At 37.5% G+C, this 72,089-nt stretch overlaps 1 long non-coding RNA gene across 1 annotated transcript; it reads left to right on the forward strand.

Annotated features, from left to right (window-relative positions):
• Positions 1-1,454: 1,454 nt before the first annotated feature.
• On the forward strand, positions 1,455-55,781 carry LOC118354299 (uncharacterized). Its single transcript, XR_004814568.1, has 3 exons — positions 1,455-1,639; positions 52,371-52,516; positions 55,355-55,781. It is a non-coding gene; the product is annotated as an uncharacterized LOC118354299 (long non-coding RNA).
• Positions 55,782-72,089: the final 16,308 nt, after the last annotated feature.

The raw sequence follows: 72,089 nt of genomic DNA on the forward strand, positions 1-72,089 counted from the left end.
GCAGTAACCATAAAAGGAAACTTTACTAAATTCAACCAAAGTGTAATTGAAAACTCTGTATATCAAGATTCCATAAACAGAAAAACAAGCCACAAGCAGGCAGAAGTCGTTGCCAATGCATAAAACCAGAAAGTCTATTCTCTAGAATATGTATTTTGAAAACCTTACAAATCAATAAGTAAGTGGCAGTCAGTCCAAGAAAAAGACTTCAATGGGTACATTCCAAAATAGGAGACGTAAATGGCCAATGAACATAGAAAAAATATATTCAATCTCATTAGCATTCAGGGAAATTAAAAGAAAACTTCAATTGGCGATATTTGAAAACCAACTGAGGCAGTGTGGCCAAGGGTAAGGACTTTATTGTAGGCAAAGAGCAAAAGAAAAGTACTTAATCAAGAATGAAAGCTGAGATAAGACCATAAATGAGATGATAAATAGTGATGCTAGGAGCTCTTATTTATTTGGTTAGACTCGATGCCCAGGGTGGGGTTTGAACTCAGCACCCTGAGATCAAGAGTCCCATGCCTACTGACTGAGCCAGCCAGGTGCCATAAGGAACACTTTAGAATGTAGCTCCCAAAGTCGTTTGGGTCCTGCTGTTAAGGACTAAGCCCTGAATGGTGAGAGTATTTTAGAAACCAGTTAGCGTGCCATAGCTTTGAGAATGAGCCAACCAGGCAAGATAGGCAAGGCATAGATTCCGAATATCAATATGGTAAGTAACATGTGAAGATTTGAGTTCTGTTTCTATACCAATGAGTTTCTTTAAATAATAGGAGAATGATCTCTATCCAACCGACCTATGTGGCTACTTGTACAGTGGTACTTCCAAGTAGTCAATAGACCTCTGGAATAATTCCATGTCAGAGGTCTTCTATCTTGCCCAGTGCTCATAATTATTATCTGGGAAAGCAAAAGAAGTCTAATAAGATAGCTTCCCACTGTGCTAGAGAACTGGGCTGAGTAAGAAACTCCCATCAAAAGGGACAGGTGGAAATTGTGCCTGCAGACTTAATCAACAAGAAGTCAGAGTTTGCTATGGTGAAATAATGTTCATTAGAAAGTTAGTAATAACTGACTTATTTAACCAAGATTTTAAGGCCATCAAAAATTAGTAGTATAAATCTGAGTGACCCTAAATCCTGTTACCTGATTTTGGCTTTGTATATATTTTCCAATTCTTAGGCCATTAAGGAAGTATGTTGATGGATTGAGAGATGTGATTACAATCCCTTTGTATATGTCTTTATATTATTCATATTACATTATTTTATGTTCCCAAAAAAGTTGTAACATTGGCAAGACAGGTGTCACGTTCCTCACTTTACAAATAAGAAAACTGGGACCCAGAGTTTCTAAATTATTTATCTAAGATCTCAAGAGCAAGGGAGGAGCCATGATTGTGAAATTCAGACTTTCTGGTGGTGCTAAGTCCAGCTCTTTCAGCGATACCATACTGCTCCTGAGAAATTTTGCTGGAGCAACCGTGAAAGTATGGACGCTACCTAAAAGGAAACTTTTGTTTAGCATGTTCACCTGGAGTCTCTTACTGTGCATAGTCCTTGGTCAAGACAGCAGTCATGGAATGACAAAGTAGGAGAGTGGTGACTTGGAGGTGCTTTTCCATAAAAGACAGGTATGGAGGGTTATGGCTGAGGTGGATGGTGGTACTGACAGAAGAAATTGATAAAAAGGGACTGGGAAGAATAAGTTTGGGCTGGGGTGAGGCTGTCAAAGATAAACCTTATCTCCTTATATTACCTGAGGCCAAGTTCTATCATGGGTCTTTATATCTCTTTTCAAAAATGCATATTCATTAATTTATTTTCACAAAGAAAAGTTAACCTATGCATCCAGGGATGCAATTGTTGAGACTAAGATTCTAATTGAAAGGGTCCCTGTATATAGAGACCCTTTATTGCCATGTTAGATAGTTTTAGATTACTTCTATCTGTGTTCTTAATGTTTTTAGTTGAGAAAAATAACAAGCTGGGAAAATATTTTCTACATATTAAAGATATGTTTAATCTATAAGTGGCTCTTCTAAATCAGAAAAAAAGGGAGAATACACATGAGAAGTATAAAGAATGTGTACACTCAATTCTCAATAAGATGCAAATGATCACAATAAATATATAAAATAATATTCTCCTTCACTAGTGACCAAAGAAATTTATTTATTTTTTTTAATTTATTTTTTATTGGTGTTCAATTTACCAACATACAGAATAACCCCCAGTGCCCGTCACCCATTCACTCCCACCCCCCGCCCTCCTCCCCTTCCACCACCCCTAGTTCGTTTCCCAGAGTTAGCAGTCTTTACATTCTGTCTCCCTTTCTGATATTTCCCACACATTTCTTCTCCCTTCCCTTATATTCCCTTTCACTATTATTTATATTCCCCAAATGAATGAGAGCATATAATGTTTGTCCTTCTCCGATTGACTTACTTCACTCAGCAGAAATTTAAATTAATATGAGATCATTTTCATCTTTCATTTAAAAAATTAATGATATTTCATGGTGTTATGGAAGATATAGGAAAAGAGATGTTATATATTGCTGTGGGAAGGTAATTGGTATGTTTTTCTGGAGGGCAATTTGGTATAATATATATCAAAAACCTTAAAAATGTCCACACTTTTGATTCCTTAATTTCCACTTCGAAGAGGAAAAAGTAAAATCTCAGTGATTACCTCCTTGTATGAAGCCAGAACTATCCTGATTTTGCAACAAGACAATGACATTACCAGACAAAACAATTAGAGATCAATATACCTCATCAATACGTGTTTAAAATCTTTAAGAAAATATTTGCAAATCCAATCCAGCAATATATAAAAAGTACCATCCATATCAATTACAGTTTATTCCAGGGCCATAAGGTTGTCTTATCTTCTGGAATAAATCAGTGTAATTCTCCATTTTATTTATTTATTTATTATTATTTTTTAGAGAGAATGTTCAGAGTGGGGAGGGGAGGGACAAAAGGAGAGGGAGAGAGTATCTTAATAATCTTAAGCAGGCTCCACAGTGGGTGTGGACCCTGATTCAGGGTTCCATCTCACAACCCTGAGATCATGATCTGAGCTGAAATCAAGAGTTGAACACTTAACCAGCTGAACCACCCAGGTGCCCCTAGCTCTCCATTTTATTTCATTTTTTTAAAGATCTCATTTATTTATTCATGAAAGACACACACACAGAGAGAGAGAGAGAGATAGGCAGAAACACAGGCAAGGGGAGAAGCAGGCTCCATGCAGGGAGCCCGACATGGGACTCGATCCCCCATCTCCAGGATCCACCCCTGGGCCAAAGGCTGCTGAGCCACCAGGGCAGCCCTAGCTCTCCATTTTAATAAAATAAATAAAAACATATATTATTTCAGTAGGCATAGGAAAAGACACCTAACCAATTTTGATGCTCATTCATTCATGATAAAGAGCTTCTACATACTAGGGATAGTAAGAAACTTCCTCAACCTAATAAAGCATATACATAATAAATCTATAGGCGTCATCATAACTTATGCTAAAACAGAGAACATTTTCCTTTAAATTGAAAACAAAGCAAGGATGTCGATTCTTATCATTTATGATCAGCAGTTTACTGGAGGTTCTAACCAATGCCATAAGGTAATAAAGAGAAATAAAATACATCTATATTAAAATTAAACTATCTTTTTAAATGGTGACATTATTCCATACTTTTAAATTCTAAATAATTTAAAAGAATGAGAGAAAGGAAAAAAGAGGCAAAGAGTGAGGAAAGAAATCTTCTGTTCTTCAAAAGGCACCAATAAGAACATGTAAAGTCAAGCCTTAGGTCGAGAGAAAATATTTGCATTCTGCATCAAGAATGTTTAAGGTGCTCTTGAAACTCAATGATAAACAATCCAATAAAATGCAGGGCATACAGTTGAACAGATATCAGAAACAAACAAACAAAAAAGAAGAATGGTCAAAAAGCAAAAGGAAAATTCTCAACATCATTAGTCACAAGGAAATTCAAATTTGAAATCACAATGAAGTACCATTATTCATCTTCTAGAATGGTGAAAATTAAAAATATGGTTAGTACCAGGTTTTGATGAGGATGTGAAACAACTGAAATTCTCATTTGCTGGTAGGAGTGTAAATCATACATCCATTCTGGAACACATGTTGATAGTTTCTTACAAAGCTAAATATATGTTTAACATGTTACCCCCTAAATGAAAATATATGCTTACAAAAATCTGGATGAAAATTTTTGCAACAGTTTTATTTATATTATCAATACTAGAAACACTCAAATTATCCATCAACGTTGCAAGGAATGTATAAACTGTTGTTACATTATTATAGAATGGTACACCACCCAGCATTTAAAAAAAAAAAAATGAACTACTGATATACACGATAACATGGAAGAATTTAAAAAACACTCATCTGAGCTAAACCTCACATACACATAAAAGATTATGTGTCCTATATGATTGTATATATATATGTTATATGTATACACACACATATATATATGTATACATATATAATGAGAAAAAAACTAATCAATAGTGATAGAAAGGAGATCGGTAGTGCCTGATACTGAAGAAAGGGGTAAATTGACTACAATGGGTTAAAAGGAGATGGAATGATGGAAATGTTTTATTATCTTAACTAGGGACATAATTACCTGGGTGCACATGTTCATCAAAACTAATTAAGCCATACATTTAAAATGGGTGTGAATTTTTGCATATAAAGTATATTTCAAAAAACCTTGACTTTAGGGGTGGGTAGGTGGCACAGTCAATTAGGCTTCTAACTCTTGCTTTTGGCTGGGGTCATGGTCACAGGGTCATGGGATCAAGCCCTACCTTAGGTTTTGCACTCCACTTGGAATTTGCTTGAGATGCTCTCTCCCTCTCCTTCCCCCAGCCTCCCCCCACACACAAATAAATAAAACCCACAAACTTGTCTTTAAAAATAAGATTTAACTTTATGGAATGATAAGACAAATAACCCAATAAAATGGTTGGGTGACTCAGTTGACTGGGTCACTCATTGGCTAAGCATCTGCCTTTGGCTCAGGTCATTATCTCAGGGTTCTGGGATCCAGCCTTGAATCAGGCTCCCTGCTCAATGGGGAGTTTGCTTCTCCTTCTCCCTCTGACATTCTTCCCTGCTTGAAATCTCTCTCTCTCTCTCTCTCTCAAATAAATAAAGATTCTTAAAAAAATAAGATTCAATGAGTGATTGGATGTGGAGGGTGAGGGAGAAGAGATTTCCTATTTCGGCAACTGATGTTATCATCCATTGAAACAAGAATCCAGAAGAAGCAAATTGGAGAATAAAGGCAAGAGGATGAATATAGTTTGAGAACTGGAGAGTTCAAAGTGCCAGAATATCCAAAAAGAGATGTAGAGTACACAGGAGAATATACGTCTCTGCTGTTCAAAATGTGAGAAAGATATATAAATGTAGGAATCATCTGCATATCATTGATACTGGAACTTGCCATAAAAGGTATGTAGAATACCAAGAGGTTGTTAGGAAGTTTATAATTTTAAGAAGAGTCAGCAAAAAGAGAAAAACAACACTTGAGTTGAATGTCATGTTTCATTTCAGAATCTCCAGTTTCTTGGAGATTGGGTACTATTAGCTATAAATAAATAATAAACAGATGGAGTTGAGTCCTGTGACATTTCACATGAGGAGAAATGGTTATTCTGAAAAAGACAGTTAAAGTTGACCTATTCAATGGCAACATGTTATGATTTTGTGAATGATCCATGCATGGTTAACTGGTTTGCAGTGATTATTCCTGCTTGCTGTAAAAAATAATCAAAGATGCCTGTTTATATTTTACAGTTAACTATGGTTTACAAAGGACCTTTGCACAAAGTACTTTATTTTTCTATGTAAGGAAAATAAGGCAGGTATTATTATGCACATTGCAAAGATTAAAAAAATCAAGTTCACAGATTGGAATAAATTGGATTAACAACAGGCCTACCAAAGCTACAAGGTAGGTCTCTTGGCATAGTCTCTCCAGGCCCTGGAAAGAGCAAAGAACCATATCCAAAACGGCAATACACTCGACAGACAGGATTGTGATGGGATAGACCTCTAGAGCCATAGTCCAAAGGATCCTGAAGACAGAGAAAGGCAAACATCATCTTTCAAAAAGTCAAGGTCTTTTTGTTTAAAATGTTGTTCTGGAATTAGAGGTCAAGAAGATAAAAGGGCAGCCAGGTGTATAACAAAGGATAGTTTGTCTTTTATGCTACAGTGATGGGAGAGATGAAGAAAACAAAGGGAAAGCACACTCAGAATTCATTGTCTGGAGCCCAGAAGTATGTGAGGGTCTGGAGAAGTTGAAGTCCTTGATTGAACTCCACAGCCCTGTGGCATTTGACTGCTATGGTGGAATTAAAGCTGAATGCTTGTTACTTTTCATTTTTCACTTCAGACCCACCTTCCACCTCTTGTAAATCTTTTGGGATTGAGACGCTGGCTCCTGTGTAATAAATCAATGAGGCTCCCTGGTTTTCTGGTTTCCAGCTGGGTTCAGATGATAGGAGGCAGTACTGAACGATTGGAGGAAAGGAGGAGTATGGTTTATGTCTACAATGGAATATTACTCAGCCATTAGAAATGACAAATACCCGCCATTTGCTTCAACGTGGATGGAACTGGAGGGTATTATGCTGAGTGAAATAAGTCAATCAGAGAAGGACAAACATTATATGGTCTCATTCATTTGGGGAATATAAATAATAGTGAAAGGGAATAGAAGGGAAGGGAGAAGAAATGTGTGGGAAATATAAGAAAGGGAGACAGAACATAAAGACTCCTAACTCTGGGAAACAAACTAGCGGTAGTGGAAGGGGAAGAGGGCAGGGGTTGGGGGTGACTGGGTGGCAGGCACTGAGGGGGGCACTTGATGGGATGAGCACTGGGTGTTATTCTGTATGTTGGCAAATTGAACACCAATAAAAATAAATTTATTATTAATAAAATAAAATAAAATGATATTCAATCGCAAAAAGAAAAAGAAAAAGAAATCAGAGTATTTATGTTCCTGTCCCCATGACACCACTGCTCCCTGAACAAAAAGCCCTCTTCACACAGCTTCCTTGCCTTTACTCAAGTTCCCTCCTTTCACCCTTCAGACCTATGGATGGCAAAGGCTAAATGTTACTAGTTCCAGAACAATTTATTATTCGTTGTAGGTTCACTAAGTTCTATTCATACCTCAGTAAATACCACCTGTGTAAACTCTCCACAAGTTATCCTATCTGAATCTCTGCTGTCCTTTACTGTGACAGTGGTTACCTCTAAATTGGGGAGATTTTGCCCCACTATCAGAGTTAAATTGCTTAAGTAAATGATAACCCCATCTTTTTTATTTTAATTTCAGGAAACAATTTTATTTATATCAATTTTTTTAAACATGTGCACCTAGAATATCTTGTTTGAGACTAAATTTCATTTTGTCAATCATACTCAGTACTAATCAACTTCATTTTACTTCGGTTAATAAAGGACATCTTATTTAAATGCTATACCTATGATAAAGATTAGCTTGCTCCTCTTACTTAAGCAGAGCCTCTGCTCCCATTCACTTGGGACAAATATAATAGGAAAATTATTTTCCCCATCCCATTAAAATGTCAAAGTCTCCCTGGCCAACCAAACAACAAAATGTTGTTCCTGGAAGGAAGAAATAACCCCTTTAGCTGCTAGATTCTTAGTGTCCCATAGTCCCTCTTTCATTGGGTATCAGTTGCCTCTGATGTTTAATTCCCTAAGAATATAGACCCAGGAGGTAACTGTAGTTCAGTTCCCATTATAAGGGGGCTCTGTAATCTATGATCCTCATGTATATCTTTGGAAAGACTAATTACTTATGAGTGACGTAGTTTACCAGAATATGTATTATTTCTGGAAGAGGTTCAACGTTCCTTCCCATTCTTTCCTATAGCAATGATTAGTTCAGGACTCCTGCATGTAATTTCCCCTGTCTGATCATCAACATGGATTAGATAAATAGGAACTCACACCCACCAATGTATGAGTCAAGATTTTAAAGTATCTGCCTTTGAGGAGAGGCAGAGGGCCTCTTCAAAACCCCAAGTCATGTAATAAACACGTATTTTATTTTAGAAGTTCAATGTCCATTTTATATCACTGAGTAATAGTAAAAAATAGTAAAAGGTTATAAAGGGGAAAGGAGAGAAAATGAGTGAAAATATCAGTGAGGATGACTGAACATGAGAGAATGACTCCTAACTCTGAGAAACGAACAAGGGGTAGTGGAAAGGGAAGTGGGCAGGTGGTTGGGGTGACTGGGTGACGGGCACTGAGGGGGAGCACTTGACAGGATGAACACTGGGTGATATGCTATATGTTGGCAAATTGAACTCCAATTAAAAAATTTTTCATTCTTTAAAAAAAAATCTTCTTTTTTTCCTTAATGTATTATCATTTGTTAGTTTGTTATCTATCCTTTTCACTCAGGTAATTGAGAAACAAACTATTTTTTGATTTTCCAAGCATTGTAATTATAAATATTTTATAATTATAAGTTTTCTAGTTTAGGGTGAAAATGTCATGACACCTTACAGCATCTTGAATAAGCACATGGAAGGTGTCAGGTAAATATTTTCTGTCGTATCAATAATTGAAAAAATAAAAACCACTTCAGAATGGTAGTAGTACATATGTAAGATGAAGTTGTGCAAAATACCCCAGAAGGTTGACATTAAGGCCCATTCTTGTTAGACTATTTACACTTTGAAGTCATGCTTTCTATTAACATACATTGGTTCTATCTGCGGGATCATATTTGCATATGATATTCTGCTTTTTTTCCTCCCTCCTCAAAGCCTGTTGCCCAAAGAGGATGGCCAAATCAGTGAATAAAAGAAGGATATCAAGAACAAAATCTGTCATGCAACAGCACCTCTTTATTTGTAAACACCATGCTTTACACATCATTATCAGTGATTTATGTGCTCACCAAGCATATAGCTTTATTACTATAATGTGAGCAAATTGCCTGTAATTCATGGTCCTGGGAACACATATCTATAATTTGGGTCAAAATATGTCTGCTCACTCTAATTTACAATAAACCCTTAATGTAGTTCCATTCACAGTGGAAATTTCTGAGTTTTCATCTTCACTGTTACTCCTAGAACTACAAAATGAAAATTAACCAGAGAGTAGTTCCCAGTTTTGAGTGAGATGAATACAACTAGGATTGGGCTCCCCTGGGACATATTAAAAAAAAAAAAAAGAATCTTTGCCTTTATCTACTATTAGGAGAATATTGTACTCACTGTAGGAAAGGTGTGGAATTTGAAGTCAGTAAGACCTAGGTGTAAATCCTTGCTCAGTTTAGTATTTCCTGAAGGGCTACACTGAGGGCTAGCTTCAGTATTCTCATTGTAGTATTAATAATGCCAACTTTATGATAATCACTTGAATGCATGTCATTTAGTACCTAGCAAAGTACATTTCACATTGTGTTTATAAATTGTGATTTTTTTCCTCCTTTTTTGTTTGGACTATCTTTTCAAGAAAAAAAGTAGAAAGCAATTGTCAATTATAGATTACAAAAATGGGTCCAAATGCTTACCTTCTTATGATCTATACCATTGAGATGTGATGCTGTGAATCTCCTCATCAAGAGGTGGAATCTGTTTTCCTACCCCTTGATTTTGCATTGGTTGGTTGACTTTCTTTGGCCAATGGGTATTAGAAAACATGACACAAGTTTAAAAAGAGCTTGCACTTCAGGACTTGTGTTCTTGTACTTAGAACTGTGAGACCACTATGTGAATGACTCCACGCTAGCCTGTTGGAGGATGGGAGGGCATGTGGAAGAGGTGGAGGCACTCCATCCTCCAGTCAATTCAACAACTGATAAGCACCCATCTGCCAGAGCACCATAGCCCTGACCCAGACCAGAGGAAACATCCAACTGACCTACAGAATTATGAGCTAAAGAAAATGATTATTGTAAAAGCTACAAAGTTTTGTGGTGCACAGCAAAATCTAACTAATATACAAATCAGATTTCTTATACTTAAAGTTCTGATATGCAAGAATAGTTTTTCAAATGTATACTGTGTGTGTGTGTGTGTGTGTGTGTGTGTGTGTGCTGTAAATTTGGAAGAACCAAAATTATGGTGGTCCTTTTAGGTCTGTCCAACAAAGTTATAAATGTGGTGTTCCCTTAAGACCAAAGGGAAGGAAACTCTGGCTGGTCCTATGAAAAGAAATAGTCATTGAAGAGAAGAGAGAAGTAAAAAGCAAGGAAAGAAAGAGAAGAGAGAAGTAATGTCTAGCAGTTTTAATTTACAGGAGGAACCAAGCCAAACATTCATGATGTTCAAACAATGTGTAATGCCACCAGCAATGGGCTCTACAATCAGAACAATGGATGTGTGCTACCAACATAATAGGATGCTAACTGATTAAGGCAAAGGCAGTAGACTGTCTCAGTATAAATGTTATACAAATATCCCTACAAACACAGCACCTATGAAAGGGTGCAGAAATAAAGAGATATATGGATAATATGAGGTTTTCAGCGACCTACCTGTGCCCAAAGACCTCACTCTCCAGGAATCAAACCTTGAACCTGGTGCTTATGAGGAAGATGTTGAGAAATATGACTGAAGCTGTGACTTTAAAAATCTAGTCATGTTGGCTGTAAAACTTTCTATACATTTCCTGCTTATAGAATGATGAACACAGGACTGATGGGGATTGAGTGAATTTGCTGTTGGAAGACATTAGTGGATTCAACTCTGAGAAGGTGGCACAGAATTAGACTGTGGGATCAAGGAAGAGGGCTATTAGTGAAAATTTTGTAATAGAAAAATTAATATAAAAGGGACATAAAAGGTGTCTATGTGTAGTAGATTATCTCTCAAGGACACAAGGACCTAGGCTGATTTATTAACAACCATGTCACCCTCTACTACATGCAACATGCAGAGATGGGGAGAAAATATCCTGATCACTTTCGTCTCTTCTTTAAACTGTCCTAAGTTTAAAGTTTAAGTGTCCTAACTTAATCCTCAGTACTTACAGTCCTTAATGAAGGGAAGGAGCCCCCATTCAAGCAGTGTGTAGTGGCCACCTGAATGCATTTGAATGAACTAGTCTAGCGCTCATTCATCTTTTTAAACCACAGAATATTTTTTGTTATAATGCATTGGTGGAGCATCATATATATTTATGAGATTTAATTTTTATTTTTCATTTATGTTTCCTTATTGTACCATTCAACATTACTTTGAAGTTTTTGAACATTGCAATAAGAAAAAAATGAGGTATATATTGGACAGGAACAAAGTGATTAGAAATTAATGATATTATATTCACATACCTAAAATTTCCAAGAGGATTAATTGAAAAATTACTAAAACTATTACTCTCAAAAGAGTATTATAGGTAGCCAGATATAAGTTAGCTTTGCTTTTTTATACAACAAATAACCAGTTTTATCATCTTAAAAGCGTATTTAGAATAGCACTCAAAGTTATGAAATACATAGAAAAAACTTAAAAAAGGAATATATAAGGCTCATAAAAAATAACATTTTCCTGAAAGACATAAAATAGGACCTGAATTGTTGACAAGATATTGCCTTCCTGGATGGGATAACTAAAAATTGTAAAGATGTCAATTTTCCCCAAATCATCTTATAAACATAGTGCTACTCACTTCAAAAACCTAGTGTATTTTTTTAAACCTTGACAACTTGATAATAACTTTTAACTGAAAGAATAAATACACTAAGGTAGGCAAGAAAATTGTGAATAAGAATAATGAGAGAGGACTTGCTCTGTCAGGTATCAAAATTTACTGTAAAGCTACAGTAATTAAAGTAGCATGTTGCAGATAAAAAATCAGCAGATAGATCATTAGAAGATTAGAAATTCCCAAGATTTATCCATGCTTGTGTGCATTGTATATTTCATAAAGGTTGAATTTCCATCCCGAGAGGGAAAGATGGATTATTCAACAATTGGCTTGGCATTTGGAAATAAAATTAGGAATAACTCACAATCTCTTAAGTAACATCAAACACAAAAATATACCTACTAGATTCGTGTGTAAATTGGAGGAGAAGACCAATAACAAAAGCCTTTGGAGAAGATCTTTTATAATTTAGATACAGAAAAGACTTGTTAAAGCATGATAAGAAGGTAGGAAGCAACAGCAAAAAGTACAGTAGACTTGGGCCAAATAAAAAATGTTTAACTTCTATTTTAAGATCAACGATAAACTAGGAAAACATTTGCAAAGAAAATTACAAACAAGAAGTTGATGCATGATATAGAAAGAATCCCTACCAATCAACTTTTAAAGATCTGTCCAAAAAAAAAAAAGAAAGAAAGAAAAAGAAAAAGCGGCACAGAGCACGAACAAGCACTCCATAGAGAAAGTAATGCAATTATAAATATAAAATATCCTATTGTTAGCAAAGAAATGAAATTTTTTGAAATCTCATATAAGATTTTCCATCATATTACGAAGCAACTTTCAAAGCATGAGTCTGTAAAAGGCTAAAATAAAACAAAACAAAAACAAACGAAAACCCCAGGTACATCACTCAATCTGTATACCTAACATTACATGATTTTCCTCTGCTATAATTACTCAATAGCTATTTGCTTTTGAGTAACTCACACACCCACTCAAAAAATGAGTTAATGTACATGTAATGTAACCATGATAAAAGTCTATTTGTACTTAGACACATACAAGTTATTTTGAAGTTTATAACTTTCAATGAGCCAGTCCCTGAACTGTTTGCAACGAGATAAATACTGAAATTGAGAGAAAGCAGCTAGAAGTATTTATAGCAATTTAGCAGGTTAATTTTATGTCTGTTAAACCTAGTAATAAAAAAAAATCACAGATTTTATATTTTATTCACTTTTTTAGTAATACATTTTTACAATATTTTATAAAGGTATTGGACCCCTTTCTTTCTGTTTTCTCTTCCTTCTTCCTTTGCCGTACATCTTCCCTTCACATTTTCTCTTTCATGAACTTCCAATCTTTCCATCCCTCCTCTTGCCTTTTGTGAATGCAGGAAATAGCAGGGTGGATGCATATAAGGAAAAGTGAGGGGGGATACAGGTATGCAGGGGCAATAAAAAAGTGGGAGGGCGTAGGGATGCTGCTTGTGAGTGGAGAAAATGGCCAGAATATTTGTGAGCATGGTTTCATTAAACAAGTAAGTACAATGATTAAGCAAAGAAGTAGATATATTAAAGATCATGGAGGCATGTTTTTCATTGACAGAAGATATTTACAACCATAGCAAAGAGGGATAGATAAAGAAACAGTGATACATACATAGAGAGATCATTGTGTGTGTGTGTGTGTGTATGCCTATCCTATGTTTACATATATGTGTGGGGATACATAAAAAATATTTCCTAATACTGTCCACTGTACCGATAACAGTGAACTGACCAGCTCCATCTTTTCAGTCTGAAAAATAACACTAAAAGATCTTCTTAACTGAAGGAGATTCTCATACTGATCGGCTGAGAACAAGATACCGCTATAGGGTCTCTGGAGCCCTGTGGATACTCATTCACTTTCTGCTTGGAGGCCTTGTATGATTAGGAAATTTGTGGAAGGGAAGGGTAGGGAAATTTACCAAGAAGAGTCTGGAAAGATTCAGAACTAGAGAACCAGAACCTACAGGCAGAAGCAAGAAGAGCAGGAGACAATGACAACACTCAGTAGGCCAAAATTCACTGTATCTGACTTTCTTAAAATAAAGCCACTATCAGTAAGAAGGTTGAGGTATGCTCTGGATGACAGATCCATTCCTCACTCATCAGGGCCCACCATTGGGCTGTAGAGAAGAACCTCCTGCATTTGGAGATTTAAGATTTTTGGTTTTAAACTTTTGCTGTGTATCTTACATCCCTCATTTAATGTGTATCTAATCCTTCTCAACTCTCATGCTGGCTGCCAGTACTGTTTCTGCTTGCTCTGTACTAAATGGGTCAACCTTGCATCAACATGGCCTCCGAAGAGAAACAAGATATTGTGTCAGATAGACTCAAGGAAGCAATTTCACAACAGAAGAAAATCATCAGATAGCATTAGGTTAGGATGCTTCAAAGCAGATGAGACAAAAATGAACTGTGGCAGAGAGCAAAGAGCTTCAGAAAGCTTGATTCGATGAGAAGAGTTGAAAATCTTTAAAGATACTTATTCTTCTTACTAGAGTTTACTGTTAGGTTCTATTCCTGGGAAAGGTCTTCTGAAAGTATTCAAGAGTCTTATTTTTCCAGACCTTGCTCAACACCAAAGGTTAGATATCTCTGATATATCCGCAAGATTTTGCCTCTGAACAGGCTTTTGACCAATCTGTGGGTTCTGCTAGCATGGGATTTCTGGATGAGAAATACAATATTCTGCATCCTGAAAAACTTTTTTTTCCTTCTGGACCTCTCACTTCTAGAGAAAGAGAAACAGCCCAGCCAAAACACAGGCCACCAATTGACAAATACTAGATAAAAAATGGTCTATTTTAATGAGTGGCCAAATATGCCACTCCAAAATATGCCAATTTGGCATATGGATTATTTTGAGCCAAAGGCAATTGAGAAAAAGCAGTTACAAGAAAAGATTTGGCTTTTTCCTTCTTTTCCCCAAAAGAGAACATACATTTATAATGGTGTCCCTCCTCTTTGCAACCAGGAAGGATAAAATTTAACCTAGAGACAACTTTAGGCTCTTATCAATGGAGAACATGCTCACTTAAACACCCATAAAATACTCTTGTTTACCTTGGTTTTCGAGGTATCCTCCCCAGTACTGGTCTCCCCATACCTTTTTCTTTTGTCTTTAGTGAGATGATATTCAAGTTGGAGTTCTAAGCTATCTCTGAGAGTTATTAATTTTTCTCTAATTATGTCTCCTGTATACACAAGGCCTATTAATAAACTACTTAATTTTTCTCTTGTTAATCTGCCTTTAATTACGGGGGTCTCAGCTAAGAACTCAGAAGGGTAGAGGGAAAATTATTTTTCCTCTTCTATTCTAATGAACTGTATTTTTGTCTTTAAGTTGGATTTTAAGAAGCCTATTATATTAGGAAATCGTATTTGCAAATTTTCTCTTCACAGAATATTTTAGAACTTATATTTCTGCAAAAAGGAAGTATCCAGTATTCTGTGATTTGTCAAATTTTTGGATGAGACCTCAAGTCACACAAAAGACTACTCCCTAAAATGTCATTGGTATCTTCATGACATAGGTATGTCTGATGCATTGTTGGGTTTGGTTTGATAGCGATGGATACTTTTTTTTAGTATAGCTTATTTTTATTTTTTTAAGATTTTATTTATTTATTAATGCCAGACATAGAGAGAGAAAGAGAGGGGCAGAGGAAGAAGCAGGCTCCATGCCAGGAGCCCGACACGGGACTCGATCCTGGGACTCCAGGATCACGCCCTGGGCCAAAGGCAGGCGCTAAACCGCTGAGCCACCCAGGGATCCCTAGCTTATTTTTCTTGAATGGATCTTCAACTAACAGAAGTTGAATAAAATTTTCATAGTTAATTGCTATTGTAAAATATAAATTTGGAATAATCTAGTGTACACATTAAATCTACTTTCCAAGTTTGGCATATAGGTTCAAGGTTCAAAGAAAAGAGAGGTCTGAGGAACCTTGACTTTTATCTAACACATGCATATATAATTGTGGAAAAATGCCAAGCCTTTTCAAAGCACTTTATAAACTCTTCTCTATTTGAAGATTCACAATGTTTCACCCAAATTGATTTTCTCATTTTTTTTTCTTGAAAACTTACATAACATTTAATGAAGAAAGGCAATGAGTTGAAAAGACGGCCACAGGTAGAAAAACATGGTTCTTGTTGATATTGCTTTTCTTTGAACTCTGGATAGAAACTTAGCTTGATAAATTAGCTGCTTCACATTTTTTGACCACTAAAGTGTACTGTAATTTCTTTGCATCATATTATATTTGTGTTTTTAGACCCACAACAGATTTGCCTGTATTTTGAATTCAGGCATTCTGACTACTGTCTTCTGAATAAATTATCAATTTAAACCAAAAAAAAAGGGGGGGGAACAAATGTCCATTTTTGAATAACTGCAGAACAATTAGTTCTCCCATGAGATAATGAAATTTGAAACATGTTGATGTAAACTGTAAACAATGTCACCCTTGCCCATAATCCTTTCACAACAGCCTTAGAGGAAGAGAATACAGCATGAAATATCTATGCTCAACAGCTTGGTAGCTAATTTCATCTTTTTTTTGTGTGTCTGTGTGTGTGTGTATGTGTGTGTGTGTGTGAAAAGAGAGTGGAAGAAAACAGAAGCATTCACTCATGTCAAATATCCGTGGAAATCTTGACAGGTGGTTGAAGAAGAAAAGTCCCTTCTTTACAATTAACCAAAAATCAGAGATTATGGGAAGATTTACAAAACAGCACATAAAGACAGGCTCTTGAAGATAATCATAACCAATAAATGGCATTTAAAAATCTCTCTAAAGTGTCTGAATAATCTGAAATTGGTAGGCTGGTGAACATGGTATGTTAAAGGAGTCACAGGAGAACTTCCTTCTTTGATGTAGAAGAGATCATCTTGTTGTGTTACTGAATCACACAGGGCAGATATCACAGATTCATACCATTGCACCCAATAAAGTTTTTAATTAAAATTAGTAAACTGAGGATCCCTGGGTGTCTCAGCTGTTTAGCACCTGCCTTTGGCTCAGATCATGATCCTCGAGTCCCGGGATTGAGTCCCGCATCCGGCTCCCTGAATGGAGCTTGCTTCTCCCTCTGCCTTTGTCTCTGCCTCTCTCTCTCTCTCTCTCTCTCTCTCTGTATCTCTCACTAATAGATAAATAAAATCTTTTAAAAATTGGTAAACTGGAAGCCCTCTGAAACATTATTTTCTATTCCATATAACCTACGAAGATCTAGAAATAAGAAATAAGAGAAGATAGAAGGCCAAGTTTGCCTACCTTCACCCAATGGTCACATTTAATGGTTTCATTCACTTGTTTGCTCAGTACATGATGATTAAGGATCAACTATGTGCAGGTCCTTGTTTTTTGGTAGATGTGAACCTTGGAAAAATAGAATATAAGATAAAAATGATTAAATAGGTCATCATGCAAGCTTCTTAATTACTTGTTGGGTCTCCCTAAAGGAAAGAAAACACGTTGGATTTGGTTATTTTCAGTAACATTGCTTAATGAGAGTAAATGTTCTATTATTTGTCCTCTTGGGGGGAAAAAAGAAAATATCCTTTTCACTAATCAAATCATCTAGTTCATAGAGAGATTCCTTTTAAAGAAAATATTTGGACAATATTTTTATTCAAAAATAGTTCTCATTCAGCACTTCTATCTTAATGAATACTGTAGGTCATTATATATTTTGTAAATATATATATATATATATATATATATATATATATATATGTGTGAAAAAATATATATATACAGAAAATTGGCCTGGAATCCAAAGCAGTCTGTTGTAGATCTGGCTCTGCTTAACTTGCTCAATGAGCATGACCTTTCTCACAAAGTACATAATTTTTCCTGGGCTTGTCTTTTTTTTTTTTCTAAAATAACTGCAAAAATTGTAATATCTGTATCTTTAGAATTTTACTACAAGCATGGAAAAGAACTAATACTCTTAGATTATTTGAAATCCTATGTCTTTAAACTGAAATACCCACAGAATATAAATCTTGCCTTCTGTGATGGACTGAATATTTGTGTCCTCCCCAAATCCATATGTTGAAACTCTAATCCTCAATGTGATGGTATTAGGATATGGGGCCTTTGAGAGATAATTATGTCATGAGAGTGGAGCCGTCAAGAATGAGATTAGTTCCCTTATAAAAGAGACCTCATAGAGCTTGCTCTCCAGTTCTACTATGTGAGGACACAGCAAGAGGGCAAGTCTATGAACCAGGGAGTGGTTCTCACCAGACACTGAATCTTCTAGAGCATTAATCTTGGGACTTCTCAGCCTCTGGAACTGTAAGAAATAAATGTTGATTACATAAGCCACCTAGTCTTTGATATTTGTTCTAGCAACCAAACAAACTAAGACAGTCTCTAAATTCATTCATGAGTTTGAGTTTCATCTTTACAGACTTACTTCACATTGCTACACCTTGGACTGCTCCCTCTTGAGCTTATTTTTAAGCTCTGGGGACCCTTCCATATACATTCAAAAACAACATCAATTTAAGAGAGAGAAAAAAAAAAAACTAACTTGAAATTAAACCAAGAAGAACCTCATTTTTTTCTATTCTAGAAATAAAATGGACCTGAGATCTGAATGTACATGTACTTTTAAGTGTTCTCTGACAGAGAAATAAAAAAGATAGTCAGAAACAGAAAACAAAATCTCACAGATCACTGGGGTCATGTCAAACAAACCCTACACTGAAATGCCACCTGCTATCATTGATCTGGAGATGTTTTGTGCCTTGTGAAGAAGAGAAGAAGGCTGCCCTAAATGAGGGCTCTTACCTTCAGCATCTTGAAATCTTTTACCCTTTCATGTATTCAAATATTTAATCAAAATCAAATGCTGCTGCCCCTATTTATACACGTGCTTTATTATACTGTACATTATACCACAACCTGTCTGGTTCTTAATGTGACCTAAAGAGCTAGTCGGCATTTATTACAAATGCGAGGCAGTAAGCTTCTGGCTGAGCAATTAATCACTGACACCAAGGAATTTCTTCTCTTCAGGTGGGGAACCCATCCAAAAACTAAGAAAAATAATCGGGCTAATTAATTCTTATCTGCAAAGAGCAATTAGATAAATGACCTCAAAGAAAGACTTGTCACCCCTAGTGAGACACTCACTTTCTAAATAGAATGTGTCTGAGTCTCTTTTCACTGGGCTGGTGATACTGTGAAATGGAAATGACAGAAATGAAAAGGAGGGAAATGATAGGGGAGCAGGTTAATTAGAATGAAGGTCAATGAGAGAGACAGAGACAGAGACAGAGAGATGTTGAGAGATTTGGCATAATCTCATCACCCCGCTCTCCTTTCTCTGTATGCAAATAGATAACAAAAAAGGACATTTTTAGTATTCCCAAACACGTGGAATTTATGAAACCCGACTGCAGTCTGCTTTATAATCTGTGACACTTTGCTTTCTACTAGTGAGCTGCATTTCCCCTGCCTGGCTTTCCATGCCATGCTATTGCTCATGGGAAGTACAAAATACTATTAAAAACCAACAATGCTATCTTTTGTTTCTTCCTTTCTAAGCTCTTCTTTGATTATGGTTCTCAGGTCATATCCACACCTGACGACAGAATCAGATAACGGAATGGTTCAGCCTTAAAAACTGGCTACTAAAGCTAATGTTTTTAAAGTCCAAAATGCAACTTTCATGTGATTTTTTATAAATACAGATTTGGCTCTTTCTTTCTTACTCCCATCCTTCCTTCCTTTCTTTCTCCCTCCCTTTCTTCCTTCCCTCCCTCCCTTCCTCCCTTCCTTCCTTCCTTCCTTCCTTCCTTCTTTCTTTTTTTTTTCTTCAAGAAAATGAGATTACATACCTCTCAATGGTGGATCAATTTATTCTTTTTTTTCTCTTCCTCCTCTTTGTCTTCTTCTTCTCTTTTCTTTTCCTTTATGCAAATTAATGTGAACCACAAACAACCTTTACAGAGGATCCTTCTACAATCATCATCTGCTACCAGTCATCTTAGAATGTAAGCCCACTAAGGGTTTCAACATTGTGAGGTCTAGCCAATCTGAAGAGTCTAGCTAGAGACATTAGCTCTGAGGGATGCAGGATAACCATAAATACATCTCTAATCCTCACTTTGTCTGTTTCTTGGTTCTACTGTACTCAATGTGGACATATCAGCCCGTTGTCTTTAAGGAACTCTATATAGCTACACTTTTCTATTTTCTTTCCTATAAAGTCATTAAGATCTTCTGTTATAGAAATAGAGTGGATGTGGGATACCCGGGTGGCTCCGTTAGTTAAGTGTCTGCCTGTGATCTCAGGGTCCTAGGATTGCTCAGCAGAGAGTCTGCTTCTCTCTTTTCTCCTGCCTCCTCACCCCTGCTCATGCTCTGTCTCTGTCTCTCTCAACTAAATAAATAAAATATATATTTAAAAAAGGAAAGAAATAAAGTAGATGTAAAATCAAGGCTAATTTGAGGCTGAGTAGGGCACCATTCATTCACATCATTGGGAAATTATGTCACTGTATACTACTAATGCATTCTCTGTCTCCAAAAACTCCTTCCAAAATAATATCTCCACCACTGGCTCTGGAAAGTGCCTTAAATCATTCCTTTATCCAAGGAAATTTTTTTTCTTTGTTATCTCTTCCATTTTTATGTATAATAAAATTTATTTTATGATATTTTTATATCTACAGAAAAAATATAAAGATGGTATATAGTGTTCCCATACATCTCACACTTAGTTTGCCCCAATTATTAACATTTTAATATTAATATGGTATATGTGTTACAATTAATGACCTAATAGTGACATATTATTATTAAAGTCCACACTTAATTCACATTTTCTTAGTTTTTACCCAATGCCCATTTTCTGTTCCAGGATGCCATTTATGATGTTACATTATATATAGTTACAATATATCCTTAGGCTCCTCTTGGTTATGACAGTTTCTCAGACTTTCCATGTTTTTGATGACCTAGATAATTAGAAGATAACAGGCATGTAGCTGCATCCCAGTAATTCTAAATCTAGGGTGGTGATGGCTCAGTGTAGCCAACAGACAGTGATTGAGACACAGGTTTATTGGGGGAACTTGCATATGGGGAGTCCAGGAGCAAACTGGACAAAGAATCTGCTTCTGGGATCTACATAAAGCAATTTTTTTATATCATAGCAACTTATCCTAGCAACTATCATTGGCCCTTCCCTTCCTTGTACAGCCAGTGTTTCCAAGGAGATTAAGACTTGTCTCTTGGACATTTCATTACAAAAGAGAAGTTGGCCATTGGCTATTTTTGGACCCCCTGACCTTCAATGTTGAATAACACATTCTTCTCACATTCTGCTTAATGGGAATATAGAAGTAAAAGATCTATACTTTTGAGATAGTGATTAACAGAGACATTCTCTTTATGCTTGCACAAACTAGCTATCCAGCATGTACCATACAACCGGTCGGCTACTTTTTTTTTTTAATTTATTTATTCATGAGCCACACAGAGAGAGAGAGAGAGGAAGAGACACAGGCAGAGGGAGAAGTAGGCTCTATGCCGGAGCCCGACATGGGACTTGATCCCGGGACTCCAGGATCATGCCCTGGGCTGAAGGCAGGCGCTAAACCACTGAGCCACCCAGGGATCCCCCAGGTCAGCTACTTTGTAAAGATGCCCCTTAACTGGACCTTGTCTTATTTTTCTTTCATGATTATATGGAGTTTATGGATTTTGGAAAAGAAAACCATAGAGGTAAAGTAGCTTTCTCATCATATAACATCAAGGACACATACTATCCACATGACTAATCACTATTGTTGTTGACCTTGATCACTGGGCTAAAAATAGCACTGGTCAGGTGTCTCCACTGTAAAGTTATTCCCTCATAGTTGCCACATTTCCATACTGTACTCTTTGGAGGGAATACACTATGTGATGACCATACATAAGGGATGAAGAGTTATACTTCCTTGAAGATAGAGCATCTACATAAATTATTTAGAATTCTTTTGCATGGGAGAGCTTCTGTTCCCTCACATTTATTTAATCAAATATTTACTTATATCCATATGGATTTATGATTATTCATTTTATACTTTAGTCTATAATCCAACACTATTTTGTCACTCAAATTATTCCAGCTCTAGTTACTGGGAGCTTTTTCATTTGGTATCATGTCTTTTAGACATATCTATATCATTGCAGATTTTTAATTTTTTGAAGAACTTCCTTACTTTATGGCAGTAAAAGTTGCTCCAGACCCCAAGAATAACTTTAGTTCAAAATTAAAACTAAATGTTAAATTCACATCAAGGCAACACAAACACTGGATTAAATTCAGACTAAAGAATGTGTGTGCACGTTTGTGTGCGTGTGTGTGTGCGTGTGTGTGTGGTTTGAAGTTATACAAGGCTGTTTAACATAATCACTCAGAAAAGAAGGCAGAAAACATTGTTTGAAATCTTCCACCAAATATTAGTGACATAAATAGAAAAAAGTTATGGGAGTTAAGAGGAGAAAGAGAAGAAAAACAGTAAAGTTCAGAAGAAAATGTAGAATTAGAGCCTAAAGGAGGAGTGCCTGAGTGACTCAATTGGTTAAGCATCTGCCTTTGGCTCAGGTCATGATCTCAGGGTCCTGTGATCAGGCCCTGCATCAGGTACCCTGCTCAGTAGGAGGTCTGCTTCTTCCTCTCCTCCTTGCTCATACTCTCACTATTTCTGTCATTCTCTCCAAATAAATAAATACATTAAAAAAAGAAAAGAAAAGATAAAGAGCCTAAAGAAAAAATAGAAGGCACAGGAATTAGGCTTGGTCTGAATTTCAGGTTTTCTCAAATCTACTCCCAGGTACTGCTCTAAATTTGATTTTCCTATGTAATTAATAGGTTATTTTATTCTCCATTTTTATTTCCCAAACAAATCCCTGTCCTTAGAAAAATATGATATCATGATTGCAAGGGAGAGACAATGAATGTGCTGATGTAGAAAAGTGTTATCTTTAGAATATGACAAAAAAAAATTTAAATTTCTGGTTCTTCTACTTATTGGCTATGTGATCTAATGTAATTTCCAACATCTCTGAAGTTCAGCTGACTCAAAAGGGACATAAATTCAAATAGACAAATGATAGGCAGGTAGATGATAGATAGGCAGATAGGTCAATAGATTGATTGATAGACGAAGGAGAAATAGAGAATGGGATCCATCTAATAGGTTGCCATAGTAAGTTCTAAACATAAAGACTAACGTATTGGAGGTAGTTATCAGTCAATGTTAGCTCCACTCTACAAATCGAGCTGCCTGGAGTACTGACTTGTCCACAAAAGTATCTGCTTCACCAATTTTGGAGGACACAGAACTCAAAGCATTATGTGTGCAAGTAAATTGTGTTGAAAGCAGATGAGGTCTTTGAAATATTAGATCATGTCCAAAGCTCTTGAGTTTTCATATCATTCTTTGAGTATTTTTACTCCCATAAAGATTACAAGGGAGAAGAGAGAAGAGATATATATTCACAAAAGCCAATGACACTTAAAAACGTCTAAAATTCACTATTTTTAAAGACATCTTCTCTGGCAACAATTCTAATACTGAAGATTAATATTTGACACTTCTATAAAACGGATGCATTTTGTAATTCAACCCACCAATTGACCGTGACATTTTGATGCTAGAAATAAATAATAAATAATTTGAAATAAAGGATTAGATGAGAGCATTGTACAGAAGCCCGAGTATAATTTTAAGAATAATATTCTTTCTAAATGAGGGACACTTAACAATTGCTATATTGGATTTAAAGGAAAATAAGGAAAAATGGAAAGTTTCTCCATATACAATAGCCAATCATGTACACATTATTTAATTTTAAGCAATTAAAATTTAGTAATATCAACAATTTAGTAATTGGTATAATTTCAAAAGTTGAGATGTTGTCTAATAGTATATCATCTTTTAAATCACTAAACTAGACCCCAAAGACCCAGGGTTAGCCTTTTTTTTAATTGACTTTGATTCCACTCACATTAAATATTCAGTAAGTATTTTAGCTTTTATAATCCTTGTGAGACAAGGCTGAGGATAAAAAGTAAAAACGAGTGATATGTGCCTCAATTTCTTTTCCAAGGTTTATTTCAGGCCAAAGACAAAATAAAAGGTTAACTTAGAGGTTATTTCCAGCACTACTCCAATATGTATATATTAGAAAAATAAGTAAAGCCTCCAAATGATGCAATTTATACATTAGCTCAAAGAACTAAACAAGCTTCTGCAAGTGGTAGAAGTCTCTTATCTGGCTTGCTATAACATGGCAAAGTGTAGTAAGAGGGTTGAAATGGATGCAATTCGTTTCCATTAAGATAAGTTGCTAACAGAGGACTGCACCTCCACAGGACTCCAATCAGACTATTATATAACTAAAGCTGCTATTCAGTGGGTGGGAAGTGTACCTGCAAATGAGCTTCTTATTAAACTGCAATTCTACTCCATAAAACTCCACTGGAGAATAGTACATGTTGACAGCAAAACATAGGACATACTTAGTGCTAACCCAAGGTCTCTTGATCCCATTAGAGACATTTCTTTTTTTCCCAGTAGATATAGTACCAGTGTATGAGGTGCATTCTCTTGTTTAGCAAAAAAATAAAATGTCTCTTCAAATGTCTCTTAGATGCACAATAGATATTGAAACTTTCTCATACAGACAATTTCTTTCTTGAGCTCAAAAAATAAGCTGGGACATCAGGAGAGAAGGCAATGAAATGTAGATGATGATGATGATGATGATAGCTATTATTTTATGTAGTAAGCCATTATAAATATCAGCTTATTTATGTATTCTATTTTTTTAAATTAACCATTGTTAGAATTGCCTCACTTTTATGAGCGCTATTTGGAATACTTAATCAGACATTTCTCTCCTCTTCACTTTTTAGAAACCAGAACTTTATAAGGGATTGAAATCTCATTGAGAGAGATTTTTGGCAATATTGAAGAAAACTAAAATTATTTGATTTTAAATCTTATATAATACATAAAACATGGTTTTGCTATTCTAACACATAGAAGGTGTAAAGTGTATATGCAATATTGCACACACAGAAATAATTAATTTAATCCTTTTAATTGATTTATGAACTGAAAATAAAATAAAGACTATTCAGAAACTAAAATCTAACTTAAGTCCAAAGAAGTAAAGTTCGGTCTGGCCTAAAACAGAGTGTGTGCAAAACCAGGTAAATTTGAATTAAAGATTACAGGGATTTATTGGGTCTGGGAAACAAAAGACAGATCCTAGAGTCCAACCAAGGAGAAGCATCTAATAGGAAACCCACATATAAAGCTGGCACTCTAGTGTCCTACATTTCAGTACTAGACTAAATAAAAAATAAAATTGCAATAAAGATATCTCACTAAGTCGTTAGCATGGAAACTTGCTTGCATTTCTTTCTCCTGAAAGCAGGGAAATAATTCTAAAATTTGACAGCAGCAACCAAAATAAAAAACTAGATGAATTAAATGATCTTTTGATATTTTTTTATTTGCTCTTTCTCTGAGTACACTAGACCTAATTCCAAAAACACCACTCATTTGTGCTTATTAGATCAAATACCATGTGTCTTATGGAGAAAATCTTCAACTGATATTGGCAGACCCTACCATGAACCTCCCATTAGGTCTCAAATAGATTCCTCAAAATCTCTCCTCAGAATTAGTCAATACCTTATAAATAAAAAGGAAGTGACGGAATTAAGCTAATAATAGAAGACTATAATGCCCAAAGCCTCATTTTCCCTTGTACCAATCCTGCAACATTCCTATTTTACCTGTGAAGGAGTCAAATGCTTATGGATGGAGGCATGTTGAGGACTTCTGATCCATAAATAATATTGTCATTCTTTGTCATTCTGTTGTCCCCAACTCTCACATGTTATTAGCTTTCATCCCTACTAAGAGCAATTTTTTTTCCATGATTGATTTATGTAGTGGTTTCTTTAGCATGCCAGTGTTTAAGGCTGGTCAATACCTCTTTACCTTTACTTGGGAAGGACAGGAATACACCTGGAATGTAATGCCCCAGAGATTAACTGAAACCCCTTTTTTATTTCTCACAAAATTTTAAGGCTGACCTAGCTGATATCTTGTTCCTATAGGCTCCACTTTATTTTTTTTTAGGCTCCACTTTAATAAAATATATGGGTGACTTACCTCTCCATTCCCTTTCCCAAGCCTCCTCCCAAGAAGATACCATCAATTTGCCACTACTCCCAGCCAAAAAGGGATGTAAAGTCTCTAAGGAAAAATTACAATTTGTTCAATCTCAAGTTCAATATTCAGGACAGATCCAGATAGACTCTGTGGCATCCTGAACTTCCCAAAGTCCAAAACCAAACATCAACTGTGAAGTTTTCTCAGATTGGCACACTGTTGCCATAGTGAGATTCCAAAGTTTTTCTTATGGCTCAACTTTTAAATGATCTGTTAAAAACTACTAGACTTAACTCTATCATCTGGAACTATTTAGATGATGTGACTTTTCAAATATTAGAGGAAAGCTTAATCCTCCCCCTGGGACACCCCAATTATCAACTCTCTTTCTTCCTTTTTAAACATGAACAAAAAGGGAATGCCCTTAGAATATTCACCTGAAAGCATAAAGATCACCAATCCATAGGCTGTAATAGCCAACAACTAGATTCTGTGGCCCAGGAATACAGACCATGCTTCAGAGCTATCCCTGCTGCTTCCTTTCTTATAAGGGCCACTGAAGAAATAGTCATGGAATCTGTTTGACCATCTTTGTGCCATATGGCTGTCAAAGCTCTTCTTAACTCTTATCATACTCAGTATCATTCAGCAAGCTGTTCTGCTTCCTATGAAATTGTCCTGTTAACTGCCCCTATATCATTCTTGCTTACTGTAATAACCTTAACCTTGTTACTCTTCCTCACTCTTGTACCTACAACCCCCTTTATAACTGCTTAATACTGACAGATCTCCTCTGACCCCCTGTGATGACTTACAGAAAACTCCTTTGGATAATGCTGACTTTTCATGGTTCACTGATGGTTCTTATTTGAAAGATGAAAATGGTAAATATTGCCTGGATTTGCAACATCAAGTCCTTTTAAAGTAATTGAAGTGGCACCTTTGCCTTTGGCTACCTCAGCCCAACAAGCTAAACTATTTGCACTCACATGGGACTGTATCCTAACCAAGGGCAAAACTGCCAACATTTACACTGACAGCATATATGTCTTTGGAGTGGCTCATGATTTGGGAATGTTATGGAAACAAGATGGCTTCCTTACTTCCAGCAGAGATAAAATTAAAAATGGCCCTGACATTCAAGAATTATTGGATGCCATATTCTTACCTGCTGCTTTGGCTATTATTAAAGGCCTAGGGCATTCTAAGCTTGACTCTCTAGAAGCTAAAGGAAATTACCTCACTGATATTTCTGCAAAAACTGCTGTCCTCAAAGGGTTCAAAAGTCAAATTTCTGTCATGGTCCAAAGGAACTCACCTCCACATGATAATTCAGAGAAATTGACTAGAGACACTCAACATTCAGCACCAGAAAAGGAAAGACAACATCAACACTCAAATGGGTGTTCATAAGATGAGATATCTCTCTTTGACCATGTTGGAAAAGCCCTTATCAAGTGTTACTGGCCAATCCTTGTGCCACCAAACTCCAAGGTGTTGATTTCTGGATCCACGTGTCTTATCTAATCAAAGTTCCTGACTGGACCTGAACACCAACTGGTGATCTCAAATTCATATTTCCAAGGAATTGATGCAGAGAACCACTGAAGCAGACAGCTTTCCCAAAATGACAGGCTTGGGTTGTATATTCTTTTCTTTCTGCTGTTTCTCACCTCGTTTTCTCATTCTCTATCCTGGAGAGGAAAGGCTCTTGTTCAAATTTCCCAAACCCTTGCACAACGAGGGAACCTTTCAGACTGTTGGATATGTTCTTAAAAACTGTGACCCTTTAGCCTTCCCCATAGCAAGCTTTTCCTTCATCTTCAATGCAACTGTTAACTATTCCTGAACCTCTATAGATATTTCTTTACGGAGTCAAACTTTTACAATCAGAGGTCCCTGTGTCTCTCTTTGACCTCTCCTCTGTCATAACTCTCACTGCAACTAATCATACCTATTCCATCTATGTGGTTCCCCATTCTCACCACTACCTTAGGTCTATTTGCTGTAGCAAAATACTTCCCCTCTGTTCTGCTTTCAAGAAAAAAGTCCACACAACAGGATGGCTTCTCCCCAGTAGTTTCCCAAACACCACTGACCCTTGGCTTGAAAGGGTTAATCAAATAATCTCAACTAATGGCACTATTAATAATCAAACTCTGATAAGAGTCTTATGTGCACCACTTAGTTTTATCTTTGTCTGTGGTGAATGAGCCTTAGTGAGTCTATGAGTGTTTAGACAGCTGGCAGTGGATTGGAGGCCAATGCTTACTAGGATTTCTAACTGTCTCTTTGGACATTCACACTAAATCTGAGGTTTTCCATTGGTCCTGTCATTGATCTTCCCCATTACACCTCATCATCACTTAAACAGGAACTTTCAGGAGGTATATGTGGCTCTGGATTTGCCTCCATCAGAAAGGCCCTTATCCCTTTTGTGGGAATTCATTTTAATGAAGAAATGAATAGGAATCTCTTTCTAGAACTGGGAAACTTGATGATCCCACCACTGAGTGTCTAGCAGTCCAACAATGTCATGGGATTTGTTGGCCTAAGTAATTTTAGGCAATCACATAGCCCTCTATTACCAATTTGCTGAACAAGGAGGCATTTGTGTGATAGCAAATGCCATCTGTTGCATATGGATAAATTCCTCCAGAGAAATAGAAACCTGATTACATAAAATTAGAAACAAAGCACATTGGCTACAAACTCCACCTGATGATCAATGGTCTGTTGATCTCTTTAGCTGGTTGTCTTCAAGTTTGGGCTCCTGGTTTAGAACAATTTACAAACTAGGGTCATATGTCTTATCCTTATTTTGTATATCCATTTTATTTTTTCAAGATTTATTTATTTATTTTAGAAAGAGAGAGAGAGAGCACAAGTAGAGGGAAGAGCATGGGGAAAGGGAGAGAAAGAATCCTTAAGCAGACTTCCTGCAGAGTGCTGAGGAGCCCAATACAGGGCTTTATCACAGGATCCCAAGACCAAGACCTGAGCCAAAATCAAGTCTGTCACTTAACTGACTGAGCCACCAGCTGTCCCTGTATAATCATTTTTAAGATGTGTACCTATTACCTCTTAAACTTTTGTAGAAAAGATATACCCAATAGGGTAATACAGGCTCAAGATTTTAAGATGATTTCCAATGTTTACACTCTTTTTTTTCAAGATTTATTTATTTATTTATTTATTTATTTATTTATTTATTTATTTAAGAGAGAGTGAGTGGGAAAGAAAGGGAGAGAGAATCTGAAGCAGACTCCACACTGAGCACAGAGCCCCATGTAGAGCTTGATCCCACAGCTACTATATCATGACCTGAGCTGGAAACCACGAGTTGGTCACTTAAGAGACTGAGCCACCCAGGTAATCCCTCCAATGTTTACAATCTTGATAAAATACAGAGTTTAGATGGGAAATGTCTGAAATTACCCCCCTTCTGCCCTTCCTTTATACTCAAATGTGGCCTCCACAGTTTCTAATCTGTGCACTTCCCTCCAATATGGGATGTGACACCCAAGCCTGGCACTGAGGGACAAAAATGCTTCTAAAAAGAAACAGATGAGCCAACTCCTGATCAAAGAAAGACCCTGATCAGAACAGGGAAGTGTGAAAATGAGTTGAGGAAACCTTAATGAGTGGAAAAATCGTAAGTGAGGGCTCTCATGCATCTACCACTTGTTGAAGCTTACACAATCCAGCAGAAGGGAGAGAGTCTTCCTTGTAACTCAGCTACAACAAGCTGGAGGCACCTGACAACAGCATGCTGCCCTCACCTGTAGCTGATGAGAGGCTGCCACCACTTCAAACTCTCATTTTCTTCCAATGCGCTTTTGTTCAAAGCAATCCCTCCCCACTTCCTTCTTTCCCCTGTAAAAGTATGCTCTCCTCCTTTATTTTCCAGACTTTTCTATAATTCACCATCATTTGCTTGTCCCAGATTACAATTTCTCTGTTATTCCCACATAAACTACATATTACATATATTACATATAATTTGTGGAGTTAAAAGACAAGATTAAAAATATTACTGGTTCAAAATAGAACTTGAAAGTGATCTAAGTTAAACTATTTAAACATTTTTTACTTGTTTGTGAAAACGTTAAATATATTGATGAATTTATACTTTGATGATTTGTATATGGATTGTAAAACTTCTAAGACAATCCATTACAAATATATATTGATATGTATTTTTTTTGTCTGATAGTGAAAAAAAACTGAATCAAGACAAAAGAGGGCAAAAAATGACAGGACAGGATAAGAAATAGACTCAAAATATGAAAGTAGAAATAGAAATAATAGAAAATAAATAATATTTAGAAATAAATCCAAATATATTAGCAATCAGAAAATTTGCAAATGGATTTAATGCTTTATTTAAAATGCAAACACTGCCGAAGTGTTTTTTAATACAAACTTCATGCTGTTAATAAAGGAAATATTTAAACATCAGAATATGGAAAGGATAGAAGTAAAATAATAAAAACCAAGCAGGTATATAATATATATATAATAACTATATATATTATATATGTAACTATTATGTAACTTGGTATATAACTATACCAATAAAATTCAATATTCAGAATAGCATTTACTTCTGAAGGGAATGCAAAAGGATGCAATTAAGTAGAGGCGATTAAAAGGCTCCAAGGGTAATGACAATGTTCTAATGTTTGATTTCTTGCACTGTTCTAATGTTTGATTTCTTGCAAGATATCATTATATCTTATATCATGTACCTATTTTTTTAAGTAGGAGCCCACATGGAGCCCCATGGGGCTCAGACTCACAACCCTGAGATCCAGACCTGAGATCAATAGTCAGAGGTTCAACCAACTGAGCCACTCGGGGACTCCTGTCATGAACCTATTTTGAAAAAAAACGTTCAATGTTTTTAAAAAATTAATTGTCCTAATTCTTAGCACCAAAGTGTAGGCCAATCGATATATTAAATCAAAACAGATCTTGTATAATGAGCCTATGATGTAATTATTACCAAGTCACATGATTAGTTCCTTGCATAATTCAGTTCCTTGTATAAGTAATGGAAACTTTTCCCACAGACTTTTTATTTTAGAAAACTCCAAGCATCGAGAAAAGTTGAAAGAATAATAGAGCAAGCATGTTTAACTGCCACATAAATAACATTTGTTGATAATCTTTCTCTTGCTTCCTCTCTCATCTCACTTTAGGTTTTTATAATAGTATATTAAGTTTAATATTTTTTAATCCATTATCATCTCAAATTGGGCCAGTTGAAGCCATTCCAAAGCTAGCTTTTGGGTTCTTTTAGCCTGCGACCATTAGTATTTGAGCCCAGTGGGACAAATTTTGACTGTTAATTTTTCATTGACAGAAAGCATACATCTTTGATGTTATTATCAGTGTTTGCTCATTTATTGTTATCCTTCTGAAATTGTCTTCAGATTCAGTAGATACAAATCAAGCCTCAATGTATCTATCCCAAATAGTTTTTTTTTTTTTTTCTGGAGAAATTTGTTTATAAATAAAATCTGTGTGTGTTTGTTTTAACGAATTTGAACTCAGACTTGACTTTTTAATCTTCCTGAGTGTGTGAACTGTGTCTTCCTCTCTTCTTCCTCCTCTTGAATCGGGCAAATATAGATGTTTAATTAATATTTGTTGCATTGCATTAAATACCAGGCAGCTGTGTGTGATGTGTGTGTGTGAGCGCACATGAACTAAATTGAAATAACCTGGAAGGAGACCGGGCCGCAGTCTGTAAGTTAACAGAAACCACATTTCATCTTTATCTCTCTACTTAAAAGCTGATTGGCCTCTGTTTTTCAAGGTTATCACCCTTGCCTGAGAACTGAAGAGGTTTGAAATGCTCCTCATAAATGCGGTTGTTGACTTTCAAGCCAGAACCTTCTCCCTGGCCCCCCGCTCCCATTATCCACCTCTCCCAGAAACCAGTGGGCTTTTGAGTGACTTCTGCTTCGGTGGCTGAAGTGATTGGAGCTGACTGGAACACTACAGGCAGTCCTCAGAGCCACACGCTCGGCCTAACTTATGTAAACACTGTCCTGTTGACAGAATTCTCCTACCCCATCTGCAGCTGCAAGGGAATCCATTATTTTTCTGGTCCCTGGGGAGAGAAAAGGTCTCAGGCATCATTACTCCTAGGCAAATGTAACTGACTCTACTGCATACCCTAATTTGCTTGCCATAATTATAGGTCACTCACCCGCTTTGTTATTTCCAACACCCCCCACCACCACCACCCCTGTTTTTTTGTTCTTATCAATAATAAATGGAGCCCGTGAATCACACCGCTGTAATATTTAGGTATTATTAAAATGCTAATAATAATAAGGTAGCGTCAGCAACACCCTGGTTTTATCAGCTGATCAGATGCTCTATTAGGCAGCCAGTGAGGAGTTGGAGCAAATTGGTTATGTTAATGTCCTGTAGTACTTGGAAAAGATGAGACATTGGCAATTAATTTTTTCCAAGCTGTAGGCCGACAGGCGAATTTATATTCCTCCCTCTCCATGGGATCAAGCTAAGAGAAGGTGAGGTAGAAAAGTGAGCTTCAAGTAGCTTTCCAGGATCTAATTGAACGGTGCTAAATAAAGCCTGGAGAGGAGAGGGGAGAGGGGAAAAAGTGCACCTAACAATGGGCCGAGGATGCTCTTCTCCATTCATTCCGCTGACAGGGCTTTTGCAACTTAAACCTGTTTTATTAATTATGTTTGACATTTCCTTAATTAGTTTCATTTACATCCCATCAGCCCCTACTAGACAATTGCTCCATACATCATTTTACTAGAGGAGCGTGATGCCTACAGAATTATAACAACAACAGACAATTTTATGTAACTTACAGAAAATTAGTGGACAGCCCTTTTCATTTTAAGTGGTTTTATAGAAAAGGGAGAAATTCATTCCATCTTTTTTTCTCTTCTGAATTTCTAAAATACCTAATCTGTTTACTCTGACGTTAAAGATAATTCAAATTGTATACTGATCTACTCAAGTTCATTGTCCAGATGTGGGATTTACAACATCTTAAGAAAATTACTCTTTAGGAAAAAAAAAAAAAAAAGAATAAATGAAGTAGGGTTAGAAACATACCAGGGATGGCCTTATACCTAGCAACCTAATGTTGCCTGCTCTCACCAGCCAAGTGTACTCAGGTGCTCCTTACCTAAGAACTCAGCCAGTACTCATACAGCAACCCAGCCTCACCAAGCCCTTAGATACTAGGTTGGACACAATTAAGTTGATTGGATCAATGAATTAATGAATGAATAAATTAGGAGCCCCAGATCCTGATTTTATCTGCCCAAATTCTGTGTCAGTGAGTTATCTAACACTCTGGCTTTGGTATGAGAGTTATCAAAGGATCCAACATAAATGACAGACATTCACATAAGATATTATTTTTTTGGCATTATTGTTGTTCAGGTCTGTGCTTCTTATAGAGGTGTTTGCAGGGCTCCTGATGCCTGTTACTGTGGGTTCGTGCTTTAAAAGTCTGACTTCTAACAGTCCTGAGTGGTTCAGTTGGTTAACTGGCTCTGGGTCCTGGGATGAAGCCCCCCGTAGGGCTCTGTGCTCAGCAGAGAGTCTGAGGATTCTCTCCCTCTGTCTCTCCCCTCTGCTGTTCACACACTCACACTGGGGCTCCCACTCTATCTCTAAAATAAATAAATAAATAAATAAATAAATAAATAAATAAATAAATAAATAAATCTAAAAGTCTGACTGTTAGTCCACAGATCTTTTTTTTCAGAGACCCCCAAGCCTTTTTCTCAGGTTCCCAACCTGAGGTCCTGATTTCAAGAGGTCTTATAAAATGGCACCTCCCCTGTCCACTGACCTGACTTTCTTCGGTTTAATTCTGGCCTTATTACCTTTCCTTAGCCTATCTCTGCTGCCATCTTGGAGTGTGACCATATGGAACCAGCCTGGGAACTATTCTACCCAGGTTCTGGAGTGATGGTTTGCATAAAATACATATTCAGAGTCAATATGAAATGAATAGCCTCTGGCAAATTGTATTTTGCCAAACAACTAGGGGCTATGAGTCTTGGTTATTTTTACCACCATTTAACCAAAACCATCCTGAATAGTGTCTTCCTTATTACTCCTACTACTGACCTAGCTCACATTGCCTTTCATTCCTCAAAGTTACTGCTACTTCTATTGAAATCATAGTCCAGAGTCATGACCCTTATTGGTTTGATAATGTTTTGCTGAGCAATGGTCAGTCAAGGTAAATGCATGGAGCTGGTCTTCTTGATGCATGCTGCATGTTTTAGGCTGAGCTTCAGAGACCTGTGTTGGCACTGCTTTCAAGTAATAGCCACAGCATGGACCTCCGTTAATTGGTAGCTTCTACTTAGGTTAATCCAAAACACTTTAATGAGTTTCAAAGAACCATCATCATCACATAATTCATTATTAACTGTATTAGAGATTACATTTAATGAATCTCCCCTTTCTGTAAACACCACCTCTCCAGATCTATCCTTTATTCATTCTTTTCTGTCATACAGAAATTGGTGATTCTCCTCTTTTCTAAAACTATCTGTGGCATGGAATTGCCTACTCACACTTTCTTTCCGAAGCATCTTTTTTTTCTTTTGCCCCCAGATTTTTGTCATTAATCACAGCCACTTTTCCCTTTTTACTGAGGAAAAAAGAAAGGAGAAGAAAATTGCAGTTTTCCCCTATGAGTTCTTCTCATTGCCATTTCACTTTTCTTGTTTTCAGTGGTAGAATTCTTAAGTCATCTGGACCTCTACACCCTGTTTTTCTCTCTGACCTATCACAGACTCCCTCTGCAATGTCTCTCAAATATCTCACCATTGACATAGGATTACGGAAAGTCATTATTTCCATCATAATCATCCTAGTCCTGCAATCCCAATTCTTAAGCCTAGTTTTTTTGGGGGGAACTTTCATGGAAAACTCACCTTTCTTTGTTGAAACTCAAGTTTTTCCTCCTTCCTTTCTACCAATCCATTAAAAAAAAAATAATCCCTATTCTGCACAAGAAATAATGCTTGTGGATTCACACAGGGGAAAAATTCTGTTCCTCCAAGAATTTGAATCAGGAAAGGAAAATATAAACATGAGGAGAGTGAAAAAGGTCTCTAAGCAACAAACATTCCTTCCTTCTGAACCAGCCAGCCTTCCAATGCTCTATTCCTATATTAGGGCTGGTTTTACTCTCCAACTTACCCAGCTTTTCCTGCTTTTCCTGCAGGAAAAAAAAAAAGCAGCTTTTCCTGCTTTTCCATTGCTCTTTCTTTCTCTCCAGCTACTCCTTTATCCACTAAATTCCTAATTACTGATTATTTTATTGTCATTTGCTAAAACTCCGAATCCCTCAATCCACGAATTGAGACTTCATGCTTAGCGCTCAGTTCAGTATCCTCCCAGTGTGTTCTTGTCCAGCTCACTCAGGGGCCTCTCCTCACCCAAATTCTCACTCCTTCCTCAGCACTTCTGACTTCTGCTTCTGCCCTGACCTTGGACTGTTCTTGTGCTGTTGTTTTTGAGTGAATATTTTTTTCTCCTCATGTATCATTCAACCTTTTACCTATTTGTGCCATATTTCTCCAATAAGATTGTAAGTCCTTATGTTTCCATGTATTTATTTTTCTCATATCATGGACATGTTGCTCATTAAATGCTGATGAAGCACAGAACAGCATGCTATGCTTGTCTGTGCCAAAACAAATTAATCTGGAGTATCATCATATGATGCTCAGGAAATAGGTGATGAGTGAGGATTAATACCTTCAGAAAAAAGAAATTTAAAAATCAGTAGACTCTGATAAGATCTATACTGTTATAAAGAATTATTTCTAAAACTATCAGGATACCATTTACCACATTTTGTCTAAGTAGGTACTCAAGAGGGAAGTATAATTCTGTTCATATATTGCCACTTAGAGAATAATAACATCAATAGTGTGTTTATCCAGGTATCAAACATCACACTAGGTACTACACACGCATTGTTTCAAATGTACACAGTACAAAGTGACCTTTATTATGAATGCTTTACAGGTAGAAAACGCTGAGACTTAGAAAACAAAAACTTTCGGAATGCCTGGGTGGCTCAGTGATTGAACATCTGCCTTCAGCTCAGGGCATAATCCTGCGGTTCCAGGATCAAGTCCCACATGGGGCTCCCTGCATGGAGCCTGCTTCTCCCTCTGCCGGTGTCTCTGCCTCTCTCTGTGTGTCTCTCATGAATAAATAAATAAATAAAAGGAAACAAAACTTTCATGAGTTCAACAAGCCACCTTAAACACTCGTGCTGAGCTGAGATTTGAATGTGTATCAGCTTAACTGGAGGCTAATGTTCTTTCTAGTTTGATATGGGTTATTCATCATATTAGAAACCTACACCAATTATATTAACATATAGTCATGTTGCTCATATTGGTGCAGATGGAGAACTAGATCAAGTACTGCTTTGATTTTGACTTACCTCAAGAAGTATAATAATAATAGCCAATATTTATTGAATACTTACTACATGCCAGGCCTGTTCTGGGAGCTTTACTGTGGTTAAATCTTCTAATCATGTCTACTTCATAAGATAGGCACTATGATTCTTGCTTCATAGAATAAGAAATCAAAGCACAGAGAGTTTTGATTCCTGCTCAATGTCCTATAATCAAGAAGTTGCAGAACCATGATCTCACTCATACAAGATGACTCCAAGGCATTTAACAGCCATGTCAGTTCAAAAACTGTATTAATCCATTGGAAGCCTTTTTAGGTAAGCCCTTACACAACAAATTGACTGTTTTGGACTTTTTTTTAACACTCATACCTGCTGACACCTCTGAGTGGTAAGAAGTGTATCATGCTAAAACACCCTCATATCATTTCTTTCACCAGACTAGCACTACTCTTCTCCTATTATGGAGGAAAGCATGAGACAAAAAAAGAGAAGAAACGATCTTCTCTATCCCTGAAACAGGAGCTCTTGAATTGGTCCTTGTATAACACGACCTGAACTTTGCAGTGTGCACATACCAATCTTACCAATTTCTATTTTCTTCGGCCAAATGCCCTATGTGTTCCAAATATCAGGCCATAAAAGTCATTTTCTGTTCTATTGCTACTATTTCAATAATTCTATTTTACATTTTTATGGAGCTTCAGAGAGAGTACTTTTGAAAAAGCTGCTTGCATCCAGGGAGGTAGGACAAAGGCCAATTAGGAGACCACATGGGATGTGAAAAATACAACCAAGGTCATGATACCCAGGACCATTAAGTCCTCTTCATAGGGGTCATGGCAATAGATTTAAATAGTCTATTTCTAAACTCGATAATTATATTCTGCTCTTTTTCTTTCCTCTTGAATTCTTAGTGATGTAAATTCATCACACAAAGTCCAAAATTATCACCTATTGTCTAGTCTATAGTACTTGGAAGTAGCTTTATTTTAGTATGTGAATGAAACGAGATCTGATATCTATCTTCTGATGCTTCAGGAATCTGGCTGAAAATAGCACCAAGTATGAATTTAGCAATAAGCTACATGGTTATGTCCACCTAAAACTGCACCTAAAACTGTTTACCTAAAAGCTGCATCTGTAGCTGGTGATCATATCAGTCTGGGTCAGTACACATCACATCCTCCCATTTTGTCTCATTTGTACAATACATTCTTGGGTCTTTCTTTGATGATGAATCTTTCAGTGTTGACTCCAATGAAGAGGAACTACTGAACACTTACTATGCCTAGACAGTGCTGTTAGAGGAGTGAAGAAGGCCGGTGGTAAGGCCCTTGATGCCAGAGAGTTGACATCCTACTGGTAGAGCAGGTAACATCCAGAAGAATAACATGAGACAGTGAAAAGATACGATATAAGTTCTTTCCCTTCCTAAGGGAAGCCAAAGAACTTTAGTCAGGGTGATCAGGAGGACAGAGTAGATGCAAAGAGGCAAGGTGTGCCAAGATACGGGTTGAGAGGAGTCATTCAAGGCAGAAGAAAAGGCACATACAGAGCCCTTCAGCGAAAAGGAGTTTGATGTATTCAAGGCAAAGAAGGCAGCATGGCTGGACCTGAGTGAGCAGGAAGAGAAGCACAAGACATCCGAGGTGGACTTTTGGACATCATTCTGAGCTTGATGGGAAGCCACAGAGGATACATCTATTTTACTTCACAACAATTAAAAAATCAGCATCAAAAGAACATGAATTTAAATTAGAAAATAATTTCCATGATAATGAAAGTTTAATGCAATTTTAATTTTGTTTTGTTTAGGTTTCAAATCTTGTGAATAGCTGATGGGAAAGGACTGGGTTGAGATGTGGAGGGGCTTATGGTGAGCTTAGTAAAAATAGTTTTCCAGTGGATTTTTCTCCTCCCTACACCAAATCATTGTTAGTTGTGCCCCCCAAGGATTTGTGAAGAGACTAATAAAATAAAATGAATTTTTAAATGTATTTTACGTTTTAAGTAAAAGATTAGTAGTCACACCCTTTATTTTTCTTTCATACCCAAGAAGTCACTTTTAATTGTTCAGAAGAAGCTCAGAAAAATGAAAAGATGTTTACGTTTCCTTGGAGCCTCTGACAACTCTGGGTTTCGGGCTATGAGTTCATATGTTTGTTTTTTGTTTTGTTTTTCAGGGTTTTTTGTTTGTTTGTTTGTTTTTTTTCTTTCTCTCTCTCTTCTAAGCAAAGTCCTTGAAGTCACTGATGGTCTACACGGCCTGTTACTCTCAAAATGTAAGACTCATTTTCTAATAGGATTCAGCTAAAAACCAAAAGAGACAGAGCTTCCAAGACAATTAACTGCCTGTATCATTCTTCTATAAAACAGTGTGCTAGTTTATGAAGGACTTCAAGAGATCTGAAATATCATCAAATGATGAAAAATCAAAATATTTTGCTGTCATATGCTGTCACATACTGTCAGAAAGCCTTGTGCTGTGGCCACAGTCGAGTTGAATTCGATTAAAAGATCAGCAAACAAGGCAGGTTTAGGGGTATTTGACCTCATCAGGGCTGTGCCTGCAAGTACCTGTCAGCATTTCAGTTGTCCTATGCTGTGACACTATTGCTTATGCAGCTTGCCAATGGACATGCCTGATGACATCCTGGAGAGGAAACAACAGATTCATGTGTTCAGTTTTCTATTTTCAAATACTATTCAGTGCTGCTAAGATGGAGCTTAAATTTAATTCCAATTACCAGTTCCACAAACAATGAATTATTCAAGATAAACTGCCCAGTTTTACTGAAGCATGTGTGTAATATGCATATATTTGCTTCTGTCTACACATATGTGGACAGAGATGGAGAAATTAAATTAGCCTATCTTCCATTTATTAGAATTCCATAATGCTATGTATTTCAAAGAAGCTAATCAATATTTGCTGAGTTGGAGTTGCATAACTCACGAAAACTCCACAGTCCCAAATATCCGTGTATCCACTTAAAAATTAGAGATAAGCCAAATGAGGGACCATGTATTTTTATATTATAAGCAAGAAAAAGAAGCTGTGTATAATATATGTATTTGTGTATCTGTGTGTCTATGTATTTTTCAGGAATGAGGTGGAGGGAATAGGATCGTTGAGACAGGTCTTTTATTTCTTGAAACAATTCTGATATTGCATTGCGTGAGTAGTCATATCATAGAGTTGTTGTCATTGTGTTAATAAAAATAAAATTTTAGCCATCTTAGAGAAGAAATAAAGCCCTTCTTTCCATTGTGATTTTTATGGTGAAACTATATACTTCACTTTCAGCAATTCTGCCCCAAGAATTTTCGTATATTTGCCTGAGGCAAACTAATTTGTTTTTATCTTCACTTAAATTTTTCACATTTCACAGGGAAAGAAAAAAATCGTGCATAGCTAGAGCACAACAGTTTCCCCATCTGTGAGAAATTGCTCTGAAAACATGCATGTAAGTCTAAAAACAATTTCTATTTTTTAAAGCCCTTAATTTTTAATCTTTTTTACCAAATTATAAAAATAGAGAAAGTGCACAAATCATTAGGGTAAAGTTGGATTAATGTTTATAGTCAACACACTTGTAGAAACACTACACTGATGAAGATCCAGAATATTGCCCCATCAGAGTCCCTATCATCCCCTCTTCCTAATCAGTAGCCTCACATCTATGGCTATCAGGTAGTGTTCCTACTTCAAACTATGCGTGTATATATATATATATACACACATATATAATATGTATATATTACATATATAATATATAATTATATATAATACATATATATGTATATGTATATATTGTATATAGGATCCCACAGTCTGTCCTTTCTTTGTGTTTGGTTTCTTTCATTCAGTATTATGTTTGTGAAATATATCCATGCAGCTGTATTTAGCATAGTTTCATTCTTGTTGCTGTATAGTATTCCATTGATTGGTTAGACCACCATTTATTTAAATGATCTATAGTTGATGGAATGTTTTAAAAAATTTACTTGTAAATAGTAATGTTTTAATCATACTTGCCCATTTTTTTAGTGCACATTAGTACTTGTTAGGAATATACCTAGAGTGGAATCCCTGTGACACAGAGCATAAATACGTTCAACTTAATAGGTTGTGTTTAATAGGTTACTGAAATGCTCTCATAAATTTGCACTCCCAGTTCATAAGCATGCCTGTTATTCCACATCCTTGCCAGCACCTGGCATGATCAACCTTTTTAATTTAACCATTTCAATGGATGTCCATTGGTATCTCAATATGGTTCTTTTTATACTTAGTATTTGTTTTTTTAAAAATTTTATTTATTTATACTTACTATTTGACTGATGTGTTGTGACTCCTTGGTTTTGTTTATGGACACTTCTCTAGGCTTCTTTGTCAAGTGTCTACTTAAATATTTTTCCATTTTCCTGTTGCATTGTGTGTTGTAGTTTATTTTTTTTTTTCAATAGTCTTCTATTTGTTTAGTGTGTCTTCTGTCCTGCTTAAGGAATCCTTGCCTACTTCAAGATTTGATGATATTCCACCATGTTATCTTCTAGAAACTTCATTATTTTAGTTTTTACCTTTAGATCTTCAGTTTATCAAGAATTGTGAAATACGGGTTAGGTTCGTTTTTCTCTAAGAATAGCCATTTGAGCCAGCACTATTTGTTAAAAAGGCCATCTTGCCTCCCATTATATTGCAGTGTTAGACTTGGTATAACTCAAGTCAGCATATATGTATTGATCTCCTTTTGGTTCTTTATTTTGTTTCATTAGTTATTTGTCCATCCTCAGGAAAATACATTTTCTTTATAAGCTATTGGAAGTCTATAATACTGTAATGTTAAATAGTGTTAATATCTCAACTTAATCCATTTTTTGATTGCCATTGCAATTCTCCACCTTATCATATATATTTGTGGAAGAAAAAAAACTTCTCAATTTTCAAAAGAGTCTTCTTGAATCTATAGATCAGTTTGGGAAAAATTGACATTATTATAGTATAGAGATTTCCATCTATTAGCTTGATATATAACTCCAATGTTAGTGCTTTTTTAATGTCTTTTGATTTTGGTAAAACATTTTAGAAATTTTACATATCTTTTGTTACATTTATTCCTGGGTATTTGATTTTTTTATGTTGTTATTGTAAATAATATTTTTAAATTTCATTTTCAAATTATTTTTGCTAAGAAAGAAATACAATTAATTTTTGCATATTGACTCATTTACTAATGACATTGCTGATTTGACTTAGTAGTTTTATTTTGTATACATATTATGGGTTTTCTATATACATTATACACATGTCTTTTGTTATAAATCTTTGTACCTTCTATCCTTGCCTATTGCACTGGTTGTACTTTCCAGTACTGAAAAAAAAACAGTGTTGAATACAAATATCCATAATAGACATAACTTTTGCAACCTTAGGACCTCAGGGGAACTGCTTTCAATGTTTCACTATAAAGTATGAAATTTGCTATAGATTTCTATGGACACTCTTTTTCAAATAGACCAAGTTTTCTTATAACCCTAGGCCTTATGTCTAATTAACATTTTTAATTATGAATGTGTTGGGGCCAGGCGGGAAGGGAAACTCCTCAAGATGGCGGATACGCCAAAATGGCTGAGGTTCCTGTCACCACCTCCACTTGGGACGACAGCTTGAGCAGACCCTTACACCTCTCCTTTGGACTTCCCCAACCGAACCCAATGCCCTTCAAACCCCAGAGGAGGAAGTCACCTTTGACTGGTCGAATTGCAATCCTTCCTTTGCATAGTGAGGGTCACTCTGACTGGTTGGATTGCAATCCTTCCTTTGCATATGAGCCAACCAATAGGAAACCGTTCTGCCTTACAACGTTATGTAAACCCCCTACCACCTTGTCTTGGCGCGACTTCTTCGACTCACTTTCTTTCCCCCGTGAGTCGTGGAACCTCGCCCGAGGGTGCCTGCAATAAAATCTGTTCTTGGACCCTCCCTTGCCTTGGCGGTCTCATTTCCATCTAGTTACTAAAAATACAGAATGGGTATTGAGTTTTTTCAAATGCAGAATTAAATCAAATATGAGATGTTCATATTACCATTTTATTTATATTACTGTGGAGAATTCCATTGATTGACACCTTACTTAAAGTAACTTGCATTTTTGCAATAAAACCAACATGCTGTGATATATCATCTTTTTTATGTATGGATGGGTTTAATTTGATAATATTTCATTTAGAATTTTGCATCTATTTTTAGGTAGGTAATGCATCTGTCATTTTTCTTTCTTGTAATGCCTGTGTCATGTTTGGTTACCAAAACTATGCTGCCCTAATAAAACAAATTTAGAAATTCTCCTTTTTTTTCTTTTATCTTTAAGAATTTTTATAAGAATTATGCTATTTATACCTCTCTAGAGAATTCACTAGAAAAAGCACCTGGCCCTGGATTATTCTTTTTGAAAGATCTTTAATTATAATTTTAATTTAGATAAAGATATAGGACCATTGAAATTTTCTATTTTGTTTTTGTGTTAGTTTAAGGCAGTTGTGTTTTCTAGCAATTTATATATTTTATCTAAATTCCCAAATAAACTGACATGTAGTTGGATGGAATATTGTTTTATTATCTTAATTATGTCTGTAAGATCTGTAGTGTTTTCCATTTCATCTTTTCTGAAATTGGTAAATGGTATTCTGTCTCTTTCATTTTTAATGTCTTTCTAATGGTTCTTTGTTTTTTGAAATATTTTCAAAGAACTAGCATTTGACTTAGAGATACTGTTTTCTTTTACAAATTTTATTATGTTTTTTTCCTTTACTTGTTTGGGCATAATTTACTAGCATTTGACTTAGAGATACTGTTTTCTTTTAAAAATTTTATTATGTTTTTTTTTTTTTTTCTTTTACTTGTTTGGGTATAATTTCCTTTACTTGTTTGGGTTTGATTTCTGAATTTTTAAGATACATACTTAAATCATTGATTTTTAGCCTTAGGTTTTTTGAAAACACACACACACACACACACACACACACACAGGCCCTGGATGGTGCTTTTTTTATTAGAGACTTTAATATTTTTCCCTTTTAGTCAGAGAGGATAAGTACTTCATCATTGATCACTTTAGTTAAAATAGACTGGATTGGGTTGATATTAGGTTGGAATTTTGTTAATATTTAGTCTACTTTTGATTCATTTCTGTTCCTAGGTCATGATCTTCCAGAGATTGGCAATCTCTGTTCTCATATTTATGGCTAGATGTCCTTCATCATTTTTGGGGTATCCATTGCAATTATTGTTCAGATATTGCTTCTTCCCCACTTTTTTTCTCTTTTCCTTATGGAAATTTTAATTATAAATAGTTTGCAACTTTTGCAATCTCAAGTTATCTCTTAAACTTAGGCCCTAATTCCTATCCCTTTTCATTCTTTTTTCTCTCTAGGGCTCAGTATGGACATGTTCTACAAATGTGAATACTTATTCTCTTTTTATAGGTATCCAATCTGCTGTTAAACCCATCTAAGTTCTTACATTCAGAAAATCCATATTTCTTAAGTCCAAAATTTCCATTTATTTTTTAAATAGATTTTTAATTTTTCAGTTTCTCAGTTTATTATCCATCTTGCTGAGCACATTATTTTCAGTTATTTTACAGTCTATAATTGCTATTCTGATATGTGTATCATTTATATCTATTCATATTGTCAGTTTTTATTCTTGGTTCTATTTCTTGGTATGCCTGGTAAATAATTTTTGAAAGATTTTATTTATTTATTTATTTATTTATTTATTTATTTATTTATTTATTTATTCATTAGAGACAGAGACAGAGACAGAGACAGAAAGAGGCAGAGACACAGGCAGAGGGAGAAACAGGCTCCATGCAGGGAGCCTGACATGGGACTCGATTCCGGGTCTCCAGGATCACGCCCTGGGCTGCAGGCGGCGCTAAACTGCTGAGCCACCTAGGCTGCCCTGGTAAATATTTATTACATTCTAGTCCTCTACACACAAAACTTAAGAAATTATCGATTTTTTTTCTATTTTTCTATTGATAGTTCATTCTATTTCCTAGAAGGCATATCAGAGGAGCATGTCATATTCTAATAAGCTGTGTTAAGTCAAGTTTGAAGACTTCGTAAGACTTGACCCACTCCTGGTAAATTGCTACTGCATAGTCCTCAGATGCTTTGATTAAGAGCCTGAAACTGTTTTTCAGAGACTTGCTGGGTCCTGAACTTCATTTTTTATCTCCTTAGTACTGTGAAAGTTCTAGGCAGATTTTTAAACACTTGTTGCAGAGATTCTTAGCATCTTGCCTTGCATAATTTTAGAATTTGAAATTTTTCATGGGGAAAATTGACACAAAATTTAAACTCACTTCACTGTTTCTCACTTTCTTCTGAAATAACAGGCCCTTAAGTCCTGGCTGCCCTGGCAAGCACAGATTTGACTTTTTGTCTTCAACTCTGTGAGATTGTTGCAAGTTCTACTGGTTCACTTTAGCAGTGGCTTACTACTTGACCTCTCAACTGCTTTTGCATGGCTTACAAGTCAACAAATGCCCTGAGCAAAAATTATGTTGTATAACATTGGGCTCATTATAATGCATTTCTCCAAATCTCAGCTTAGCTGGTTTGGAACTCTTTGATTCCTTAAACACAATATTTTTAGTATTTTATATAGATGTACTAGTTGTTATTAATGGGAGTTATGGTCTGCCTCAAGCTACAGCACCATAGCTAGAAGCAGAAACTGTCAAAGATTTCACTTTTAAATTATGAAATATTTCATTTTAAAATTTTACCAACTTTCTCCCCACCAAAAATACTTTTGAACTGTGATGTCTTTGTTTCTTAAATTATGCAAGAAACAGATATCTAATGGAACATAACATATCAGTGAGGATACAAAAGTGAATAATAGGAATTTTGCACATATACAAAAATTTTTAAAAATCTTAGGTAAACACATACCAGTATTTTGAGTTCTGAGCTGACCACTTTTCACAGATTTAATAAAACTGCACACATATTATACTATTACCAAGATAATTCAATAAACAAAAAGTAAAGTCATGAAAAATAAGTAGAATTTCCCTTTGGGTTTTGGAAGACCTCTCATTACATATAATGTCATGACATACTGACTGGCTGACTACATGATGGATTGTCATTTATGACAGAATGACTTCAATTAGGTTGATAGAGGGATGACATGTTCTATAGTTGGTATCATACTTAGTCTTTCCATTTTTTTCTAATAGCAACTGTGACTTTAAAGGGTCACAGTCTTGGTTACTTAATGAGAATTTATTTCTTTTACTTATTTTGAGAGTCAAAACAAATATTCATTAAACATATTTCCAAATGGAGCGTTGGGAAATCCTTTTCATAAAGAGGATTTTTCTGCAGCCTGGATGCCTTAAGCATCATATTTGCCTAACAGCTTCCATTTTCCACACACACACACACACACACACACACACGCACATGTACTTTCACTTCTTCTCGCTCTTCCTCTTCTTTTCCCTCTCCTGAGTGAGTTAAGGTGAAAGAATGATTGAATTTCTTTTTAAAAAAAATATAGCTGAATAGTATGTTGGTACTCAAAATCTTTCCTACTTAATTTCTAATAATAAAACTTGCCTTTGATTAAGCCTACCCTAGACTGACAGTTTCCTTATCTCGAAGTCCATTATAACCTTCTTGAATTCTGTTTTGGCTTTATATTGCAGACAGCGTCCTTGGAGCTATCTTTCTCTTATGATTTGTTTTCCCCACATGAGTTACCTTAGGTCAGGCTCCCTAGACTCAGAGCCTGAGGTAGGGATTTAGATGCACATAATTGGCTGAGGGAATACTCTTTAGATAAAAGAAAAAACTACAAAGTAGAGAATGAAGCAAGATGGAGAAAGGCAAAGAACTAAGCAAGAACATGGTCTTGAATAATGTCTTGCCTTGGTTTAATTCCCTGGGTTCTCTGGAATATAAACTCCACTATAGAGTTGTATCCCTTAAGGCAAGAAGGCTGGGCTTTTGTGTCTATTACCACTCAGTCACTGTCTTTGGGACACTCTGGAGAGGGTTGTAAAACTTCCCAAGGAGGCCGCTCCAGTCAACTGAGAGAAATTCTGTGGAGAGGCAGATAACTATGGGCCTTTGGTAGCCAACAGTCATGGCAGGTGGCAGGACACCCAGAGTCTAACCTGTGAACCTATAAAAATATAAATTACACTGAGGGGGGCACTTGATGGGATGAGCACTGGGTGTTATTCTGTATGTTGGCAAATTGAACACCAATAAAAAATAAATTTATTATTAAAAATATATATATAAATTAAACTATGTCCGTCCTCTGCCTAAAGCCTTCCTGTTTAGAATAAAACAAATTTCTTACACGGTTTCTCCCCACAATGCCTTATGTGATCTGGCTCCCATCTACCTCTCAAATGTCATCTAGTACCATTTTTACCTTCATTTATTTTCTTAGCAAAAAATCTTCATTGAGGATGTGCTTTGTACATGCACTTTTCTGGCATGAGGAATGCAGCTGTGAACAAAGCAAAATTCCCACAGTCAGAAAGCTGCTTCTCCAGTCTTTTCACTCACCTCATTTGAGCATACCTCCTTTTTTTTTTTTCTCAAAAAACATGATAAATTGAAAATCAACTCCCTGGTTTGTCATAGTAGACTCACTCCTATTCTCATCTCAGTGATTATCTCCTCAAAGAAGACCTCCCATTGACCTGTTCTAATCCAGCAACCCCACCTGCCTTACTCCACTCTGGATGCTATTGCAAGATACCACAGGCTGGGTGGCTTAAAAAACAGACATTTATTTCTCAAAATTCTGGAGGCTGGGGAGTTCTAAGATTGAGGTTTAGATTCTCGAATTCAATTCTAACAAGAACATTCTTCCTGATTTGCAGACCATCATCTTCTTCCTGGGTTCTCACATGGCCTTGCTTGGCTTCCTATTTTTTCCTGTTCTAAGGACACTAATCTCATCATGAAGGTACCACTCTCGTGACTTCATCTAAACCCAAGTACCTCTCAAAGACCTGACTTCAAGTACCATTACTCTGGAGATTAAGGCTTCAAATGAATTTTGGAGGGACACAAATATTTAGTTCATAACACCACTTTGGTTTTTTTTATTTGTTTTGTTTGTTTGTTTTAGATACTTTGTATTAGTTGATTACCGTTGTCACAAGAATCTCAGTGTATAATTTTTATTTAATTATAGTTTTACTTATTAATGACTGTCTCCATGCTGCTCCATGTTAGCTCTGAAAGAACAAGCACCTTGGCTCTCTTTCCCTAGAATAATCTGTAGCTACTGGGAAATTTCTAGGTGCTTAGAAAAGCATTTCTAGGTGATTGAGAAATGTTTGAAAATAAGCATCTAAGTTAAAGAATGTAGTCTAATGTGTAGTTTGGATGTGTTTGTTTTTTTTCCCTTTTTATTTTGATAAGCTTAAATTTTGATGTGTCAATATTAATGGTACAAGCATGCATCTCTAATCATTTTATATCCTTCAAGGCATTGCACACACAATTGACCATAATAGGTACCAATTTTTATTAATAGCATTCACTTTCCTTAGTTGGGTAGTCCACATTTCAGCTACTAGTAACAGAAGTCCAGAAGTGTTTTGATATACTATGATGCAAACCTCAAGTAGAAGGAGTGAGTCATATAAACCTTATTCAAGACAGCTTCTGTTTGTCAAAATTAAAAAGGAGAAGTTTTCTAGCTTGGGTACGCAAAGGGTCCCAAGAAAAATAATGCCTGGAATGAGTTGCCAATGCTACTCCAAGGGATGAGCACACAATTAGGATATTTTGTGGCCATTTATAAAGAAGTGTGTTTCCATTATGGCAGGTTGGGGCAGAATCAGCTGCTCACAAGTTAGAGGGTCATGTGTTAGGGACAAGGACTCTGGATGCATAGACTCTTTGATCGACACAGGTTGAGGAGGAGGAAGACTCATAGGGCAGGTAGATACTGGGAAGCAAGGCATGGTTTTATCATCCTATATCTTGCTGGCTCCCTCTACCTCCAAAGCAGCTTCTTTTGGAAAGGAGCATTTCCTTGATATATGTATGAACATACCATTAAGGATGAAATGCTACTTATCCTTACCAATAGATAAGTTCTTAATGATATGAAAATAATTCCAGATACTGCATCTTATAGTTGTTTAATACAGAGAGTACATACAGCCTATGTTCAGTGTCCCAGGGTGGGGTTGGGGGGAGGAAGGGTTCCAGAGGAAGGAAGCTGGGGGTAGTGAGAAATCATGGAAAGAGAGAGAGAAGAGAAAACCCTGCTGAGTTTAATCTGAACAGTGTATCCATCACCCAAAATGATACAAATCAGCCATTACTGGATCATGCAAAAGCAACTCTCCTACCTGCGATCCCTTCTTTGCTTTCTAAACCTCTTTGCAGCTCAGCCTAATGAATTGTCAGAACTGTCAGACAGCTCTAAGGAATGACAAATGTCTATGATTTGCTGCTGCTGCTGCTATTTTGCTAGAAACACCTGATGTATGTAGTCTTGCATTCTTCAGTTTCGAATTAGAGACTTGGAAAACAAAATCAACCTTGATAAATATAGCAATTTTTCCCCTGTTCTGTAAGCTGAACTGAATGGATATTTTTAAAGATAAAGAACTCTCTTTTGTTCTTATAATATGTGCATGGCACAGGGTAAATCTCAAACAAAGAGCTAATACCCTAGTGTTGGTGGTGGTGGTGGGGAGGGGGTAATCGCCAATTCATGAGTTAGAGTTCAGTTTATATTACTATTGTCAAGATTAATCATATGTCCCTTTTAAGTAAGTTGTGTTGCCTTGATTAATGCTATTAGGGACCATTAGAAATTGAAAACCTTGGATTTCCATAGCAGACATCCAGGTTCAGCCATCATTTCATAGACCATTGGTGATATTTTCTAATAAAAGAAATAGGATCGATTTCCAAAGGTTATTTGATATTTTAAGAAATATCCTTACCAATAGATAAGTTCTTAATGATATGAAAATAATTCCAGATACTGCATCTTATAGTTGTTTAATACAGAGCAGCTGAGGCTTCAATAGGATGAAATATATAAATAAATAAATAAATAAATAAATAAATAAATAAATAAATAAATTTAAGATCTTCTTCAAATAATTAGAAATTTAGTGCAAATTTCAACATGTTGGAATAAGTAAAATATCCTACTCGTGGACATTCTTCTCTAGATTCTCCATTACATGTTTATGAATATGTACATATTCTAATGATATGGCTTTAAAGCTGAAACTTCTAAATAGCTTTCTTTCTTCCAGTATCTAAACATTCTTTTTCCCCATACAATGAATTCACATTAGCTGTAACAAGCAGAAAGGTTTACAAAGGTTTATAATGCTTTTAAAGATCACCATATCCTTCAACAAATATCTCTTTTAGCTTATCAGTCCCACCAGGGCCCTCAGCCAAACTCATCCCAATTATAAAAATATTATGATTCTATCTAGTAAAATTGGTTCTTATCTTTCTGTATCAAAACAAGAGGAGTTATGTCAATTCCTTGATGAACATGCTTCCATCTATAGTCCTCTCTTTTTGGTCATCTTCTGTTTTTGTTTTTTGTTTTTTAGAGATTTTATTTATTTATTCATGAGAGACACACAGAGACATAGGCAGAGGAGAAGCAGGCTCCCTTTGGGGAGCCCAATGCGGTACTCTATCCTCAGGGCCCTGGGATCACAACCTGAGCCAAAGGCAGATGCTTAGCCACTGAGCCACCCACGTGCCCCTCTTTTTGGTCATCTTTCACAGAGCCAACAATTACTACTGCTGAGGGGGCTTTGAGGTCATACTTTGAATGATTATCAAATGTAGTGAGAATATCTACCTTCAGTGCTATGTGTCCTTATACAAAGACTGGTTATCTGAGCAGGGGTCGACAAGTCAGTGAGTGGACACATGCCCCCATAGTGCAAAATAGAAACTCGAAAACCATATAGATGGTTAGGGTCATACTAGTTTGTCTGTATTACTCAGTAGTGAGGAGATAACAGAAAAGAAGTGTGTGTGGAAAATAGAACACAGGCTTTTCATTCAGAAATATTAGCATTTTCTTCCCTTCACTGTGGGATTTTGGGGAGGTTCATCATCTATGAAATGAGAGTCCTCAGTGTTGTTGCCAAGAATGATTTAAAAAACATGCATATTGCATGTGGCATATCATAGGTCCTTGAGAACCAGTTGGTATGGATAAGTAAATATTTATATCTTGGCCTTATATGGCAACAATAACAGACTCTCCTTATCAGATGCTTTTGTTTCTGAAAAGTATACTTTTTTGGGTCTTTTAAAAATCTAACTTCTTACTTCAATATCCTATATCTCTAGAAGCCATTCGGATTCACATGTTGCTGACAATTCTTTAGTTGAAAACTTTTGCACTTGAATTAACAAGTAATCTAAGAATTTCTTCTCTTGCCCTGAAGACTCTCAAACCCTTTAGTTATGAAGAAAGGAGCACAATTGTATTTCTCTACATAATAACATAAAAGGAAAAAGTAGAAAAGGAAAAATAAAAAGATAAATGCCCAGAGAAATAAAAAGGCCAAATGATTAAACTTGGTAACAGTATAAAACTTTATGCTTTCACGAATTATTTAGACTGTATAAAGCACTTCATATTTGTAAAATGCTTTATAATGGCTAACCAGATAGTTTTTCTCAATAACCCTTTGAAATATGCTAGTAGTATGACCTCCATCTCACAAGAGAGGATGCTGTGGTACAAGGAGATTAAGTGATCTATTTAGGGGAAAATGCTTTTGAGCTTCCATGGAGGGCATAGAGGAAATACTGAGCTTGGTTCTTTCCCCAGGGCCCAGTTCACTCCCTGAAAGTAAGTTAAGTGCTAGAATGCTGTATAGACATGGTGGTGGAGGATTAAACTTTTTAAGTCAACAGCTAGACTTGTCAAAGCAAATAAGCGCAATAACTCCATGATTCTTCGCCTCTTTTCCCCCACTTTTCCTGTCTGGGTCTTTCAGTTAATGGGAGAGCACCAATGAGGTCAAATGGTTACAGGTACTTCCTTATCTCAGACACACATCAACACATGACCTCATTCACAATGGGAAGCAGGGCTCTGGGATACATCCATAGCATCACAGTTGGAAAAAAAACATGTCAAATAAATTTCTTTTTTTTTTGTATTATTTTCATAGATGAAAGAAAGCCTGATTCCTGAATTTGAGGTATTTTAGGTCTCATTTTTTAGGCTGATAATAGTGTTCTTTTTATTTTCTATAAAATTTTCAACTATTCATTCAAACTGTGGAGAACCATAGGGGAATTAACCTTTTATTTCATATCCATTTTAACTCTAACCTCTCTCTAACCTTGCTACAGAGTTCCTTCCTCTCCTTAGGTTGATGATTAAAATAATGGATAACTAAGCTGAAAAGAGGAGAAAAATGTTGATGGGATTAGAAAACTTGGCTTTAAAAAAATTAGCTTTACTCTCTGCTGCAGCAAGAATAAAAGAGCAAAGCTCAGAATTTGGGCAGTGGATTTGGAAGTATTGAACAAGAAGGAACCAAATGGATTTGTTCTTCTAGGGCACAGAATATGAGACAGGCCATGTTTTAAATGCTGGGCCAGGGCCAGGCCACTTCATAATACAGCTGCATTATACAGGAATGAGAAAGATAGAACTGAACGCAAACAGAATGATAGAGGGACTTGGAGAGCAGAGATTCTCAGGAGGGATGGGCAAATGGTGTGGATAAAATAAGAACCAAACTGAACTCTCACCCCAGCTGAAGCAAAATCAAACTCTTTTAAGAAAAAAAAAATCTGAACGTTATATCATTTCTTTTCTCATCACATTATGTTTTATTTTTGCCCCCTTTGACATCTAGAAAATCCTAGCAATATGAGAAGATGAGAGGATGAAGGAATGGCAAGACCTCTTCTGGTGTTATTTCCAGACAAGAAAAAAGAAACCCATTGCTGCAAGAAATATCACCAAAGCCCAAATATATATGCATAGACGATAGAGATATGGGTATGTATATATGGGATATATGGATGGGTAGAGAGACTGTAGATATAGCTATATTTATGCAAATTCCAGCAGCCAGGAGGTTAAATGCACTCAATCACACCCATGCTCAAACTCTCATCTTCCCATCTTCTGAGCTCTCAATCATCTCTACACACAAACTTTGGCAGATAATACACTCCAGCACCTCACTCTCCTATCTGTGGTGCCAGAGCCCTTGGTTTATGAGACTATCCTAAAGTAATATGTGTCAGAGGGCTGGCGAATAGGCACTGCTTTTGATCTATAGCCATTGAAGAGCCCAGCTACCACATGTCAGCTAACAATGGGCTTTCCCCTCCTTTATCATGGCATGGCTGGGGTGGTACAACCGTGTGTGTGTGTGTGTGTGTGTGTGTGTGTGTGTGTGGTGATTAGGCACTGACATTTCAGAAGTGGTGGCCTCTGCCCAGGCAGTTCCTGTCCCTAGTCCTACTAGCTAGCCCAAACTATGAAACTTCAGAAGCTCCAACTTCCCCCTTGAGACTGGCAGCCACAACCCAAGAACTTCAGGTGTGGAACAGGCAAAGCTGTAGGGAGGCATGTTTGACCCTCAAACTCATCTTTCTGCACTTGCCCCACAAGCAAACACCACTACATATGCTGTCAAAGACACAATTCCAAGAAGCCTGGTAGTCATGCCATGTTACAGTCTATTTGTGGCTGCTGCCACTCAGCTCTCCCCTGATTAAAACCTAAAGTTTGAGATGAGACGAGAAGGAGGGCTGAAGGAACATCAGTTCCTGTAAGCCCCTCATCTCTTCAGCTGTGAATATGAAAATAATCCCCCCACCATCATAACTCCAAGAACTGCGATATGTGAAGGACTTCCCATATTGTATCTTCATAAGAACCACCTACAGATGAAGACACTGATGTCAGAGGAAAGAGTGCTCGAGCTGTTGATTATCCTTGAAAAGGGACAGCTGGGAAATGCACACTTAGACACATCACTGCTCCCCAAGCTTCATCTGACACCATTGCACAATGATGGGAAAAGAAGAGCTTCATGCAGCCATTTTAACATTATTGCTAAAATTGGTAAATAGCAGCATGCTGAGGAAGAGCCAGTGCTCTGGAATTTAAATTCAAATAGCCCTATCATTAGGGAGTTTTTTGGGTTTTGAAAAGATGCATTTGAAGTCTATTTTAAAATCAGCACAACAAGAGCTCTGATTTTCTTCTACATGCTTCTTTTATTTGGTCATCATTATAATCATCCAGGCGATGATCGTTTTCACTGGGGACTCCCACAGATGAACTGGAAGCAAACACTGGTGGAAGGTATTGGATTGCCCAGCACCTGGAGGCATCAGCCTGTAATCACCTCATACACCTGGGTTTGGTTCCTGTCAATTTGCAACGAGAAAAAAAAATCACAATATTCTTGTCATATTGCCAGAGGAAGTGGGTGACCTTAAGCAATGCAGAAAGTTTGAGCATCTTATCTCGATTGCAAAATGAGGCTGGGGACGTGGAACATGGTGACTTGAGAACATATATTTGAAAGCACACTATCATCATAACATCATTGTAATTACATTCTTCTATATTCATTGATTTTTATTGCTGCTCGTCAAAACTTGTGTCCCCACCCAAATGTGTATATTGAAATCCTAGGGCATCCCCGGTGGCTCAGCGGTTTAGCGCCTGTCTTCAGCCTGGGGCATGATCCTGGAGACCCAGGATTGAGTCCCACATCGGGTTCCCTGCATGGAGCCTGCTTCTCCCTCTGCCTCTGTCTCTGCTTTTCTCTCTCTCTCTCTCTCATGAATAAATAAATAAAATCTTAAAAAAAAAAAAAAAGAAAGAAATCCTAACTCCCAGTACCTCAGAATCTGACCTTATTTGGAGATTGGATCTTCACAGAGATAATCAAGTTAAAACGACATCATTCAGACAGATCCTAATCCAAAATGACAGACATCTTTACAAAAAAGGAAATTTGGACATTAGAGATATACCTACAAGGAAAATGATGGGAAGAGACACCAATCATCGATGGCGTCTCCCAAGATGATGGGAGAAGCCAATCATCTCCAAGCCAAGAGAAAGACCTAGAACAGATTCTCCCCCAATGGCCTCTGAAGAAATAAACCCTACGGACACTTCCATGTTGGACTCCTAGCTTCCAGGACTTGAGATAATACATTTCTATTAGCTCACCTAGTCTGTAGTACTATATTATGGCAGTCCTAAAAAACTGATAGCCAATTATTAGCATTCCACTTGTGTACCAAGGACCTTACATTAAATGATATTTAATCTTACCAAATAACTCTATAAGCTTTTTATTCTCCACATGAGGAACTGAGAATTGCCCATTAAATAGCTTGTTCAAATCACCATCTGGTGAGCATTCTGGCTGGGGTGCCACCTTGGACCTGCCTGACTTCAGAGTTTGTGTGCAGCTATAGGTGACAAGAAAAACAGTATTTTAGGCTATACATTCACATTCTTAGGGCTTGGGTTATGCCCATAAGACTATAAATGTGTATTATCTGTATGTGTATATATAAATGAGTGTGTAAGAATATTGGCACAGGAACAAGTTTGCCAGTAGTCTTCCTGTATCCTTTGGGGTTATAATTCATAATCCGTGGAGATCAACAGATCCATTAGATCTACAACACTGAGGACAATGTGGGAGGACTTATTGGAAGAAGTGCAGTGAGGATGATTGTTATTCCATTGGATCTGCTTCTCCAAAGGCTTTTGGGCCACTTGTAAAATCCTAGACAGGGACCTTAGGAGCAATCAGAATTGCTTCCCAGTAATCACTGACTCCTTGTATTGCATTAGCAGGTAGATCATAGCCAAGTCTGCTGGGATTGAACCATAAGACACCCCCTTAAGTGGCCTGAACTTCGCGCTATATCATCACTTGCTATTGTCACAGAAATAATCATGCAGATTCGGCAGCAGAGGAGCGTCTCTGGTAGAACAGAGTTCATGCATGACATATGATGTATCTGTTCAAAGGGACAGATACATCTTTCTTACTGCCGCCACGCAGCAGCTCTCATCCGCCGGCCCTCCCGTGCAAATCACCTCAAATAAATGTGAGTACTGCGGTGCTCACAGTAATTCCTTCATTTTTAAACACATAATGGAAATGTATAACTAGTCCTCATAAAAATTTATATCTCAATCCTTCCCTTTAATTTATAACAGGCCCTCTAGGCGGTTATTATTCAAACATTAATAAAATGCCTATGGATCACCACAAGCGAGCGTTTCTAAGTTCCCTTCTCTTCATATTTGTACGTATATAAAACTAGACTAGCATTAACGCCACTTCTGGTTCTACCAACAATTATGCCTTTAATAAGAGAGGGCCTTGTGATGTATTATCTTAATCATGTTAGGAATCCAGGCTCCTATCATGAAACCAAAGTTGAATTTTTCATGCCCTTTGCAACAATTGTTACTCTTACTGCCCTATATGTTTGGATTCTGCAGTTTATGCAAATACTCTCCCTTTCTATAAATTTTAGATTTATCTCCATTTGTCATTGTATGTATTCTAATATAAGGTGATTGTTATTTTTCCCCTAAAATATGATTAAAACCCATTTCAATTATTTATACCAGGCAGGGAAATAAAATAAAAGTAGATGGGATTTTCTTCTACGGCAGGGTTAATTATGTGACTTTTAAAATGTTAATAAATTTAACACAGGTCCAAACCTCTCCTGAATTTTTAAAAATAGTTGTCTTGAAAAAGGACTTCATTGAACTAAGAAAAGAGAAGTAATGAGCATGCAGCTCTTATTTTCATTACACAGTTGAAATGTTTGATTCAGAATGTTTGGGAGGAGAGCGTTTTTTTCACTCTCGTGATAATGCGGTTCAGTTTCTGTGTTTGCCCAGAAGCCTTACAACCTTGTAGCATGTGTTTTCCTGAATTAAAGAATAAATAAATAAATAGCTGACCTGTGTTTCTCCTCTAAACTTGAGTGATGCATTTCAAACTGTGCTTGATGCTTTCCAGCAAAGTGGTTTTGCACAAGGCCGAGTCAGCCCCCTAGAACAACACGGCTGTGGCTGGAAGTCTTGCTCTAACATCTTATTTTTATAACAGATCTTTTCCTGATATTAGCAGCGGGTCTTCATCAATGCTCAACAACCACTGGGTTGGAGAGATAACCTTTCATACCGTGAGAAATCCAAAGTGTCTGAGTGATATGTGTTCATAAGAGAAGTTTATTTTGTAATAAGTTACATCTCTTCTCATCCATCTCTCTCTGCAGCCATTTAAGAGTACCAGGGGGGAAAAATAGATGAGAGGTTTCCAGTGAACCAGGAAAAATCTTTAATAAGGCCCGTGAGTTCAATATATTAGCCAATTTCCCACAGATTTTATCATGACTTTTGATTTTTCACCTGTGATCCCCTTTCAATAGATTTACAGCAACCAAGCTAAAAAAATCATAGGTTGATTCTGGTTAAATGTTAGTCGTTATTGCTAATGAGATCCTGTACCTTTAAAAAGCTAACTCTGCTTTAGTTCCTTTATATCCTGCTACACTAATGGTCTTTCCACTAATTGGTTCTGTGTAAATGAAACAAGCTGAAAAACACTGTGGCACCAATAAATATTAATAAGTTATTGTTTGTTTTCTTTACCTTGCTTATGAATTCATACAAAGACAGTGCTAAGACATTAACTCCAGTCTATTAATTGCCACCTGATAATTGCCACCTGATACTTTTCTCCTGGATAATTAGGTACCCATTAGTTCTAATCAAGTAGTTACTTAATTATTGCAGTAATTAGTCTAATGGACTAGCAAATTGAAGCTTTATCACTTTTGGATAGTTAATGTTCCTGACAGAGTACTTCACAAGTGTCAGGGTTCCGGATTCAGCAACCTGTCATCCAAGAACCCCCTCCTCCACTCCCACCCTCATCCCATTATCACTGCATCCACTTTCCCTTGGCATTGTTGTGGAGCCTTCCATGAGGCAACCTAGACCCCAATGCCCCACCCCGCCCCACCCCGGCCGGGGCCCTTCCTGGTGAAGCCCTATGGCAATGTGCTGCTACATCTTCCCAGGGCAAATGCATGTTGATTGGTCCAGAGTTTGGGCCACTGTGAACCAGCAGCCCATACTCAGAGACCATTCCAGGGAGATGCAGAGAGTCTGCAGACCAAGTATACAGATGAAAGGAAGACTTGTTAAAAAAAAAAAAAAAAAAAAAAAAAAAAAAGAAAGGAAGACTTGTTTAGGAACACTAGGGATCTAATTAATAATGATATGTCATATCTTCCCCCATTGAACCAAGAGATGATGCATAACAACCAGAGCAATGCAAAAGCTTAACAATCTGTTTATATAGGAACTGAATAAGCCATGAGTCCAAATAAAATTCACATTTTGATGGACTGTAAGAGGCCCTGAAAAATGATAAAATTGCTTTTCAGGACAATCTTGTGTCCTCTGTTACAGAATTTTCACAGACATTGAATTTACTGATTACCTTCTTCCCCGTAAAGTGCAGGCTTACGTTGCTCAGACTTCTAGAAAATTCCTTCACAGAGTATGCCTCTTCATTTCTGATCATGGCTTATCTTCTCCAATGTCCTCTCCAAGAAAGTCACTAGGCTCTATTCAGGGTCCTCTTTCTTCATTGGCCAACATTTCCCCCTTTTATTGTTTACATTACTATCTCTGCAAATGTCTATATTTTGGTGGGCCCCTAGAGCTGTGTCCTGGGATTGTCTTCTCCATAGGTGATCACAACTCTGTCAATAACCTACAGATGTGATCCTATCATTTTCTTGCTTAAAATCTTTCAAAGGTTTTCATTACAGTCAGAATATACTCTGGACTCCTGACCCAGGAGGGCCTACTCCCCCTCCAGTTCTCTGTGTATTTCATGCTTCCTCTCTTGGGTCATGTCAAACACTTGGATTTTTATAGTCTTGGATCATACCCGTCATTTCTGCCTCAGGACCTTTTCACTGTTTTCCCTATATTTGGAAAGCTTTTCTCAGCTCTTCTCATGCCTGGTCCTTTGTTACTTTGGCCTCAACTCTGGAGTCACCTCAAAGAAGTCTTCCTTGAATATTCTATCTAGAAACACCTCCCCAAGTAAATCTCTCTTTCAAAGCTCTGATTATTTCCTTTATAGCACTTTATAACACACCAAATGCTATCTTCCCCACTCACATTTAACAACATAAAAACAGAGACCTTGCCTGTCTCGTTTGTTACTGTTATGCTCAGACACTTGAGCAGATTTGGTACAGAGAAGGCACCAAATACTTCATTCTAAATTCATCAGTAAATTAAAGATCAGAACTACTCTTCAAGCCTAAGACATGTAGATCAAATATATTTCCCTGGAATTTCTCCCTGCTGAGAATGACCTTGTGGTCTTGTTAAATTCTGGTGACAGATGAAACTTTTGAATATCATTAATTGGTACCCAATCACATCCTCTGTATTTCACTGTGTAAAGTACTGTAGAATGTATACCAGTTGATTAAAAGAGAGGGTGCCATAGTTAGAAGTGTGGACTCAGATGGCCCTGCTTTCACACCACAGCTTTCCAAGTCATGTGGCCTCAGGCTTCGCTTTCTTAATTTTTAAGGAGGAAATAATAACACCTAAAAGGAGAGAGCCTTATGTGAACATTCTTTGAGATAATGAATACAGATATGGTTAAGCGTGTGACAGCAAACACTCCCTGAAGATAGTTATCATCACTTTGAAAATATGGCCCTGTGTTGCAGAGGCTCCCACCATTTTAGCAAGCTCCTCTTTCATGACCTAAAATATCACATACAAAGGTGATTTCAGTGGATTAGGGGCTCACCAGAATTGCTTCTCTTCATCTGCCTTTGGACTTGTTTTGCTCATAAATGCACTAGAGATTTGTTTCTGTAGGTTACTCACTGCGAGGTCTCCACTGGCATCTGATATCCCTTTGTGTGAAAAATTGCATCATAAGGCAAAAGTCACAGAAATGTAAAGGAAGCAGATTATGTTAGCTATTTCCTCTTCCTTTTGCTCTGCCCCACTGCCTAATTGAAAGCCTAATGAACATAGTGCTAGGAAGACAGACATGATCCAACTGCAGGCTTCCTAAGAAGTGATGAGACCCCAGAGGATGTCCTGAGGCATTATCCCATGAAAGGTGCTGCTAACCATGTCACCATACTAAAACTGGACTTTATCTCATACATTGATTTGATTCAGATTCTTTTCAGTCCTCAAGTCAGTATCTGAATTGATCACTGAGCCTTTGACAAGTGTCATCTGCCATATATATTGCAATTTATGACATTTAAGGGCCTATTGACCTAGAAATTCTGCTCCCATGTGGGAAACAAGATACCAAGTCATTTGAAAATGTGGTGCAATTGACAAATGCTCATATTAACTCAACTATATACCAAGAGGCAAAATATTAAGTGTTCTGAAATCTATTTAATGACTCTATTTAGATTTTACCACATCTTTATTCTTTCACTCAGCAAGAATATGTTTATTTAATGCCAAGTGAATATCAGAAAATACAACTATGTTCCCTTACTGCTGTGGAAGTGTTTCAATTTTAGAAATCATAAGAATTTTAAGAAGGGAGTATTGGATGTATTAGATACTTTTTTTAAAAAGCAGATAAATATTTAATACATTTTGTAATTATTTTAATGAAAAAAACATATTTTTAATACCAGTATTTGTCAAGATATGTTAAGAATTGCATAATATACAGGCACCTGGGTGGCTTAGTCAGTTAAGTGTCTGATTCTTGATTTTGACTCATGTCATGATCTCAGAGTCCTAAGATGGAGCCCTGTGTTTGGCTCTGTGCTCAGTGGGGAGTCTGCTGAGTATTCTTTCTCTCCGTCTCCCACTGCCCCTCCCCACCCTCACGATCTCTCTTTCTCTCTCTAAAATAAGTAAATAAATCTTTTTAAAAAAGAATTGCATAAAGTAATAATAACATGTAGACCCGGTTTGCTGGAGGAAATATGTCAATCTAATCATGAAACATAAATGATGCTACAGATTCAACCTCAAAATATATGGTTGAACCCATACTTGGCCTAATCTCAGTTTTATAATCTGTGAAATGGAAACATGAATATCTATCTGCCATGCTTACTTCACAAAGATGCTATGAGGGTCAACTGAGTAAATGTAGAGAAAAAATTATTCGGAAAATTAAAAATTTGCTTCATAGGAAAGCAAGAGATCATGAAGAAGATAGCCTATATTTTATTTTTTTCAAAAGAGAAATCGTCCAATCTCATTTGTCTTTGATTCTGAAAAACTCAACATGCTATCTTTCCTGCATATTTTTAGATGTGAGAGGTTAGGAGACCCAAGGCCATAGCTTCTTCAAACCCAGCTCTTAGTGCATGGCCTCTTGGCTGACACAGGAAGGCTGACTCCAGGACTACAGATCTGGCCCAGCAAAAGAATGGAATTTCAGTGAAGAGAGTGCCTGGACAAACTGATGGTTTGTTTTTTATCTTTGCTTCTAGTTTGATGGAGCTCCATCAGTGCTTCCCCACCATGACCATTCCTGAATGATGATGATAACAAAAAGATTACCATTAGTTGAATTGCTGCCATGTGGCAGACACATACTATGCATCTTCAAAGTAGACAACACAGTTGAGTGGTTAGAGTTCAAGGAATGTCGAATGGTTTCTCCAGGATCGCAAGGTGGTGATTTGTAGGGCTAGAATTCAGAGTCTACCCAAACAGTGAACTCTTCTGTTAGTATCTGCCCAGAGCCTAAAAAACCTAGTACACTGCTGAATTTTCTAGACCTTTTTCTTTGAGGGAGAAAAAAAATCAAGACTTCTACATTTTTCACCTCCCACATAGTTCCTAGCTAGCTGAATGCTTACCATGTAGTGAACAAATATCTAAAACATGTTGGCTGCCCTTAAGTGATTGACTACTTCTAGCCACACCTACTTTGTGTCATGTAATTTGAGAACAATCTCATTTGTGATATGAAGTATCTCTGCTTACACTCTATGTTCACTCAAACTTCAGCCTGCTCAGTTGAGACAGCCCATACCACCAAATTAAAAGCCTGTATGAAAGTACCAGTTTCTCACAATGTCCATTTGAACTCTAACTGTCATCACTTCACCAATAGGTGCATGAGAAGTTGATTGTTCACTGGCTTCCAGCCTTGTGCTAAGTTGTTTTAATGGCATCATTTTTTAATGACTGTGGGGTATTCCTTTTTTCCCCTAAGGATGAGCACCACTTGTGTATGATGAGTATAGGCTTTGGAATATGGAAATGATGGTAGTTACTCATCCATGGATGTCTCTGGCAGGTACCACTGCTGGGTTCATCCTGTAATGTTCACCATCTTTTGCCCTCATCCTTATAACCGAAGGCATATGCTAGTCTTTGAGGTGCATGTATTGACTGTGGATGGTGAATAACAGAAATTGGAAGAAGACTGTAGCACTGGTCTCATTATTATGCTCCAATCAAGTGAATTTAAATAGACACAAGATAGGCTCTCATGAAATAGTAAACTATCTCTCTTTTTGAGCCACTGTAGTATAGTCAAGGACTTTGTTAACTGAAGTATTAATTGACATGCAATGTTATAATAATTTCAGTTGTACAACATAGTGTTTCACAAATCTATGTGTTATCCAATGTTTACCATTATGTTAAGGGTATGCTACACTAAGCGTGGTTAGCATCGATCACCATACAGTTATTACAATATTATTGACTGTATTCCCAATGTTGTGCTTTTCATCTCTGTGACATCAGTAAATCATAACTGAAAGTTTGTACCTCCTAATTTCCATCACCGATTTTGCCCATCCCCTCACCTACCTCCCCTCTGGCAACCACCAGATGTCCTCTGTATTTACAAGTCTGCTTCTATTTTTATTTGACTGTTCATTTGTTTTGTTTTTTTTTAGATGCCACATGTAGGTGAAATCATGCAGTATTTACCTTTTCCTGTCCGACTTATTTCACTTAGCCCAATACCTTCTGAGTCCACCTGTGCTGTCACAAAGGGCATGGTTTTTGGACTGTGGTTCCACCATATACTATTGGATGAGATATTCATTCTCCGTGTGGCTTAGTTACCTCATCTTCAAAATGTCTTTTTCATGGGTTCTGAGGCTTACAAAAGATAAATGGGCAGAGAAAAGTATCTTGTTAATCATAATGCAGTCTGCAAATGTTAGATATTATTGTCCCTGTGAGAGTCAGCTTTTTAGTTATCAGAAGAATCTTTCTATCATTTGACTTCCTACTCTACCAGCTAGCATACTGGAGGCTGGCTTAGCTGGGTCAGGAGACCATCTGCATTTCTTCCCTGCATTTGGTAATTCAAAGTGGGTCACTCATATAAGGCTTTATTGGGAGTATTCATACACAGAAATTGTCAAGTGCTACAAATCAAGACTTCTCTGCATCCCACCAAGGGCTTGTTGAGAAACATTTACCAGCATGCTTCTGATCCCTTCCCTAATTTCTAATCCCTCCCACCTTCTATATCCATGGAAGCCACAAATTCCCAGGATGTTGGATTTGTAAACCCTAGAGGGGAGAGACCTTTTTGGTGTGAAGTTTTGTTCACTGTCTAGCACAGAGCCTGACACATACTAACTGTTCAATAAAAATGTATTGAATGACGGGCTCCTGGGTGACTCAGTAGGTGAAGCATCTGACTCTTGATTTCTGCTCAGGTAATGATCTCAGAGTCATGAGCTTGAATTGAACCCATGTTGGGCTCCATACTGAGTGTGGAGCCTGCTTAAGATTCTCTTTCTATCTCTCTCTCTCTCTGTGTCCCTCCCCTGCTCATGCTCTTCTTTCTCAAAATAAATGAATAAATAGAATTTTCTTTAAAAAGAGTCAAAAGCATCATTTTTAAAATGTGTTGAATGAATGGGTGAATTGATGAATGAATCGCTTGAAGGACACAGGGCAAAGATATATTGGGGTGTGAATATTGACTCTAACTCATAAAAACTTTATCCTTCCAATTAACCTCCCTAAATTAGGTTTCTACATCTGTAGAATGGGTAAGTTGATGTGTACGTCACATAAGATCGATGTGAAGATTTATTAAGGTGGCATGAACAGCACATGTTGGGCAATGAATAAATGTGAGATGTTTTCCTCTTTCCCAAAGCTGATGGGTAATTCTATTCCATCTCCTATTCATCCTCCTGCTTGACTACACCCCACCACCTCCCACTGTGTTTATATACATATTTATGTTTACACACAAACATATGTTTAACAACTAGCTGCGTGACTATCATTTCACACCAGGATGCCGAGCTCAGCCAACATATTCAGATGCTAACACCTGTGACAGAGGCAGAAAGAATGAGTTCCATAAACCAACGTTTAACTTTTGAAATTGGAGTGGGTAATTCAGAAGGGTAATTCATGAATTCCCTAGTTGTTTCTTCTTCCCTTTCTAGCTCAAACCTGGTGGGGATCCTGTATTAATTTTTGCTTTACCTGTTACAGTAGCTGTAAGGTTCAAGTGGGACAATGTATATGAAACACTCTGCATACACCAATTATTGCCACTCTGAGAACAGGAAAGTTCTAGGAATGAATCCTAGAACCACAGAGCTGGCAGGCAGCTGAGATTATAATTTAGTCCAACCCCATTCATTCTTAGATGAGCAACTTTAGGCAAAAATAAAGTGACTCTTCTTAGGTTACTCAGTTTAATTCGTGGCAAAAATTAATCTAGCATCTACTGACTCCAAACCCAGCACCTTTCGTTGTGCTAGTGCACACCCACATCCTTGAGCTGACGATGATTAAAAGGGCAACCACTGGGAGCAACATGCAACCTGAGGCACACACATGATGATTAAAAGAACAAGAAGAGGAGGCTAGCATATATTGAGAAAAGATTCATATATTCTGAGTCAAATTAGTTCATTTCTGTCACATCATTTCAAATGCATTGTTTTATCACCAGGAAAATACAATTGCAGTTAGTGGAAAGGAAAACAAATGCTTCTTAGAGAGCTTTATAAAATGGCCAAGAAAAAAAAAAAGTCTTTAATGGCCTAAAAGAGGAAGAAAAATAAGTAATAACTGGGGCCTGCATTACTTTGGATGCAACGAATGGTGCTGGAGAAAAGGGAACAAAGCAGGACTCACAAGGCAACAGAGCAAACAGAAGCCCTGCACGTGTTGAACACAACAGTCTCTAGCCATGTTCAAGCACCATCTTCTCCCATCCTGAAATTCTCCAGCTCAGATGTAATCAATTTGAGCTTGTAATGATCCAGCCGCTTAAGATCTTCATAATAGTCTAGCCCACTGCTGTTCAACTGCCTGTAACTTCTGGAAAGGAAGATGTCCTAGGAAAGCACACGGTGGGAGGGAGTGTGTGGCAAGAGACTCTCAGAGATAGGAGAAAAGATGCAGGCAGAAGCATTTAGACCTCCTCAATATTTCAGATAACAGGTGACTTTGTCAGCTTCTCCCAGGGGTGACACTCGAAAGATTTAGGAACTAGTAAGGTACAGCCTCCAAATAATCTGAACTGATGCTGGCTAAGATTTAGAGCAGAGTTCTGCTGTGTCCCCAGGGGTGGCGCCAGGGCTGCCAGGGTGGGTAGAAGTGGGTAGGGATTCCCAGGGTTCAAAGCAGCAACTATTTGCCAGTAGTGGGGGGCAGGCGTAGTGCTGGAAGGAGGGAAGTTTTGGAACCACAGAAGCAATTCTCATGCCTACCCACTGAGTTATTTGTGTGCCCTTCATACTTTTCTCCTTCTTCCTTTGCCCTACCTGTCCATTCTTTCATGGTTGCTAAAAAGACATCCTGACAGGGCAGAGTTCAAAGCTCTAGGAGAAGAATTCTCAGAGAGCAGAGGGTGAGGCCATGCACATGAGCAAGTCCTGTCTGAGGTTGATTCCCATTATTTCTGAGGTGACACCATCAGGCCATGGCTGTCCAGGGATGAGGCAGCTCAGATAGGAACTGTGGAGAGCTGAAAAGCACATTCCTCCCAGAGACCCTAGCTTCACCTCAGCCCCAGGCTCACGGACATGCAGGTTCAGGTTGCCTTCAAGTCAGAAACTGAAGAGTTACTAGTTTTGAACCCTATGCAGGCCAATGCTGGAAGGATGCATTTGCAACTTCATGCTTGCCAAAAACCTGCATGGGAGTACAAAGTCTGACGTCCTCCCAGGATGAGCCGAGATTGGATTTTCTCCAGGTGGATTATTCTTTCTCTCTATGCAAGGACCAACAATCCATGTGGACTTCGAAGTTCATGGGTAATCTGGCCTCCCTGGGGAGGACCCCTCCACTCTCAATGGTAAAGGCAAATTGATGGCCTTGACAGCAGGAGCCGGGCTTGCACTGCCCTGGCCCCTTCTCTAGACCAATTTAAGAAGCAGCTGCCTTTGAGAAAGGCCCCTTGTCCATTCTTCCCTGCTTGCGGTAGCTAGACGCTTCTCAGCTGCCTACGTGGTGGAGCTTGATGTACCCAACATCTTGCAGATATAAAATGGAAAATGGGCTTCTACTCAGAACAGCAGCAGCTGTTTAACACCATCAGAAAACGAAATCATCATACTTTAAAACCATATCTAGCAGTTTAAAAGAGCTGCGAAGACAAAATGAAGTGGACACAAGAGTATGGTTTTGCAATTGCCTTTACCAAACTCTCTACTTCATGGAAGCACAACTTCAAAACATGAAAGTTCTGAAGTCTTGGGTTTTTTTTGTTGTTGTTGTTGTTGTTGCTGTTGTTTGTTTTTTGGTGGTTTTTTGTTTTTGTTTTTGTTTTTTTGAGTGGACGAGGATTGTCTCTCTATGTGTTCTTAAAAAGAAAGCATTGATCTATCCCATTCCTCCTTTTTAGGAGCCAGCATCCCTGACTTAAATCCTAGGGATGATACACTTTTACCTTGACCCCATAGCCACAAAGGTGGCTGGGCCATTCCTTTGACAGTCGTTCTCTACTCTGTCGAAACTGGTGCCAGGCAAGATGCTCAGTTTTATTCCCTCATGAGTTATACAGCTTTAACCTGAGATATCTCCTATTATTAATATTCTAAGGTCATTTTTCCTCTTTTGAGTCAGCAACTGGTAATTTCAGAAAATCTACCAGACAAATGACTAGTACTAAAGATTGTTATTCCACATAGCAAATTGTTTTAGAGGTCTTCCTGTGACTTGTTTTGGTTTTTGTGATGTTTTTGTTTTGCTTTGTTTTAGATCTAAGACATACCTGGAAGGTACACTTGTAAAGGATCCTCCCCAAATTCCAATAATTAGAGAATCACCTGTTTCCCAGAGATGTCTAGTCTGATGCTGAAGAAATTTCGGTGGGTGTATTATAAAATGTTTAAATATTGTAATTAGGCTCTTTTTTTCTTTATATATCAAATGAAATAATTGCATTTTGCTGGATTTTTTTTTATCTCCAACTGTTTTGTTTTTAAATTGTTTTGTTCTTTCTTTTTCTTTTTCCTTCACTCTGTGTTTTGTTTTGTTTTGTTTTTCAGAACTAGGTAATGAGTGCCCCTGTATAAGTTGCCTGGTTTTTTATTCCAAGATACCTTATCATAGATTGTTTGGCCTATCAATCATAGTTAAGGCGAGGACCAGCTTATTTGCCAATTTTTATTTTGGTTAATTAAAAGTAAGTGTATCAAGATCAAAATCTGGAAATGCTAGAAAGCTGGGAAGCGGGGATCCCTGGGTGGCGCAGCGGTTTGGAGCCTGCCTTTGGCCCAGGGCGTGATCCTGGAGACCCGGGATCGAGTCCCACATCAGGCTCCCGGTGCATGGAGCCTGCTTCTCCCTCTGCCTGTGTCTCTGTCTCTGTCTCTCTCTCGCTCTCTCTCTCTCTCCGTGACTATCATAAATAAAAAATAAAAAAATAAAAAAAAAGAAAGCTGGGAAGGGTGCATAGGAAGAAGAACATGCTGGAAATGCTGGAGGTGGGGAAGACTGGTGTGATTTAGGACCCCTAGAAATGAGAGGGTTCGACAAGGATATTCAGGAAGCAGGCTGAGCATGTTGCTGTTCTAGAAGCCTGTCTCTCAAGGGAATAGTAAGAACTGAGTATGTAATGGAAATCGGAAATGATCCTCTCTTCTTTGCATGATTCTGCCAAGAGAGGGAAGAGCACATGAGAATAAAGCTTAGGAAACCAAGCCAGAAGGCCAAGGCTGACCCACGTGAAGTCAGTAAGACCAGCAGTGGGCCTGGGATCCCAGTGGTTTCAGAAAGGCTGTCTGCAAGAGGGGCCCTGGATGTCCTCTGAAGGCATTTGGGACAAGCCCATCAGCTGAGGAGGTCAGCGCCTGCCTTGACCCACACCAGCGGGTAGCCAGTCAATCATCCTGTCCAATATAAAGCCTCATTTTCTTTAAAAGGACGTTTGTGTGCTTTGTTCCAGACAAGGAACTCAAGTGACCCCAGACTAACTGCAAGCCGTCCCCTGACCCAAATCAAAGGAGCCCTCCAACACCTGCCATTCATCAGGTTCCTTTCAGCAGAGTAGCATGAAAGAGAAATAATTTTACTCGCGCCTAAAATGTAGTTCTTTGGGAAAGCAGATGTTGAACAGCAGCCCAGCAACCTGGTACAACAGTTTAGGACAGGAAGTCGAGAAAAAAAAAAAATAGATTCAACAGGAATTGCAGAGGGAATTGAGAAAGGCAGAGCATAATTACCTGCATTGGAATAGAGCCTAAGCACTGACGCTAACATCATTACTCTTACATTAAGAGGAGAAGATTTTACCCTAAATACAATCAGACCTTTGCCCTTAGATACCAGCAATCCTATGGAGGGCAGTGGAGGCAGGGAGCCTTTCGAGAAGGTGAGAAGATAGAAAGAGGAAATCAGACAGACAGACATAAGGGCACCTTTCTATATCAATACTCTTGGCCTCACTGTCTGCTTCTCTAATCCACTTACTTTTTGGCAGGCACCCGTATCACATTAAAAATGCATCCTGTGATTCTAATATATTATCTCTGCATTTGCGCTAGATGGCAAGGTGGTGCTGATAGACACTCAAAGGACAGGCTTACGTATTTCTTAGAGTGGCAATCACTTTTCAGCAACGATTTGGTATACAATCGTGATAATATTTCAGCTCATATAGTATTGATGATTGCTTTTAATTGGGAGAGATCTGTACTGGGGTGTGAATGAGGGTGGGTCAAGCACCTGGGTCCAGTTCCTAACTGGTGGTGCTGGGCAGGTCACTTAAACACTCTATTACTTCATCTGTAAAATGGGCAATGATAGAACTAAACTTGGTGCGTGCATTCAGCAGTGCAACAGTTGTAAAGCAGTATGTGATAACTGTTAGCTCATACTATCATTATTCATTACACTCCAAAATAAAAATCAAATTCAATGTAAACGACAAAGCCTATTTCAACTTCCCAAATGCCCCTAAAGCCAACAGGCATGGGATGAGAGCTCTCTAAAACCACGTCCCCAATAAGACCATAAAACTTCCCAAACCAAGACGAGTTACATTGTCCATATCAACTGACAGCCAGGTCCATTTTTTAGATTTGCTATGTCATGCATGCAGGGCTGGTTAAAAGGCTTTTTAAACAAGAGCCCAGTGAAACCACAGAAGAGAAAAAGACAGAAAGGGGGAAAAAAATTCCTCCCAGGCAAGTGACAGAATTCAGAACCCAAGCATGCAGTGATGCCCTAAACCCAAAGTCTTTACAAGCTAAGTGGTCGATGTAGCTGCCTAAGATCATCCCCCAATATGGCCCTGAGAGAACTAATAAAGGACCTGGCGCTAAGGGGAGAGAGAGGAAAGCGCTCGGCTGAAAGATTGACTGATCTTGCTACAGATCAGATGGATGGTTCTAAATGACCTGTAAAGACATTCCCGGAGCCCTGGGCCACAGCATTAAGAGCCCAGACACCACTAGCACTTCTGAAGTAGTTATTAGTGACTGAAGTCACAGTTGTCAACTGTGACTTCAGTTTCAAGTAATGGTTTAACAGCATCAACTCGAGGAAAGGTTATATCTCGGTGTGTCTGCCGTACTGCTGACACTCAAAGGAAATAATTGGTAGATTTAGAGCAGAGAGAGACGCCAGTGGGTAGAACAGGAGGGGCGGTCAAAACTTCGGGTAGAACTTGAGTGTGATTGCGTGAATCAGAACCAGGAATCTTTGGTGAGCTGCCGTGCATGCAAGCAGGGACCTCATCCACCTGCTTGAGGATGCCTCCTGCTGTCTCCAATCCCTTCTTCTGGACAGCAGCCAAAGAGGTCTCGAGTTCCTCCCTCCCTTGATCAACCCACCAAGCCACGAGAACTTTCCACGTGCCTAAGCTAGCTAGTTGGAATGCATTGCGATTTTAGAAGGACCGAATCAAACAATGAGAGAAGTGTGCTTTCCCAGTACCTTTGGGGTGTGCAAGGTCTGTGAATAGGACGCTTAGACCTTTCTGTTCTTCCTGCTGCTTGGCAGCTCGACATAAACCATCAATAACATGCATGGCTCCCACCCCACCACCTGACTGTCATCATGTTCAATCACCAGGATTTGATTTCGGGGAGGTGTTGAAGGTTCATGTTGGCAGGAGGGAGACTGGTGATGCATTGCAGGCAAGGGGAGAAAAATCTATTTGTGTGGGTGTGGGTGTGCACTTGGGTGCAAGTGTGCACATGCGAGCATGCATGTGTGCATGTTTATCCCCAGGTGCAGACTTTGCCTTCAGGGAAGTCATACAGGTAAGTGATAAGTTCGTTGTCAAACTTACCCAGATTTTGATCCCAAGCACCTCTGACTTTAACCATGTTAATATCACAGAGATTTTTTTTTCTCCAGAAGACATTTCTGATGTTTTTATTAAAAGGTAACAACCGACCTAATTTCAAATCTCAGCAGGAATATTGCCACAATTTGCATATTGTAGGATTTCTATTGTTGTTATTTGGCTTTCTCGTCTTCCTTGTATTTGTCCTTCCTTCTTTTTCCCCTTGAATGATATTCCATCTGCTTTTCTCGCTCCTGTATGTGTCTATCAGTAGGAAGATGCAGAGTAAGACATGTTTAAATGACACCATTCATAACATAGGAACTTAAAGCACATAATGGGTTGACCTGGAAGGCCTGGAGAACTGCCCTAACTTCCCACAGAATGGCTCAACCTTTGGGCCGGATGAAAGCAGTTGTATTCTAAATACAAGCAATATGGCAGGTTGGAAGGATGCTCTCCTAAATCACTCCTAGTTGCCATTGATTGAAAATATTTAGATGGGGATCTGACAGGCCAAGTTGTGTGTATTCCCTGACTCCGGTGAAGAGTGTCTGGGGAATCATTGTAATTCACCACTGAGACGGACAGACTCAGGCACTTATTTTTTCTGGGAAACCACCAAGATAAGGTTAAAGGCATAAAATAAAAAAAATAAAAGAAGAAGAAACAATAAAACAAGTGAAAAATGAAAAGAAAAATCAGCCAAAGTTTGGCCTGCCCTGCAATTTGGCTCCTCTCCAGTGAAAGATAACCCATGGCTGACAAGGGCATTCCCTGAGCCCAGCTGACTTAACCAGGTTTACCGTGTGGACCATTGTTATGTAGAACAGGCTCCTGCTGTATTGAGCCAACAGAACTGCTTCTTCCCTCTAATGGCAGGGAATTCACCTGGGAGGTGTTAAATCTTCAGTCTTTTCCTAAAGGGACTTCATGTTCCCCATAATTAATTCCTTCACTGGATGTCTATATAATGCCATACTCTAGTGGTCATTACGAACTGGTGTGATGGCTCCTGGAGACAGCTCCAGGGCTTCTGGCTTGGTGTTTGGGGAGGCCCATGGAGACTTGCTCATCGTGGCTGTAAGGAGAATGTGACGTGAGTTCCAGCAGCACACGTGCACACACACGCAGGGAGACTTGCTCAAAACTGCTGAGATAGCTTTTATTTTGGCATAGGAAATGCTTGTCAGACACATCAGCTGATAGCATCCACAGAGCTGGAAGAAGGAAAATGAACTGCATTACAACGAACTCAGAGTCCCAAGTGAAAGCTGCACACTGACATTTATATTAGCTTAGTTTGACATGACCTAGCTGTTCGGATTGGATGAAGAGGAGCTGTCTTCCCCGTTCGCCCGCCCCATCCCATAAAGTGAGTCTTGCCGGGTCTGCAGGGGTAAAAGATCATGCAGAATGTTGCAATTTCCTGCTGGCTGTTCCCTCGGAATGCAGAAACCCTTGATAACTCAAAAGCATTAGTTTTCTATGGAATTGCTAAATGTAAGAGAAAGTTACCCATGCATCAAAAGCATGGAGAAGCATTCTAACTAAAACAGTGGTCCTCAAACTTCATGAATGCAGAGGAACAGGTAGGGGGCTAGTTCAAAAAGCAGATTCCTGAGCCTACACTCCACATAAGCCAAGTCATCTGGCCCGAAATAGGGCTTGGCTCTCTGCACATCTGATAAGCAAATTCTCACACCATTACAGCTATGATTATGGGTATTGATAGGGTATTACCGACATCAACATTTATTTGTTATTTGATCCATTATT

This window comes from Canis lupus, chromosome 3 (genome assembly GCF_003254725.2).
Source record: "Canis lupus dingo isolate Sandy chromosome 3, ASM325472v2, whole genome shotgun sequence".
Classification (NCBI taxonomy): domain Eukaryota; kingdom Metazoa; phylum Chordata; class Mammalia; order Carnivora; family Canidae; genus Canis; species Canis lupus.